Raw genomic sequence first — 71,886 nt, 5'->3', positions numbered from 1 at the left:
TGAGAATTAGAAAAAGGTCCCCTTCCAGTAGACAGAGTCCCATGGGTAAACAGACAGCACCTTTATCCTATTTAGGAAAAGTGCCTCTCCCTCTAGGTGGGTGTAGCACTTCAGAAAAGACACTGGAGATGGATGTTGGTCCCACTCATCCTGGCCACCAGATGTAATTGTTCAGTGCACAACCTGTAAAATCATACATGTCAGCCCTGGTTAGAGTGGATGAGGTGAAAGTATGGGGAGATCTTATACTTGTGATTTTATTTTCTGTTACAACTTAATTATAATGTTATTCTCATTGCATAGCCATGGAAATTAGGGCCCAGAAGGTGAAGTGATCTGTTAAAAAATAAATGGCAAGGCTGATCTCTTCAACTCAAAAACCAGACCACTTTCCACCATGCAATACTGCATCCTTGCATGTAGCACTTTCAAAGAGTCACCTTCTTCCCATGTCTGCATCCTTTTAATTTTCTCAAGGCACAAAATCTTTAAGAACCAACCAGCCAGCATCTTTGCATATTGTGTGTCCTGGTGTGGCAGCTGCTGGCCACACCCTGAGTCACGCTCGTGGCCAAGCTTCCCACTTGGGACCATTTCTGTCTGTCCAGACTCATCTTTTCCTGTTCTTAGCAAAGCCCAGCTAGAGCAAACAAGTTCTTCCCAATGGGTTTTTCCTATCTCTGGTTGGCTGGCTGGCTGGGCTTCCTCTACAAACCCCCCTCCTTTCCCCTAAGCAGGGCCTAGTGGCCCCATCCTGCAGGGCTGAGCTCATTAGGGCATCTGCCTGGGGGCAGCTTTTCCTGGTGCTATCGTCATTGTCTCGTTTCATGTGTGAACATGGCTGCTGGCTCTACAGATATCTGGCAGGTAGCAAGGAGGTTTCTTTTCAAATCTTCCTTTGGAAGTAAGACTTGGTGAAGATCTTATGCCCACCTTTTCCTAACTCTGTGGTGTCAAGCGAGTTACTCAAGTTCCTAAAGTCTTGGTTTCTGCAAATTGGGGTTAACAATTCCTACCTCACAGGGGTCCTTTGACAAATAAATAAGATCTTAAGTGCAAATCACTCTACTAGAAATTGCACAATTACTTCTGTCTTCATCCTGGAGGTCCACTGACAAGCCTCATGCAAACCCACGGCCCTGCACATCTTTAAGTGTTTTGATTCATACTTTCAAATGGCCTCATGAGGACCTTTAATAATGTAAAAATGTTAGGCAGTCATATGATATCCATTGACCCAGTGATGCTGTTTTACTGGATATAAGAGGTTTGACCTTGCACTTTGGGAGGCTGAGACAGGCGGATCACTTGAGGCCAGGAGTTGGAGACCAGCCTGGCCAACATGGTGAAACCCCATCTCTATTAAAAGTAAAAAGAAAAATTAGCCAGGCATGGTGTAGGGAAAACATCAAGTTCTGAGCTCCTACTGTTTGCCAGGCATATTCTGAGATCATCATGTTTAAATCTCAGAGTTACACTGCAGAGTAGTAGTCAGGGTATCACTGTCTGACAGATGAAGACGCTGAGGCTTACAGCAATTAAATGACTTACCCCAGGCCACATAGATAATGAGTGGGAGAGCCCAGGTCTATCTGTGAGGCACAATGAAATTAGCACAAACCCTCCACGTTAGCGCCACTTGCATAAATTAACATGTATTCTCTCAGAGAAAGTATTTTATTGGGCATAACATTTGTATCTTTTACCATTTAAGTTTAGTTATGGATCTTCCCATGTCACATAAATACGACTCTTTCTTTTTGGATTACATGATTACTAATGAATGGATTTACTATAATTAATTTAACCGATACCCCTTTTGATGGCCATTTTATTTGCCTAATGTTTTTTCCTTTTGCACAGATTGATGTAATAAACATGATTTTATGGTAATATTTTTGTCTGCCTGTGAGAATGTTTACTGTACAATAAAGTCTTAGGAGTAAAATAAGGTAAAAGATTATAAATACAGTATTTATTTTCTTAAATATTATCAAGTCAGCCACAAATGTTTAAATCACTAATGGTTTCAGATTATTATATTTAATGAGTAAACACTTTTATAGGGTTTACTTTTATAAACACTTTTATTTACCGGATATTATTCTAAATGCTTGACAAAATTAACTTTTCCGGTTTTTAATATAACCCTGAGAAATATTATGATTGTCCCCATTCACGGATAAGAACACTGAGAAGTTAATTAACTTGCCACGTATCTGACAAGACTAGTTGCACAGCCAGGCAGTCTAGCTCCCGAGTCCACATTTTAGACAACACTCTACCTCCTGGTTCTTTTGAGACATCACTTCTGGAACTACTCTAATACTCATAACTACCCTAATACTCATAAATGGGGAGGGTCAAATAAAATTTTAAACAGAAAAGTGTTTCACCAACTCTCAAGCTCATAAAGTTGTACATTGTAAACGTGTTTCATGATGCCCACAGATAACTTATTAATGATATCATCTATTTTAAAAGACATATATAAAACCCAGCCCTTAAGGAAGGACTCCCATCACTGTTCCCCACAGGCACTCTCCTCAGTCTTACGCCTTCGCCCACACCAAGAAAATCATTCAACATATTTATTTCATACTGTAATGTAGGAAATAGTTTCTCTTTAGATTTTTAAAATATTATTAACATGGATCATACAAACATGGAATAGAAATTCCTTATGTTTTATCTGGATTTAAGGCTCTGCGTTATGGAATATATTTCTATCAAGCCATACACAGTGGAGATAATGAAATGAATTGTGTTTTAGTTTAAACATTATGGGAATTTCAGAACTGCAACATGACAGATAATCCTTGGATGAAAATTAAGTCTCTCCTCTTGTCAGGCATCTATATGCATCAGTGAAGAGAAGATGGGGACTGTGGAAAGGGAAAACAGTGAGTTAGGAAGGGCTGTGGGCACATCTGTTCCCCAGTCCCTCAAGTAGTTAAATCCTGACTTCCTCTACCCCAGTCTCTCCTGGGATATGGCCAACACTGGCCTTTCACAATTGTGTGTGACTAGAAATGCAACAGAAACCCAGCTGAATCCCCAGGGCTTCCCCTCTGCCCTTCTCAAAGGAAAGATCTGTCCCAGGAGTATTTATTCCAACATTTTCAGTTAAAAATCTGGGAAGATAAAGTTATTTTTACATTTCTCAAGAAATACATATTTATTCACACTCATTAGAGGAAAGTCAGAATCTACAGAAAACCAAGATTTTTAAAAATCCATAATACCACCATCAAAAGAGCCACATTTAGCATGTTGGTCCACAGACTTCCTAGCATCTTTTTCTGTTGGTGTATGACCAAAATACACAATCGCATTCTGCCTACATCTTATAATTTGCCTGTTTTTTAATACTATATATTGAACATTTTTAAGACCTGCAATATACGTATGCTGACAACATTATTTCCAAACAATACATTTACAAACGAATGCACGCACACACTGTCTCTCTTATATACAACACATCTTACTTTCTAATTCTCCATTCTTGAAGATTTAGGTTTTCCAACTTTTTCTTAATATACTCACCAGGAGTCAGCAAACTTTTTTTACAAAGAGCCAAAGAGTAGATATTGTAACTCAGCAGGCCATAGGTTTCTGTTGCAACACTCATCTCTGCTGTCGCAGGGAAAGAAGCCATACACAATGTGTAAGTAAATGGGCATAAATGTTTTCTGATAAACTTTACAAAACAGGTAGTGGATTAGATGTAGCCTGCCCCTCTGGCCATGGTTTGCCAGTCCCTGACATATACCACTACAGAGGATGCTATTGGAATGAAACCTCTTCACACATCTCTGATGATTTCCTTAGGACTGATTGTGAGGCATGACATCATGGTAGCTGTGGGTTAAAAGGCATGAATGCTCTGGGATGTACATTGCTAAATTGCGCATGATGAGACTTTCTCATGTCAAAATGTTTTGTGACCACCAAAAGGCTGGTTCTGCTTTTTTTAATCCACCAAATAAAGAATAGAAATGACATTGCATGTATGCAGGATATTTAGTCATCCTATAGATAATTTATTGTGCACAAGTGTATTCTACATTTTTTCACAATAAGTCTACATCTGCCAGGGCTGAAATAAAACAAAACAAAACAAAACAAACCTATTTAGCACCTTCTCTGTAGCAGGCCCATTCATATATGTTATTGTATTTAATTCTCAGAATTCTTATGACCTAGGCTTAAAAAAATTTTTTTTTAAATATTTAGTTGGCTGGGTGCGGTGGCCCACACCTGTAATCCCAGCACTTTGGGAGGCCGAGGTAGGTGGATCACCTGAGGTCAGGAGTTGGAGAACAGCCTGGCCAGTATGGTGAAACTCATCTTTACTAAAAATACCAAAATTAACTGGGCACGGTGGTGGGTGCCTGTAATCCTAGGTACTCGGGAGGCTGAGGCAAGAGAATCGCTTGAACTCAAGAGGTGGAGGCTGCAGTAAGCTGAGATCGCACCATTGAACTCCAGCCTGGGCAACAAGAGCAAAACCATGTCTTAAAAAAAAAGGAAAATTTAGTTGACAAGGATTGTGTATATTTAATGCATACAACATGACGATTTCATGTATGTACATACTTATACTGTGTACTAGTTATCACAATCAAATTTATTACATCCATTACCACCTATGCTGTACATTAAATCTTCAGAATTTGTTCCTCTTATAACTGAGAGTTTGTACCCTTTGATTAATAGCTTCCTATTTTCCCCACCCCCAGCCCTTGCCAACCACCATTCCACTAACTGTTTTTATGAGTTTGACTCTCTCAGATTCCACATATAAATGAGATGATACAAAACTTCTCTTTCTGTGTCTGGCTTATTTCACTTAGCATAATATCTTCCAGGTTTATCCATGACAGGATTTTCTTCTTTTTTTTTTTTTTTTTTTTTTTTGAGACGGAGTTTCGCTCTTGATACCCAGGCTGGAGTGCAATGGCGCGATCTCGGCTCACCGCAACCTCCGCCTCCTGGGTTCAGGCAATTCTCCTGCCTCAGCCTCCTGAGTAGCTGGGATTACAGACACGCGCCACCATGCCCAGCTAATTTTTTGTATTAGTAGAGACGGGGTTTCACCATGTCGACCAGGATGGTCTCGATCTCTTGACCTCGTGATCCACCCGCCTCGGCCTCCCAAAGTGCTGGGATTACAGGCTTGAGCCACCGCGCCCGGCCAGGATTTTCTTCTTTTTAATGGCTCATAGTCCACTGTTTATATGTATTTATTTATCCATTCATCTCTTGATGGGCACTTAGGCTGTTTCTATATCTTGGCTATTGTGAATAATGCTGCAATAAACATGGGGCACAGATCTCTCGTCAAGATTCTAATTCCATTCTGGGGAGTACATACCCTGAAGTGGGATTGCTAAATCTTATGGTAGTCCTGCTTCTAATTTTTGGAGGAAACTCCATACTGTTTTCAATAAAGCTCACACCACTTTACATTCAACCAACAGCATACAAGGGTTATCTTTTCTCCACACTTTCACCAACACCTGTTACCTCTTGTCTTTTTTATAGTAACCATCCTATCTTATGTGGCAATATCTCATTGTGGTTTTGATTTGCATTTCTCTGGTGATTAGGGATGTTGAGCACATTTTCATATACTGGCTGGCCATTTGTATGTCTTCTTTGGGGAAAAAAAAGTCCGTTCAGGTCCTTTGCCTATTTTTAATTGGGTTATTTATGTACTTACTGTTTTTTGCTATTTAGTTGTGTGAATTCCATATATATTTTCAATTAACCACATATCAAATATATGGGTTGCAAATATTTGCTTCCATTCCATAGGTTGCCTTTTCATTTTGTCATTGTCTCCTTTGCTGTGTAAAACCTTTTAAGTCTGATGTAGTCCCGTTTATTTAGTTTTGCTTTTGTTGCCTGTGCTTTAGTGTTATATGGAAAAAAAATTGTTGCCAAGATCAATGTCAAGGAGATTTTTCCCTATGTTTTCCTCTAGGAGTCATACGGCTTCAGATATTACATTTAAATCTTTAATCCATTTTGAGCTAATTTTTTGCATATGATGTAAAACAAGTGTCCAATTTCATTCTTTTGCCCGTGGATATCCACTTTCCCCAACACCATTTATTGGAGTTTTCTTTCTACATTGTGTATTTTTTTTAGAGTAAAGTAAAAGCAAGTCTATTAAGAAAGTAAAGGAAAAAAAGAATCTACACTGTGTATTCTTGATGCGCTTGTTAAAGATTAGTTGATCATATATGCGTGGGGTTATTTCTGGGTGAGCTTGGCATTTTTATCTCCCTCATTTTACAGATGAGGAGGCCGAGTCCCTAAAATAAAGACTATGGGTCTTGGGTTCTCTCAAAACTTTGAGAAATAGAAAGGGGACCTCTCTGCTGGGTTGTAAGAATAGCACCTCTCACTTGACACTGGCTTGTGGTGTCCCTGGAGTCTAAAAGCTACACAATGCTCTCCGGGAAATGGCTGCTTTCTGACTGGTTTGCTTGGATCTGTGCAGTGGATCGTCATTGGTGGCCCAGAAATCTCTACTTATTTCAGGCTGGTCCAACTCCAAAAAAAAAAAAAAAAAAATGTGTCCACTCTACCCTTTTTCTCCTTTCACTGAGCTTCCCCTTCTCAGTTTCATGCTGAAACCCCAAGATTCACAAATATTCCCTTCTCCTATGCCAACAAAACACACACTGATGTAACCCCAAAGTCTTCCGGCCTCCCCAGCCTACAGGAAGGAATGAAATTACATCCGAAATACAGCATGAGCTGGCACTCCCTAATGTAATACAGATATAGTATTCAGTATTCCACAACTGTAACACTGCCATTCTTCGGAAAAAATTAATAGTTGTTCAATGGCAGGCAGATCTATGCAAACCTAACCCAAAGTACAAGGAAGCTGAGAGACTGAAGAAAGAGGCTCACAAATGCTATCTCTTAGAAACTAACATTTAATAGGGACTTACAAACAGATGCCATATCTGTGCCTCTGGTGGTGGAGAGACGAGATGGTGGATCCCTGCACCATTACCCTGAAGACCCAGGGTTTATATACCACAGGGAAAGGGTATATGTGATTCAGAAGTGATGTGCAGGACAATTAAAGTATGATGACATCAAAGCTGTTTTGACCTAAGGGCCTGATTTACAGTAAGTATGTGCTCTTACACAAGGAATAATAGACAAACTGGAAATCTTAATGGCCTTCCCAGAGCAGAGGTTAATCTGAAGTCAACATGGCAGGTTAGCATCCAACATGGAGTTGCTTTGGCTTCTACAAAGTGACTTCAAGAAATTAAGGATCCACAAAAGTAGCCACTCTCTTTAGGAGCACAGTGGAGGGCAGCAGCAGTGGTAGTAGTGGTGGTGTTGGTAGAAGAAAGAGGTTAGAGTGACTTGTCAATGTGATCCAACTAATGAGAATTTGCATTGTCTTAATTAGCTGCTGCAGCAAAAGTAAGTTGTCCCAAAGCTCAGTGACTTAAAAATAACAATCATTCTTGTGAATCTGTCCGTCAGCTAGGGGATCATAAGAGGGTCAGTTGTTCTGTCAGTCAGCTAAGGGGTCATAAACCCAAATCTTACTGGTGTAACTGGTTATCCCTTAATGGTTATCCCTCCTTGTGTGAAATCCAAAACTGGTGTACTTGAACAGCAAGCAGCTTTCCTTCAAGTGGTGATTCCGGGACCAGGCTCCTTCCGCCTTGTAGTCTTCACCAGCTTCAACACGTAGCTTCCAAGAGAACTTGCTTTTGTGCTTCATGCTAGCAGTAGGAAGAAGACAGTGGTATGTTGTGCATGGGGAGCAAGGGAGTTAGGGGCCTCACCCTGGAAGTGATGTGCATCACTTCTGCTTATATTCCATTAGCTAGAACTGAGTTGCATGGCCGTAGCAAATCAACAGCAAAGAAAGCTAGGAAACAAAGCTACTGTGTCCTCAGAAAGAAGAAATGAGTCTGGTAAAGAGCCAGCCAGCCTCTGCCACTCATATAGAGGCTTGCCTCCCCAACGGTGCCTGAAGTGAAAAAGACTGACCAGCTATTTACCAAACTTAGTGGTCAAGCATTCCACAGAGTCATCCTCATAAGGTGAATGTCATTCTGAACATTCAGAGCCTACAGAGTAGCAGAGCTGGTATTTATAGCAGCTTTTGCAAAAGGAGAAATAAAAACTTAGATACAAAAGATGGATCAACATTTCTGAGAACCTGTAATACAAGAAGTCTCGAGTTTTTTTCAAGTTGGAAGGAGGAAGTAAAATGTTATTATAATCAAATATGGGATTTCCCCCACATCTGAACATGGCAGGAGGCTTTTTACCCTCGGAAGTCTCCACTTGTTAACATTTCAGATAACGTGACTGAATGAGGAAATCTGTGAAGACTCGGGGAGGAAGAGAGAATGCCAGTCCTTGTTCCTAGGCCAAGACCTGAGCCCTGTAATATTAAAATTTGGATCTAAAATCTGGTAAATGGGGGTGTGTAAGGAAAAGTCATAAACAGTGTCTTGTGAGGGAGAGAGCTTGGGATTTGAAGTCAGAAAGACTTGGGGAATTAAATTGTATAACCCTGGCCAAGCTGCTGTCTCTCCATGTGAGGAATGAAGACAACCTCTGATAATGTTTTTGACCTTTAAAAGGAGGTGGAGAGAGTAGATGGGGGAGCGGGGAGCTAAAATCTGGCCCATAGAAGTGCCCAGTATATGCTAGTTCCTTTCTCCCTTCTCCAATTCTCTGTCATTCAAAGTGGCCACCATTTTTTAGTAGTCTGAATTATTAGGAGGAAGAAGCTATTTCCCTTGGCTTAGAGAGCTTGTTTGAAAACACTTAGTGCTAAGCACAGGTCTATAGAATCCAGAAAGGTCAGCCTCCTATTGGGGCTTAAGCTTCCAAATACCCATGTCATGACCCAGGATGTACATGCTGGGAGGGAAGACATAAATCTTAGCCCATCTCTGCTCATCTGTGTTGTCATCTAAGGAAATGTCACCCAGCAACATGATGTTGGGGTTAAACTTGTCCTGGGTCACACAGCTACTAAGTTGAAGTCAGGATCTGAGTCCAGGTGATCTGGTGCCTGAGCTCAGATTCTTAGGCTTACCTGCTACACTATCTAGATCTGGTACAAGATGAAGAGGTGTAGGTGGAAGGACACATGCTTATTGTGGTGTTTAGCTGTCTGTTGCAGGCCCCTCCCAGAAACCCAGGCCTTGGTCTCACGCTTTAGTTTCAGAGCATTGGGAGCAGCGGAGCTGGTATTTGGAACAGTTGAGTACTCACAAGTCATTGCTGATAACGACCCTCTTATGTTGTAAAGGCTCTCATTGGGAGTAGGAGCCCTTTGGGTGGTGACAATTGCTATGCTCTTTGTCACCTTGTGAGGAAATTATATCAGATCGTGATTTTATTGACCTTCCCCTGGCTATTGATTCTTTAGGCATAATTGGTCACACACTAAGCTTCCTGACCTCCATATGGGAATCATGAGCCCTCATAGAGTTATGGAAGTCACAGTAATACTAGCTTCGGCCTTAGAGTCTCTTCATGGTTCAGTTTACAATATCCAGCAGAATAAAATAGGGACAGGTTCTGATTTGTCTTTATCTTGAAATATTTCCTTAATGAAATGATACACTTTTGCATGAACTGTCTACAGGAGCCCCGCTCTAGGGAATAGAAAGACATGCATCCCCTTTCACAGAAATTCATAAGAATAGTAGCTGCTAGTGCTGAGGGCTCTGTGCCAGGGGTATGGATGTGTACATATATGGTAATTTGTTCTGTCCAACATTGAAGTAGGAATTATGATCCCCACTTTACAGAAAAGAGAAATGAGGCTCAGAATGGGAAGTTAATTTTCCCAAGGTCACACAGCTAGCAAGTAGTGGAGCCAGATGCAAACCAGATATGTCACACTCTGGGGTCCTCACTCTCATTCACTGTCCCACACTTGGATCAGGCTTATTTTCACAACCTTGAAACAGCCTTAGTAAATAGCCAGCAATAAGGGCCACATACTTTGGCTCACTTAAAGCCAAAGTAACAGTTTTGGGTGGATGATACCTACTTTTAATCTGATCGAGCACTCAGAAGCCTCTAGAGTGAGATGCTTAGCTCAAAGCAGTTTTTTTATGCTAATGAAATCGTGATTGCCAGTGCCACACAAGATAAAGCAGAATTCTGTGACCTCAAAAGCTCATGTATCTGTACCCAGAGGTGAGTCCAAATTATCTTCTAGAATTTGGATGTAGCCTGACAGTAATGTGTTAAGACCACTGTCTTTGGAGTTTGATTGAGGTTCTGCCATTTAACTATTATTTGGGGCTACTAAAACTCTCTGTAGCTTATTCTCCTCAACTGTCGCATGGCAATAATAATGCCTATCTGTACTGGAAAGTATGTGAGGTGTCTTTCTAATTACAATAGCTCTCTGAATGCTGCTCATCCTCCCCAAAACACACATTATTGAGGATAATAAATCCCATTATTGAGCACTGAGGACAAAAGATAAATAAGACCCCATCCTAGCCATCAAGATACAGGAGAGAAATGGAAAAATGACAATAATAATTAATTGCAGTATAGTCTGATAAGTTCTATGACAAGATAAGTACTAAAAGAATGTCACTCTCCTAGGAGGCGGGGTTGAGGAAAGTTTTGGAGGTGATATTTAGGCTGGGTCTTATTAAATAGGATTTGCAGAAAAGGTCAAAAGGTCCTTTGTTTGCCCAAAGGACCTCTAACTAGTAGCATTTCAGGAACTGTGATATATGAAGTAGAACAGAGTGGGTCTTTCCCTGTAGTCCCCGAATTAGGAACCAGAAGTGAAACATCAAGTACTCTACTTTCTAAAGTGAAGTCAACTTTAGAAGGTGGCCCAGGGGCCTTTCACAAGGTTGCAAGTTTGTCTCGCTACCCTCAACCAGCCCAGGTATCCTCCTTATTTCACGTTATGTAAGGTATCTTGTGGGACACAGGGCACACGGCCAAAAGTTAAACATATCTCCCCACATCCTTGTCACTGGGGAGGGAAGAGGGCATATGTCTCCCTACCCCTGATGCCCCTCCACCAAAAACAAAACAAAACAAGGGGAGTGTGTGTTTAGGAAAATCATTCATCTAGATTCGGAGTGCTACGAGGAGGAGGAAATGAAACCTCCCTCCTCACTCTGGTCCCACCTGCACTCTCACCCCAGACCTACAGGACGAGAGACATCCTAGAAGAGTTTAACATGCCCAACAGAAGTGTAGGTTCTCAGAAATGAAGTTGGATAAGATAAAGCAGAGCTTTATCCCAAGAAAATTACATAGCTCCTATAGGCAAAGACCTATAGGAGCCCAGCAGGAGAGAGAATCAGACCAAGGCAGAGGGAGACTGAGGGCACCTCTCTACCACCAGCAGGTGATAAGGGAGCACCCCGCCTGTTCTGTACTATTTTTCCCTGCCCTCATTTCTAGAGGTGCTAGGCCTGGAAGTTGGAGGTGGGAGGTGAGAGGGTGCGGTGGGTCGGGAGAAGAAGGGAAAGAGCAGACTGCACCCTTGCTACCTGGCACCTAGCTACTAGATTGTAATTTCTCTTTGGAATTCTCTCATGCCTAGCCCATGCCTGGCCCAGAGCAGACATTCAATACTTATGTTGAAAATGAATGACAGAATAAAAGTTAATACTCATCCTTTCACCTTCCCCACCCCCGCCCCTTTTTCTCAGTCACTCACAGCTTTTTTGATTTAAGAGTCTTTTTCATTATTTAAGTTTTTTTTGTAGAGGCAGGGTCTTGCTCTTGTTGCCCAGGCTGGTCTTGAACTGCTGGGGTCAAGTGATCCTCTTGCCTTGGCCTCTCAAAGTGCTGGGATTACAGACGTGAGCCACCGCACCCAACCTGGTGCAGGAGTCTTATTTGTCTGTCAGAGGAGGGTGTTCCCTTGGCTCAGAGCCTTGCTTAGGTAACGTGGTAGGACCCAGGGTACACAGGGTGGGTGAGTGTTCTCCAGACATGTCAGTTTCTGGGCAGGGCTTAGGCTTCTGCAGTCCCTAGTCCCACCCCTGGCCTTGCATTCCAGCTCAGCGGGTGGAAGGTATAAATTTCAGCTGCTCTCAGCCCTGCTGTGTTTTTCCAAGGTCTTCCAACAGCAACATGAAGCTGGCAGCCTTCCTCCTCCTTGTGATCCTCATCATCTTCAGCCTAGAGGTACAAGAGCTTCAGGCTGCACTGAGACCACGGGAGATTTTTGGTAAGTCCAGGCAGAAGATAGCTCTGTTCAGTTTTCCTTGAATGAGGGGGGCTAGAAAGTAGCACATCAGGGACCAGTGGGTGCTGGCGAGGGCAGGGGAAGAAAGGAGAGAAGAAAAGGTCTTAAAGGGCCATTGCATGGACCCCCACTGCCACTACCCACTCCCCAGAACAGAATATCTTTTCTTCCACCTCCACTTTCCCCCACTCCTTTCCCTGGGTCACTGCTCCATTTGGACTCTCTGCACCTCTCCCCTCATCCCCTCATCAACCACCCTCTGACTCCCACCATCTCCCTTTCCATCAGTTTCTTTCTCTCTTGCTACAAATAAATTGGATCACCTAGAGAGAATATTTTCTTAATCATGTTAAACATTAATCATCTCAGTCTCTTTTCCTTTTACCAACATTCTCAATGGAGTAATCTTAATTCTCTGCCCCCACTTCCCTGTAAGTCGTTCCTTGACTCCTCCACCCCTGCCCCATCACTATCCTGAAATGTCTCTCCCAGATCCTGGGGACAAATCTCATGACTCCTCAGTTGTCAAGGCTCTAACCCCTGTAGTGTCTGACACTGCTTGCCACCAGCTTGGTCCTCAAACTTTCCTTTCCCCTGCATTATCTTCATGGTATTTTATTCTTCCCTTTAAACATTATTGAGTTCTGTTATTACTTTCCTCTCTTCTTTGCTCTCCTTGCCCCGACATTAAACTGGTTGCCAAATATTGTTCATTCTCTGAAAGTGTCTCTTACATATGTTCTTTCCTTCCCCTGCCACCTCCCATTGTACACAGTATTTCCAGCCCCGATGACCTCTGTCTGGGCCATCCCAGGAGCTTCCTAACAGCTGTCCCTGCCTCTGTCTTTCTGCTGCAGTTTGCTTGCTTGTTGAATTCCATTCCATTCTAGGTTCTCACACCAGAAAAATCTTCCTAAATAAACAGCAATCACATCCCTCTCTTGATCTAGTAAGTGAAATCCAATTCCTGAGGCCCTCAAGATCTTCCTGGCCCTGTAACTTTGTCCCCTGCTTACTTTTCCTGCTTCATTTCCAGCTGTTCCCTAACACTTACCCAGCCCTCCATTTACCATTCTGCCTGTGTTCCTTGTATGTCAGGGTGAGGAGTGAGGTGGATGAGGTACCCAGGGTGCAAACATTAAACGGGTGCTCACCGTCAGGGTTGTGCAAGGGCCTCCTGGAATCGCGTGCCCTAGGCATCTCACTTGCTTCACCCTAATCCTGGCCCTGTTGCGGTTTCCCTTGTGAACTTTTGCTAGTAATTCTTCTTTCTTCTCACAACACTCCACCCATGCCCCTCAGTTCTGTCTTTAAAACATTCCTGCACTTCAAAACTCACCTTTTCTAATTAATCTAATTGGAAGTAATGCCATCTTCTCTGAGTATTTTTTTTTTAAGGCGGGATCTTACTTTGTTGCCCGGACCGAAGTGCAGTGGCATGATCATGACTCACCGCAGCCTCAACCTCCTGGACTCAAGTGATCCTCCTATCTCAGTCCCTCAAGTAGCTGGGACCACAGGCACGTGCCACTAAGCCCGGCTAATTAAAAAAAAATTGTAGAGTCTGGGTCTCACTGTATTACCCAAGCTGGTCTCAAATTTCTGGACTCAAGTGATCCTCCCACTACAGCCTTCCAAAGTGCTGGGATTACAGGCATGAGCAACCATGCCCAGCTGAGACACTTTAATGCTTCGGCTATACCTCTCTCAGGACACTTGTCACATACTGCTTTGTTTTTAGTACTTTGAATATGTCTTATCCATATTGTTAGACTCTAAGCTCTTTGTTTTACACCTTTGTATTTGCTGAATAATTAATTTCCTCTGTTTTATACATAGTAAGAAGTCAACATATATATACTTAATAAGTATATATTCTTGACTTAATAAGTCACACTGCTGTGAGTGGGGAAGAGGGGTCTTCAACCTTCTCACCACAAATCAACAAAAGCTACAGGAAGCATGGGGGGATGGTACTGATTTTCTCTGAGGTCTACAACTACATGGAAGATATCCCACCAGGCCCCCTTCTTGCACCCCTCAGATACTGCTAATCAGTCCTAGCACTCTTTCTCTTTCAGCCTGGAGAAGGTGTCTGAGCCTTCTCAACACAGCATCAGAAAGCCACTTCTATTGACTGAAGTTGACAATGGAGAATAAAACTCATTACCCCTGCTGAATCCAGGGGCCCCTTTTCACAGATGAGAAAGTCCCAGAAACATCCAGAGACATAGTCAGGTAAAGAAATTCCTGATAACAGCTGAGTAGCCTATGAAAGTACAGTACATATCCATCTAGAGTTCTGTGTGTTTTCCTAGAAGCCTGTGCGATCTTAACCAACTCTTTGAATCTACTTCATTGGTCTTCAAAGAGCTTGAGGTTCTGGGAACTTGGGAGCCTCCACTCAGGTCAGGAATGGCTCCTTGAAATTTAGAGGAATGCACTTATGTCAGGATGAGCTTCACCGTGAGGGACAGCAGAAGGTGCTCAGACCAAAGGGCCAGGCAAATCTGAGTTGAAACTCACTTCTGTACCCACTGGTTAGGAAGTCACCTCTGTGAGCCCCAGCTGCCACACCTGTAAAGTGGGCCTAGTAAGGCTCACTGCATGGGGTGACTGCAAGGGACCTGCGATGGCACTTGGTAAATGTGAGTCTCTTCTCCACTCAATTCCCTGCAGCGTGGAAAGTGAAGATATTTAAGTGGGCTTCTTTGCACTTCCCCTCCACAGACACAATTATCCCCATCTCTAAAGTAGGCCTTACTTTTTTGAGGTTATGTGAATGCATTGCTTTTAACTAGAATATATAAGATGTTAATGAGTATTATTCTGCAAGTAATAAATTATATTGCATATTAAATGAAAAGAAAAATGTGGAATCGACTTCTCAATCAAGGGCTGTCCTCCCCAGCACCTGTGTCAAAAGTATGGTGGTTTTCAGCCCATCTGTTCTTCCGTAGGTATCTGCATCGAGCACTGCAGCAGTGACTGGGACTGTGACCCAGGAGAGCACTGTATCAGCAATGGGTGTGGCCATGTGTGTGCTGCACAGTAAGGATGGGTTGAAACACCAGGCCCTCCCTGCTTTCCCAAACACTGTCCAGTCTAGGTGGGTTGTGCACTTGGCCTCAATGGGACTTCCCAGAAATGAGTAGAAAACTACCTGTCTCCGTCTTCCCCACCCTTCCCAAGAAAAAGATGCATCCATCACAGGCTGGTGGTTTCCAGACCTTTAAAATAATTCCCTAACCCAGCATGTCCTGGAGAAAAATCAGACTATTTATTTAAGCAAAATGATAAAAGTCACACATAATCTCCCATCCCAAAACAATGTCTGTCTAACACTTTGGTGCATATTTTAAATGCACACACAAATAAATAATATTTATATAAAATTGAGATAATCTTGTGTCTATTTTTATTTTTTATTTCACTTAAAAATAGCTACCAAACAACTTTTAATGTCAATACCAATGCTTCTGTCCCATCATCTTTGATAGCCTATAGTTTATTATCTATGTTCATATACTTAGCAACTTTCATTAATACACATTTAAGATATTTCTTATTTTGATATTATGAATATGATTGTAACAAACACTAAACTGGTGTACATACACTTATTAACTTCCTTGGGACAAATTCTAAGACTTAAAATTGACGACTAAAGAGTATATTCATTTTAAGTTTGTGATGTACATTGCCATGTTGACTTATAAGAACCTCTTTTCTGTGAAAATATCTCAGGGGCCTCACATGATAATTTATTTGTTTTCAGTAGCCATTAATCGAAAAAAAAATGCGTAACAAAAAGCTACCATAATTCAGTTTTAATTCTAAATTAAGTTGCACTAAACACAACAGAATCAGCATATGCTTTAAATAAAACACTTTGTGTTCAGAATAGATTATTTGGCCAATCCACCTGCAATACTTGGGTGCTTAGGGCCTGGCTGGCTCTTTGCAGGTGTGATTTTCCAAATTGGGAACTGTTCCTTCTTGATTGTATTCTGTGGACCCAGGTCCCCCAAACAGCAAGTCTCAGGCATAATTTTTTTTGTCTTTTTCTCAGATGAAGAGTTATTTTAAGGATCATCTTTCTCTAAGATCATCATCCCTTCCTGGAGTTCCTTTCTTCCAAGATGTGACTCTCTGGAGCTCCTTAACTAGGAAGATGGATGAAAATGGGAAGCCTGTGGATGGAGACTACAAGGAATATGGGAAGAAGGGAAGAGAGGTTGTTCCTTTTAATAAATCATCATTGTTAAAAGCACTCATTATATTTTAGTTATTTGTTTAAAGGCGAGGAGGAGGGAGAGGAGAACAGATGACATTTGTTGAGTATTGACTATCAACAAGGACCATGTTAAATTCTCCCCAGGCATTATCTAAGTATCATTAACAACCTTTTGACTGTACTTCTTATCACCACCATTTGAGGACACTGAGGTTTGGGGCAAAGTCATATAGCAGATAGGTGTCAGTGCCTAAACTATAATCACATGTCAAATGCCATATAAGGCCTATGCATTACAGCATAGTAGTCAGGAGCCCTGACTCTGAATTTCAAACCCAGGCCCACCACACAGCCATGGGGACTTCAGCGAGAGTCTTCATCTTTCTGTGATTCAGTTTTCTCATATATGTATAATAGTACCTCATAAAGCTACAAAGATAAGAGGGTCACGTGCAGTGCTGATACATAGAAAGCATTCAGTAAGTATGAATTACAATGATTATTAGCACAGTAGTGCCCCTAATCCATGGGGTATGTGTTCCAAGACCCCCAATGGATGCTGAAACCATGGATAATATCAAACTCTATATATGCTGTGTTCTTTCCCATAAATACATACTTAAGATAAATTGTAATTTGTAAATTAGGCACAGTAAGAGATTAACAATAAAAATAAAATAGAACAAATATAACAATATGCCAGCATCACTACTCTTATGTGTTGAGACCATTATTAAGCCAAATGAAGGTTACTTGAACATAAGCACTGGGATAGTGGATCTCATAACTGAGGCGGTTATTAAGTGACTAACGGGCAGGTAGCATATAAGGCGTGGATATGCTTGACTAAAGGATGATTCACATTCCAGGCAGAATAAAGTGGGATGGCGCAAGACTTAATCACACTACTGAGAACAGCAGCAAGTGGAAATGTACGAGTTGTTTATTTCTGGAATTTTCCATTTTGTATTTTCATACTGTGATTGACGACGGGTAATTGAAAAGGCTGAAAGTGAAACTACCGATAAGTGGGGACTACTATGTTACCAAATAGGCTGATGACCCTGAAACAGAACCCAAGGCCAAGCCTCCTTCCTAGCCTCTCCTGGTTCAATATGTCACTTGGATACTGAAATCAAGCTCCTCTCTTCTGCTTTTCCCCATTACAAAACATGGGAGGTAAAACGATATGGGTTTATAAATTTTTTGTCTATGTTCTTCACAATCACAGCCAGCCTGGGCTGCAATCTGATTTCAACCAATTTGCTGCCTGTGGAGCCTTGACCAACCATTTACACTCTTTGGCACCATTTTCTCAACTGTACAAGGGGGGAATAATCATATCTACTTCATTTGATGCTAAGATGTATAAAACTTTAGAGTTTACAAAGCATTTTCACAAAAATCCCATTTGATTTTCACATCAACCAATGGCAAATAGGGGACGCTGAACAAATAATTAGTGAATTCATTCATTCCGTCAACAAGTATTGTAGGGGCACCTACCACATCCCAGGGGCTATGCTAGCCCTGGGATACAATAGTGAATGAGAAAAATGGGATCTGTGCCCTCATAAAGTTAACATTCTAGAGGAGGCAATAAATGAGAAAGTAAGCAAATAAACAAGATAACTACAGGTTATGGTAAATTTTCTGAAGGAAATAATCAAAGATGTGAATTAGAGTGAAGTAGGGGCATGCAAGCCTACATGAGTTATAATGACCAGACTCTCATGAAGGGATAAAAATGAAGTCCTGAGAGGTTTCCAAACACGAAAGGAGTGAAATTCCACTGAGGTTCTTGATCATCCAATGCAGAATCTAATGAAGAAAATGACTGTGAACGTGCTTAGCACCCCTTAAAGCCCCTCAGTCACTGCAGGACTATGAAAATATGGAGAATTTAGGAGGAGACGGGAAATTTTCTTGGGAGAGAACTTTTGCCATGCTGAGTTTCCACAGTTTCAGGGTAGGAGGTAGGAGTAGGAGTGCTACTCTCTAAACTCAAGCCAATGCAGGGTGCCTTCAAAGCCCTCCCTCAGAGCTTGAGATATGTTTCCTTCAGTTGGTGATCACTGCAGAGTAGGGATGTCCATTTCCTTAAAGGAACCACACTAATCCACAAGGGTATATTCTACTGGAACTCAACAGACCAGCATCAGTATACTGTATTTTACAATTCCTGTGCCATTCCACCTTGAATAACACACTATGCATGTCATCCATGTTGCAACTTAAGATGAACCACACCAAAGCCAGATCTTTCCCACAGTCTCTCCAAACCACCTCCATTGTGGAAATGACCAGGCCTCACATCCTTCTAGCCCAATGTGTTAGATATCTCTTTAGCACTACTTCAACTACTCTTGGCATTACATTCTTATTCTAGCCATTGCTACAGCAACTAGTTTATCTCAGGCATCTACTAGCTTGGCACAGGTATAACTGGTAAGAACCTTGCCTCAGATAGGTACCCTAGTCTCCTTTTGTCTCAGGGCTTGACTATGCAACATGGGACTCCTGCCGGAACCAAGCAAGATGCATGCTCAATACAGGAACACCAGTGAATTAATGCCTGGTGGGCAACTTTGATAACAGAGATCAAAAGCTGACAGATAAATGCTTCCCCTCTCTGTTCCTCTCTGGAGAAGGGTTTTGAGAGCTTCACAAGGCTTCTCAGAAGCTCCTGAGGACTGAACAATCAGTCACCGTTTGCAATGGCCAACTCAATAGCACATACTGGTATTGATTCTCCTTCCTCTCCTGTTCATTCCTGGATAAATCCCTCACCAATCAACCTCATCTGAGGCTCTGCTTTCAGGGAACCCAGATTAAAATATCCAATGACTAGGTTTTAGCTTCTGATCTCCGAACAAATGCTTGAATAAATTTCTTTACATGAATACACACTCATATATGCACATATACAACACACATATGTACACAGTCCAAGAATAGGAAATAATATACCAGCAAAATGGAATCTAAATCCAAACAAAAAAATTAACTTTTCTCCCTAAGCCCAAAGTCTTCAGAAAACTAGCTCAGCTAAAGCATACCCCCAATTTTCATTGTTGAACAAAAATGTTTTATTCTCAGGATAAAATATACATTCAGGTGACTTCAAGGTTTTCCCTAAGAGCCAGGGGTAAGGATTTGCTTTATATTTGCATAACTCAAAGGCCCTAGAGATGGTCTTCCCAATCTGCCTAACTGTGAAAGTCAAGCCTTTACTTCCTGGATGACTGAAAACCAACTGAACACAGATTTTTTTTTTTTTTTTTGAGACGGAGTTTCGCTCGTTACCCAGGCTGGAGTGCAATGGTGTAATCTCGGCTCAACGCAACCTCCGCCTCCTGGGTTCAGGCAATTCTCCTGCCTCAGCCTCCTGAGTAGCTGGGATTACAGGCATGCGCCACCATGCCCAGCTAATTTTTTGTATTGGTAGAGATGGGGTTTCACCATGTTGACCAGGATGGTCTCGATCTCTTGACCTCGCTGAACACAGATTTTTAAATGTCCATTTTATTCTCCAGCTTCTTGACTTTAAGGTTTCAGAAAATCTTGGGGTGTCTCATCTCAACCCAGTCACCCTCAGGCAGATAATATTTTACATAATTCAGCTGAACTCCAAAAGTACTCTTCTAGTGGGGCGAGGTGACTCGTGATCCATGAAAGGATTCAAACTGGGAAAAGAGGAGAAAAGGGAACAAAAAGTGCAGCTAGCTGTCACTTAAGTAGGGAAAGCTGCCCTGTATTTCACTAGCCAGATTGTAATCACATAGCCACAGCCAACTGCAAGGAATGCTGGGGAATGCAGCCTTTATTCCGGGTGGTTTTGTGCCTGGGGAAAGATTTTCAAAGAGTAGAAAGGTGTCTCAGAACTAGCAGTTTCTGCTACTGCCATCCACAGCACACGCTCTCCAACTCCAGCCCCAATGTGAAACTAGTACTCAACAGAGTAACTTCAGCCCTGCCCAGGAACAAACTTTCTGGAAGCACAAACTGACAAATCACTTTTCAGTCAGGGATCAAGAAGGTGTGGCCGGCGAAAAACCTCCAAGCCGATTTCTGACAAGCATTTGCAGGGTACTAGTCAAAGGGGTCCCGTAGTCATGGAAACCCCTCTGAGTCCCAGTCCCGCCTAAAAATGGTACTTCCGGAACTAGCGCGCGGAGCGGGAGGATGCCCCGGAAGTATTTCTATGAGACCCTACGTAGAAAAGATGGCTGCTGTACAAGTTGCGGGCTCCGTGCCTTGCAGGCAGCTGCGGGAGGCGCCGCAGGAAGCAACCCCTGAACGAGGCAATGGGTTCCGCCGTTTGTCTGCCAGGCTCTGCGCCTTGCGCCCCGATGACAGCAGCTCCGCCCGCACCGAGATCCACCTGCTCTTCGATCAGCTCATCTCCGAGAACTACACCGAGGGCAGCTGCGTGGCTCCAGAGGTAGGCGGCGAGCCCGGGAGAGAGCGGGTGCGGCTCCTGCTGGCCCCGGCCCAACCCCTCCGGGAACCCAGCTGGCTGCCTCCGCCTCCCTCACCCCTGCGCCTGATGATTTAGTTTCAGGCTGGTATGCTCACTCTCACCGTGGCGCGTCTTAGTTCTCCGTTTGGAAGACCTTGTGGTGCTTGGTACACTCGCGTCTTTCAAAACCCACCTTGAGAACTTCTGCTCTGATAATGCCTCAGGTGTCATCTCTGGTACCACCTTTCCATGCCCCCGCACCCTCCTCCACTCCCTGTCTGTGCATCCACAACACTTTGTTGACAAAATGCAATACTACTGTTTATTGCGTACAGGTTACACGGACCACGTGCTGTAAGTTACCACGCGCAATTCCAGGAATCTTAGAACGTGGGTAGTATTAGGTCTCTTCTGCCTATGAAAATACTGAAGCTCTTAAAAATCCAGTGTACAAAAAGTCTGCCTGCCACAATGCCCCTAACGTTTTCTGTTCCTACACACTAGCTCCTCCCCTCTGCCGTCTTTCTGAGTAATGTTACATACATCAGGCCTTGAATTAATGAATTCTCCAAACTGCTGACACCAGGGCCTTTTGGCCCTACGTAGGAAAGATGGAGGTGGTGCAAGTTGCCTGCTTGCACAGGCATCTCAAACTAGACAGTTCCTAAAGATGAAATTCATTAGCGCCGAACACACATTCCCGTCCCCAGCCCATCCCACCTTCCAACACACACATGCACAATCCACCAAGTCACGCAAGACATAAACATTGGTTCTTCTTTCCTTCATCCCAGGCCCTCTCTAATCCAGATATTTCAGAATGCGTCTCATATATATTTCACAGTTCATGCCCTCCTATCTATTCCCATAGCCAATGCCTTAGACTTCAGGCAAGGTGACTTATACCTGGACTATTCCGCTGGTCTCCTCTAACTGATCTCCTGCCTCCTGCCTAGCTTCTCTCCAAATTCATCATAAAATTTTAAATCTACTTTGGAAAAATCTTCAATACATATTGGTAAATGGTTGAAGCAAGTTAAAGGAGAGTTCATACAGAATGAGATCAATATGGAGCTGGAGGAGGGATTTTAAAATATGTGTGTTTCTATATGCAAAGATAAGGTCTAAAAGAATTCACAACAATAATAGTGTATGTCGTTAGGAAGCAGAGTGAGATTAAGGCAATAGTCATGGGGACTTTTGCTATATTTGTGTAATTTGATACTTTTGCAACAAAACGTTGTGCCTTTCCGTTCTCTCCTGTTACTCCCCCTTTTGTTCCTGTGTGCAGTCATTTAAAACTTGCTGTCTTCAGGCACCTACTGGTGCTTCACATCTCCAGGTTTTTGCATGCTCTGTCTACTTTGCTTGCAGTGTTTTTAGATGCCCTGTCTGACAAATGTCTCCTCATTCTTTGAATCATTCCAGATTCTGCTTTACAATCACCTCCACAAGGCCTCCCTAATTACTGTTTCTGGACAGAGTTTGTACTTATTCTTTCAGCACTTAATTCATGTTACTTTAATTATTTGTTGTGTTTCTTTCTCTCTCACTAGGTTCTGAGCTCTTTGAGGTTCAGGAACATGTTTGTTTTTACTTTGGAGTCCAAGGACCTAGCACACTATGGCACATAGTAGGTGCTCAGAATATTGTCATTAAATAAACATCAATGGATGAATGAGTGACTTGCACATAGGTCCCTCTTTTTTTTTTTTTTTTTTTAAGAATTCTCTAATTATGCATAAAATCCATAGAAGTGTTAGGTCTGATTTTTTTCTAATGCCATTGAAAATCTGGTTCAGTTACTTTTTGATATTTTTAACTTCAGTTTGTACCTTTATACCCTAGAAGCCTTTCTTTGGTTATTTAATTATACTGTCTTTACATATATAGAGACCAGAGTCTTCAGCCTCACCAAAACCATACTGAATCTTTTCCATGTTTTTTTATTTTTTCTTTTTTTTTTTTTTTTTAAGAGATAAGGTCTCACTCTGTCATCCAGACTAGAGTGCAGCAGCAAGATCATAGTTCACTGTGCTCCTGGGCTCAAGCCATCCTCACACCTCAGCCTCTCAAGAAGCTAGGACTACATGCCACCATATCCAGCTAATTCTTTTAAAAGTTTTTTTCTGTAGAGATGGAGTCTCACTATGTTGCCCAAGCTGGTCTTGGACTCCTGGGCTCAAGCAATCCCCAGCTTTGACCTCCCAAAGAACTGGGATTACAGCCATGAGCCACTGTGCCTGGCCTTTTCCTTCCTTTTTTTTAGCACATCGTATTTTTGTGCTATCACTTCATTGTTTTCCTTTCTTCCTCACGTTTTCTTTCCCCATTTTGAATGTGAATATTCACTTTTATTTTCCATTTGGCTGTGTTTTGAGGATCTTCACTTGGCTAATAAGTATTTTACCACTTCTTTATCTTTTTTTTTTTTTGGTAGGACGTTAGTGCTCTTCTTGTCCAAGCTTGCCAACTGGTGCCTCTTAATCAGAATCATCTTGTCAGCAAAGTGTCCCAGCTTATCCACCATTTACTTAACAGATTACAGGTAATGTGTGTAACTTTAGAATTCAGATCATGAACTTTGGTTGAAATACCACATCTGTAGTAGATATGATAGGCTGTTTTTTTGAGATGCTATAGGAAAAGCAAATGCCTTAATAAAAGTGCTTTTAAAATAAATATAACTCTGATCCAAAAATAGATTATTCTGCAGAATTTTAGAAGTTTGTCTATTAGAAGTATGACTTTCGGTTTGATTCAGTAAACCAATATCATTCAGGCCCCCCAACCTTATAATTTCTTATGGAAGATATATTTGAACAAAATATATCTAAGAATAAATTGAAATAATCCCCTACCTCTTTCCCATCAATATTTTTCCCCTCACTTGCAGCTACCATTTTTGTGGTCTACTTTTGATGCTTCTAAAACATAAGAAGTAGCTTGGGGCCAAGGGGACACCAGGATAAAAAGACCCTAGTTATTTATTTAAGACTGTTACCACATGAGTATGTGAATATATTTAAGAGCACAAAACATATCAACTAGCATTATGTGAATTAGGATGCTTTTGGCTGCAAGAAACAGAAAAGCCATCCCAGAGTCACTAAACAATTTTTTTAAAAAAGAAAAAGGAATCATCACATGTCCCAAGTCCCAAGGGAGGCATATATAGCCTTTAATAATAAGAGGTTCATCTTTCCCTTCACCATCCTAAGCACATGGGTTACCCTCAGCTAGTATCTCTCACAGTCATAAGATGGCTTCGCCAATTCTGGACAGCCCATGCCAAAGAAATGATTAATGTTCAGTAGAAGCTAAATAACTTTATTTTATGTTATGTCGCTTGGACTTAAGAGTAAGGAAACTTGTCCCAAAAACTCTCTAATAGACTACCAGTATCTTGCTGGAGAGACTTAGGTCATATAAATACCTCTCTAAACCAGTCTTTAAGCAGGAGAATGATCTTATTGTGAATGGCTTCAGCCAGTAGTTTCAACCTTCACTACACATTACAATCATTTGGAGGCGGACTTAAGCTCCCTAGATGATTATAATGTGCAGCCACAATTGGCCTACATCAGAGTTTCTCAAACTCAACACTATTGATATTTGGCTCAGATCATTATCTTGCACATTGTGGAATGTTTAGCAGCATCCTTGGCCTCTACTCACCAGATGCCAGTAGCACCTCTCCAATTGTGACAGTCAAAAATGTATTCAGGCATTGTCAGATGTTGCTTGGGGGTTAAGAATTGCTCCAGGTTGAGACCCACTCTCATAAACTAATTAGCGTTTACCCTTGGGTCTCACGTGGGAGAAGTGGACATACAAATTAAATTAGTACTCTGCCAGCAGGAAAGGAAGAAATGGATGTTGGTACGTAACCAACAGTGTCTGCTGCATGGAGTAAGGCTGTTTTCAGATTAGAATCCTTCAAACTAATATGGGGTAGTGTCTGTATGTTTGCTATTCTCAGGTGTATCATCTTTGTAACACTGGCAATTGGAGATGTTCCTGATCACCTGTGGCACCTATAACCCTTTACCGGCTTCCAGCATTTGGTGACAGTTTGCCTCAATTGTCCATGAATTGATACTTGGATTAGCCTAATCTGTTCCAACAAGATTATCAGCTACTTGACGGCAGGGATGTGCCCTCTCTTCATGGTGTATTTCTCACATCATTTTATATTGGTTCACCGTGTATTCGTTGAGTCTTTATTATGTATAAGGCAGTTTAATTGAATTAGATTTCAGTGCATTGAAATACTTGTATTCACAGCTGCTAGTGTCTGGTTAGTTCAAAGAAAAGTTACAAGGACTTTACCAAGTTCTACTTTATACTAAAGAGGAAGAAGTGAGCAAGACCTTGGGGCAGGGAGAAGGCCCCTATGTCGATCAAACTTTCAGGCCCTTTAGAGGTGATCCTTTTGACACAAATGACAGACACACACTCTCTCTTTTATACAGCTTGATTCAGGTGAGCATACATGTCCATAAAAGCATAATATTTTTTAAAAGTTAGATCATAATATATTTTTTCCTCTCCTGTTAGGTAATTGTTGACGAACAGCACTTGGATTTCCTATTGGCATATACTATTTCGGCTATTCATCAGTGTAGTTCCTGGACATACATGGAAATTCTTCAAGCCCTGGCAGCTCTGGTTTACTGCAATGGCTCAAAATGTCAAAAGGTAGTTTAAACTGTTCTGTGCTTCCTTTTAAAGGCTAGGAGTACAGGCTCTGGAGCCAACTCAGGTTTCTATCTTGCCACTAATCTCTAGCATTTCTTATTCAGCCACTCTGGGCCTTGTTTTCTCATGTATAAAATAGTTACCCTGAGGATGAAATGAGAAAATACTTGTCAAGTTCATGGCCCTCAGTAAGTAGTAACCATGATTCTTATTATTAACCATTACCCATCAGCTATGCGGCCACACTAAAGAGCATCAGCAGCCACCTAGGCTGGGAGTAATGTTCCTTACTGATGCTTTTTGGCATATCTTTGCATATCCATCTGTGACATTTACCTAATAGCTAGTGTTTTGGTGCTTAACTGCCATTTAGTTAAAAAAAAGAAGAAATCTGTCTAAAACATAATATTTTCCTAGAGGCTTTTCTTTGACCTACATTGACTATTATTTTGTCTTAGTACCTCCCGGAGCTGCTAGGCAAGACTGGGCTCTTACTGAAGTTGAGTGACTCGGCTCAGTCTGATCCTGAAGTCAGGAGAGCTGCAGTACATTGTATGGCAAACTTATGTCTCAGGTATGTGGCTCCAGTCAAGTTTCTCAGTGGTAATGAGATAGTGCCTCTGTTTGGCCCTTTGTAGGTAGTTCCCTCTGCCTGAAGCCAGAGCCAACTTAGAAAAATAACTAACTTTGCATTTCCCATGTACTTTACTAATAAAATCATCATATATTGTTTGTTAATTTTAATACTGCTTGTAAAGAAGGAAAAAATAGACTAGGACCATATTCCTAAAATGTGGTAATAGTAATATAGTGAGCAGTCTTTCAAAATTTGTTTTCTATTGGCATAAATCCTCAGCATATTGAGTTTTTAGAAGGATATATTCATGCAGATTTAAGCACTGGTGAGATGTATCTGTAAAGGGCAATTTCTTTTCTTTGAAGAAGGTGGAAACAGACCCATCTTCTCACCCTAGATTCTCACAGTGGGCAATAGAAAACGAGCAGCACAAATGTGAACTTGTCTCTGCATGGCACAGTGCTGGCCAGTAAGTAGGAAGGCAGGTACAGCCATGTGGTTCTAGCTTGACAGGACCTGTCTGCATTATTTCCCTCTTAGGACTGAACAGCAGAACTGAAACAAGATTTTTCTTTCTCCATACTTTTTCTACCACAAACATCTGTAACCTTTCCGTATGGAAAGCACTGTTCCTCCATATTCATTCTAGCCCTGTGCCTGTCCCCCAGCAGTAACTAATTAACCCAGATAATCACTTTCCATAGCACAGTTGCATTCAAGGGTATGTTCCAACTCTAATAGTCTGCATTACTGCTATTTTTAACTCTTAGTCTTTTGCTAGCCTCATTTCAAAGGAGACTGAGTTTGAGTTGTTTTCTCTATATGCGTTTAGTGTGCCAGGACAGCCGTATTTGGAGGAGCCCTACCAAAATATCTGTTTCCAAGCTTTCCTGACTATTTTACAATCTCCAAAATCATCTGATATGGATGATATCACATTTTGCATGGTAAGTGGACTATCACTATCTAGTGAATGTTGTGGATGTGTCTAGAAGCAGAGTGGAAGAGTGTTACTAACGAGTGTAATTTGCAGTATTAGCTTTGTCTAGAGAAATACACATATATGAAATGTTTGTAACCTAAAAAGACTAAAATCATACCATTTCGGTTTAAATTATATGAAGCTTTTTATTTGTTATGTTTTGGTTTTTAGAGGAAACTATTCATTTTTCTTCTGAGTATAAAAGCAATACAGTTGCAGGCTAGTGACTGTCTTTAAGATGAAGGGGAAGAGAGAGTTCAACAATATCTGCAATATTTTATTTCTTTTTTAAAAAATATCATGTAAATGACAGTTTGTTAATATCTTTTAAATTTAGAGTAACACATTTCAAATATTATAAATGTAAGATAAATTTCCTTCTAGTCTCCTGCTCAGATATAGCCACTGAAGATCATTTGTGCTATGTGCCCTCAGATTTTTTTTCTCTGTGTAAATAAGCGTTTTACAACTTTAAATGGGATCATATTTAACATGCTGTTTTGTAACTTTCTGGTTTTGTTAAAACTTAATATCTTTGGGACACCTATTCAGTACCTGTTAATATACCTCATCCTTTCTAACTGCTGTGGCTGGAAAACCTTGGACAAATTACTTCTTGGGCCTCCATGTGCCTCCCTGAAAAGTGACTGATATAACCACATTGTGGGTTCTTATGAGAAGTATATGAAATAAAACATTCAAAGGGTCTGCTGTTATTGTTGTTGAGTTTTACATTTAGCAGAGGGTTAGCTTGTTTTATAATCATTATAATCATCAAAGCTGAAGTTTTTTCAGTTTTTCCACTATTTCAAACAAGGCTACAGTTCACATCATCCCAATGTAGGGAGTATTTCTTAAGGACAGAGTTCTAGAATTGAGATTACTGAGTTAAGAAATCAATGTTGGTCAGAATTGCCCTCCAGAAACCAGGGTTTATGATTCATCATCTGTTCCCACATACATCCTTTTGCCTTTAAGAGCTGCTGGGGTTGCCATATTACAGAGCTTCCCCACTTCTGATCTGTGCTCTTTTTTATCCCTTATCACATTTTTCTTGCTAAATATCTTTCCTCTTTTTTCTTATTCACCATTTGTACATACTGATTTATAAACGTGTACACTAAGGCCACTTCATTACTCTTTTCTTCTAGAAAAGAATTCACGGTAGTTTATCAGGTCTCTTTGGATCTTCATCTCTGTCTTGTGTGTATGTGTGTGTGTCTAAAGGTTTTTCATCATCCAGAGACTGTCTCTCTTCCATCCTAAGTGGTGCTAGTAAGTGGATTCCTGGACAACCAGACTTTATTCTGCCTTCTAACTGGGTCTCCCTTTCCCCCCCAGTTGTTGCAAAATGCATTAAAAGGTATACAGTCACTTCTAAATGGTGGGAGAATGAAACTAACGCAGACTGATGAACTTGGAGCACTTTTAGCTGTGCTAAAGGTAAGGCAAGTCTTCCTATGATCTCCTGTTTCAACCCATGGTACAAGGACCACTTTACATCCTTATTCTAAGGCTAACTTTAAGGTATTCAAAGTTCTTACATATATTTTGAGAGACTGGACCAAAATGTTCATATTCAAAGATGCTTAATATTAAGAACAGAAAATAATAAATCTCCATTTAATAAATGTGTCAAAATTTTAAAATTATCTATGAATCTTAGGAAGGGAATAGGTAGGGGGATATTACCTGTAGAAGATTTAATTAAAGATTATGTTGTACCTGTTTGTACTTGCAAGAAGAGCCAGTGCTTCTCCTTGCCTTTCTCCTCCAAGAAGAGGCAGGTCAAACAAGACGTGTGTCAGCGGGCAGCTTCCAGGCATGCTAGTCAGTCGGAAAGTCAGGCCGGCATCTGGGGACCCGGCTTCTTCAGCCAGCGAAGTAAGAAGCAGCAATTCTTTCCTTGTGTCATTCTCTTGCTCCCACATCAAAAAGAGAGATAGATAGCTAGATGTGGAGATAGGTAAATAAAAATGATAAATTGGTTTAAAAAATTGTAGATAGATATGGATAAACTTTATAAATAAATAAGGAAACTAAAACCAGACCTGATCTGGTCTGACCAAACCAGATCCAGCTGGAGGCCAGATCAACTTAAGCTCTTCTTTAAGCCCTGTGCCTTCGAGGTATGTATTTTCTGTCCCATTTCTATTTCCTTAGTTGGCTTTTAAACATTAATCTGTTAGTGTTCTGATCCAGACATGGTGAATAGTTCTGTTTTATGATTAATGTTTTTTTTTGTTTTGTATGTCTCTGTGTGTGTGTATGTCCTTATTTATCATTATTAGAAATCCATGTTTCACGGACTCCCTGGACTAAACATAGAGATGCCCACGGTGTTATACCCAACTCCACTTCCTCAGTATGATGGGCGAACAGCTATCAAACCACAGCAATCAGAATCCAGTACTTCTCGACCAACTTTGGTACATTTATGTTTATTTAGATTTAAGTTGTGGCTTATTTTTAAGATTGCTGTGTGTGTTTTCTATAATTTTCAACACTACTACCCTAAAAGCCTACCTTGAATTTTATTTCAGTTTAGGGTTGCTAGCATAATTCATCTGATGCTCACAGTACCAGTTAAAGCATCTTATACCTCTTAGAGGTATAGTCAGTCTAACAGCTATAAAAATGAGCGTTCTCTTTATACCCCACACCAAGCATTTTCATCCCCACGATGCTCAAGACCAGTAGTCAACAAACGTTTTCTAAACTTTCTCTGCAAGGCTAGTAAATACTTTAGGTCTGTCATAACTACCAACTCTATTGTAATAGTGCAAAAGCAGCCATAGATACAGTGTGAATGAATGGGCATGACTGTGTTTCACTAAAACTTTATTTACAGAAGCAGGCTGTGTGCTGGGCTAGATTTGGCTTTTGGGCCAGAATTTGCCAGCCCTTCTCTAGACCATTAGAAGCCCACCTATCAGTCAGCGCTCCGTCTCCACACTCCTCACATTCACCTGATTTCCCAGCCTTTCCAGATAGCTGCCATCTCCCTCGTGCTTCAGTTGGAGAACCTGGAGAATACAGATGTATGGCCAAGGATTCACATCCAGAAGTGTTATACCCGATCAAAATGCTTCTCATTAGAAATGATTTCACTCATTCACTCAATCAGCATTTACCCCACATCTGCTGTGTTCCAGACACTGTGCTAAGCACTAAGAATATGGACTCTGGCTGCTTTTAGGAGTTTGAGAGAGAAGGCAAAGAAGGGTAAATAAGCAGCTACAATGCAATATTATTGTTTCTCTCATCAGAATATTCACAGAGTACTCTGGGAACACATTGAGGCCACCCAGTCTAAATGGGGGAGAAAGAGGAGGCTTTTTAAAAGATGTGGTAGCTAAACGAGATTTCAGAGTGAGTAGCAGTACAGAGAAGGGGGATGAGTGTTTCAAGTAGAGAAAACAAAAGGTGCATAGACACAGAGAATGAGAGTATATATTGCCCATTCGTTAACTAGTCAGTCTAGAGTTTCAGAAAGGGGAGAGGAAGAGTGGAGCTGTTGTGTAGCAGAGGCTGAATGATAAGGTTTTTGTACAGGAGGCTGAGGAGTTTGGGTTTTTATCTTGTAGGCAATAGAGATTCATTAAAGAATAGTATATAGGGGAATCATGTGATCATATTTGCATCTTAGAAAAATCATTGTGATAGCAAATAAAAGAGTATGGGTCTGGGGCCACAGTAAGTAGTCCAAGGTAAAAGTAATGGGAACTTCCTCCCTCAATGCCACAGACTTTGAGAACGTGGAGGAAGACACAACTATCCAGAGATAGTTGGATGTCAGAAAGAAAGGGAGAAAGAAAGAAACTGGCTTCTACTTAGAATCTACTTCTACGGAGACCCAAGGCCCCAAAATATGCATTGTATGTAGTGGATTACCGTCTCTCCTGTGCAGGCATGTAGAGTCGTATTAGCTATGTATGTTACTTGGAGAACTGATAAAATAGACACTCAAGTCATTTTCTATAGGCTTTAATGCTCTTGAGGAATTCCAGTTGAGAAGGCTGAATACTTTCACAACACCTGTGCAAGGTAGGTGGTATTAGCCTTATACTTACAGATAAGCAAGGCCAAGCTCAGAGAGGCTAAATGACTGGCTCCAAGTCACAGAGGTGCAATTTAAACCCAGGCCACATGTTTTGCTCTGTCTCATGTATCTTATACCTTCCTTCTTATAGGAGAGAGTAAGCACTTAGCATCATGCCTGATGCTTAGGGTATTAAAGATGTTCCACTTTTTTCTTTTCTCTTGTCTTCTTTAAACTACATGTTGGGGACATATTTAGTCACTTTCAAATGAAGAAGTAACGATTCAGTTAAAAGCCATTCTGAAGTAGCTATTATGTATGTCTTCATTTGCTCCTAAAATCAGAATAAAAAGAAAAAATCCAAAGTAAAACCAAAGAAAATCCAGCAAGGAGAGGAGGAGGAGGAAAAGGAATCCAGTGGTGAAATAGAGGCAGCCCCAGTCACTGGCACAGGCAGAGTGAACCTGCATGAAGGGAACACTTGGTGTTCCTCCTCCCTGGGTGTCCAGAGTTTGCCTTTAGATGGAAGTGGAGCTGCAGGAAAAGATGGAGTCTCCTCACCCTTCAGTTCTTCCAGTTGGAAAAGGGTCAGCAGTAGTGAGTCAGACTATTCTGATGCTGAAGGAGGCATGCAGAGTAAAATGAGGTAGTAGTATTTTGTTACATTTTTATACCTTGTATTCTAAGTTGCATGTAAGTTTATAACTTTGCTGAAAAACCTGACTGCTGCATGTGATTTAACTTGAAGAGCCTCATTTCTGTGGGACATGGTGTTACTCTAAACATGACTTGCTTTCTTGATCTGCCATTCCACATGTCATTACTCTCCTTAGAATATTCTTGACTTTCTTCTGTGCCTTTTCGTCTTGCTAACCACTACTCATCTTTGGTATGAGCTCAGAAATCGTATTCCCCGGGAACCCTTTTCTGCCTTAGTGTTATTTGTAAAGTATTATTATAGTTATTTCCTTAACTGCCCCCCACTGCCGAGCTTGTCAAGGCAGGGTCTTTTCGATGTCTGCCGGCCTTAGCATGATGCCTGGGACATACCTAGGTCATTCAGTAGCTATTCGTTGGTTGGATGGATGGATACTTGGCAGTGTTCTGTGTCTAACACTAGTTTCCTGATATCAAAATGTTGCCCTCTTGTCCCCCAGTTGTGTTTTTTCATTGTCAGCCTTAATAACTTGTTATAGAAACAAGTTGTCTTAATGTGTTTTGATTGTAGTTTGAAAGAAAAATTTTTAATAACACATTGACATCTTTAGGGATTATTTAGAATGTTTAATTTTTGAATGTATCATTTGATTTGGTGGAAATAAATACCATTTCATGTTTGCATTTTAAAAAAAAAACTATTTTTAAACTTGTTTTCTTTTTTCTCTTGGATGTGAAAGGTCTTACCAAGCCAAAGTTCGCCAAGGAGCCTTAGTTTGTTTTCTTTCTACTATAAAATCGATAGAAAAGAAAGTTCTTTATGGCTACTGGTCAGCTTTTATTCCCGATACGCCTGAACTTGGAAGCCCACAGTCAGTGTCCTTGATGACTCTTACATTAAAAGATCCTTCTCCAAAGGTAAGAGAATTTAAATTCTAAGCTTTATAATAGGAAGAAAAATTTACAGATCCTCATTGTTGTTGTTGTTGTTGTTGTTTTTAAAGACAGAGTCTCGCTCTGTCACCAGTGCAGTGGTGCGATTTCCGCTCACTGCAACCTCCGCCGCCCGGGTTCAAGCGATTCCCCTCCCTCAGCCTCCGTAGTAGCTGGGACTACAGGTGTGCACCACCACGCCCAGCTAGTTTTTGTATTTTTAGTAGAGACGGGGTTTCACCATGTTGGCCAGGATGGTCTCCATCTCTTGACCTCCTGCCTGGGCCTCCCAAAGTGCTGGGATTACAGGCGTGAGCCTCTGCGCTTATTGTTTTCTCTGCCTTGTCCTATCTGATCTGAATACAGCTCTTAGTCACACTGACCCAAGTTCTGACTTGAGAACCACTAGAGAGGCAGGAAAATAGGAAGTGGGCTTATGTGAATAATGCATTGAGGGTGACCATGTAGGGTCGCTTCCTGCTCCAGGGCTCACTTGAAGCCTGAGCACACTGAATTATAACTTTGATGTCTCCCTTGAACTGCACTGAAGCAGCCGTGCTTCTCTTCCTTTTATGAAAATGCTGATTGCTGTGGTATTTATAACAAGAAAACATCAGAAATGGCTTAAACAACTCAGTAGAATATCATGGTACATAATGGCTTTGAAGGATGCATAAGGCTTAGAAAAATGCTCAAAATGTCCTGTGAAAACACAGGATATAGAATTATATATTATAGTAGGATCCCAAATGTTTTTTTCTTGTAACTTTTCCATAGTTTTCAAATCATATGTAATAAATATTTACATATTTTAGTGAGAAAAACTTATTTTTAAAAAAGAAGAAAAAACTATTTGGTAGGCATGGATACCTATAGCAAGATATCTCATGACTGATCAGATATTTGCCTCTGCTTGAATATGTTAATTCCTCTCCAGAAGTTAGCCACTTAACCAAGTAAGGAAATAAGACTACTGTTTACAGTAGTGAACATTAAAAAGCCATGCTGAATGGCATCAGGGTGTCCTCAGGTAACCAACTACCCACAAAGAGAGAAGTTTTAATTAGGCCAACAGCATATTATTCCTTTCCTATTTTTAAGATTATTCCTTAAGGGGTAACCCACAGTACGTTGGAATTCCATATGAGTCATCTCCTTGAGTAACTAATTACTCTGTAAGAAAACTTCTGGATGACCCATCAGAAGCTTTTACAAGTAAAGAAAAATAAGTTAGCCTTAATTCTACACACACAAAAAAATGACTTGTGGGGTATTTCAAATACTCCTCGTTATCCTAAAAAATTGAATCAGCAGAAATTTTACAAATTAACTAAACCAATAGTGAATGAGAACCTGGGAGAAAAATGGAAAATGAGTGGTGGCAAATAAATCAGTAATGAAGCCATTAGAGTAATTGAAATAAAAACTACTAAAAATATTGAAAATGTGTATTTGAAGACTCTCCAGCTAGGGGAGCTGCCAGCAGTGGCCCAGGAGATGGTGCTGTGGAGCAAGAGGCAGTCCAGCTTCATTACCTGCATCAAAGCTGCCCAGCCAAGGGGATGTGGGACGTGGGGGTTTGGAACATGAATACAAAGAGGTTATGAGATCATAGCTGATAAAAATGAATTGGAATAATTTCATGATACTTATATCTTCATTTTTTTTAATGTTTACATTTCACTTAAAATGCCATGAGAAATTTCACATACTGCAAAGTGGTCTTATCCATCTCCTTGATTTAAGTACCTTTTAGACATGTTCTTGCTGTTTAACTTTGGTGAATGCAAGCGATGTACTGAGGAAGAAAGATACAGAACTTCCTTCTGGAGATGTCCTAGATCCAGTACAAAAAGCCACCTGAAAATCCTGGAGAAATGAAAAAAATAAAACAGTCATCCTACTTAAAGAGGATTTTAAAAGATGAAAGAAATTAAATTAGCTTAATATAATGGCAAGTGAAATGATTGTACTTAAGAGATTTTTTTTTTTAATCAGAATGGAACAGCATTCTGGATTGACCAGGTTAAAAGAGCTGCCATGACTCCAGGCCAAGTGGTCATCTCAGGTGCTCCTCGGGCATGTAGAGTTAGATGGCTGGATTTCCTCTTAGCCAGGATTAAACAAAACAGCAATAGTTTATCTTGTCGTTGAAGTGCTTAGTGATTAGTTTTGAGTTATGATAGGTCTGATATGGCCCATGCTCAACTGGAAGCACAGCTTTAACTGGTTTACTAAGAAATTTTCTAAAGAGAAATGGACAGAAGAAAAGATGATTAGATTCTTCCAGTCAGAATGCCAACAATAAACAGGCTGCTTTTGGGAATTTGAAACGTAATATGCTAGAATGGTTAACTGGGGAGAAGAAAACTTAGAAATGTCTGTTAGGATTTGGCAGTGTTGTGGTACTTAGGAAACAATCACACTTCTATGTTGGAAATGCGCTTCAGAAAGCACATCTTATAATATGCTTCCAAAAGGGACAGAGCAAATTATCAATAAAAAGAACAGGACTAATTTAAGAATTTCTTTTATATGATTTTCTTAGTTGTTACAAAGGCATATTATGGAGAATATCTTCAAGACTTGTCTAAGGAACAAATTACAGGGTAAACCTTTGTCTTGGTACCTTGAGAATTATCCTAATTTACAAATTTCATGATGATGATTTATTTCATGATGATGATGCTCTTTTGGATAACTATAAAAAGTGAAAACAAATCAAAATCTAGATAATAGATGTTATAACTAGAAAAGAGAATGAAAGGTTGGAATTGTTAACTGTTATGGAGTGGTAGATTTTCTCTCATACAGCCAGCCAAGAACAGGCAATCTTTGCTTAGTGTATTAGTTCATATTCATGCTGCTGATAATGACATGCTCGAGACTGGGAAGAAAAAAAAGTTTAATTGGACTTACAGTTTCACATGACTGGAGAGGCCTCAGAATCATGGTGGGAGGCAAAAGGCCCTTCTTAACATGGTGGCAGCAAGAGGAAATGAGGAAGAAGCAAAAGCGGGAACCCCCAATAAACCCATCAGATCTCATGAGACTTATTCACTATCACGAGAATAGCATGGGAAAGACTGGCCCCCAGGATTCAATAACCTCCTACCCCAGTGGGTCCCTCCCATAACACATGGGAATTAAGATTTGGGTGGGGACACAACCAAACCATATCACTTAGATAACTTCGATCCAGAGTCCCTGACACAATGTTGAAATGCCTTTACGTAAAAGACAACTGACTTTGGAAGTGATATCTAATAAAATTAACCCTGAAACGTGCACAGCCAGGTGCCCTGCATGGAAACTTCAATGGTACCTGCTCCCATCAGGGACTTCTTTGTCACCCTTCCAGAAATATTCTGAGACCAAACACACATAACGAGGAAAAAAAATTAGGATTGACTAAGCTGCCTCAGCAAACATTTCTGCTACATTCTTAAGTAGCAAAAAAAGAAAAGTACCTTTCTGTTTTATTAGCTTTAGACAAGCCTTCATGTCCAAGGAGATGAAACTATACACTAGTAAAACCAAGCACACTGACATTTGTAAGACTGAAAAGCCTTTCATCCATCATTTTAAATATTCAGGCAATAAAAGCTTAAACAAAATGAGCTCTCTGGAGAACTACACCTATTATGATTTGCCTGCACATTAGTAATTTGTGCTGAAAGTGCTGATTAGAACTGGTAAACAAGATATTAAATATTGATATAAAAATAAATGAAGCAAAACTTGTACCAGATTCAGTATCTTAAGTAACAATGATAACAAAGATATGTTAAACAGAGTTTAAAGGAAATTAACTCAGAACTGTGAGAAGTATAATTTGACATGGTATCAAATTTCTATATAGATTTTATATCTTAGTGGGAAAAATATAACCAATTTCAATGACATTTGTTTTCGTTTGTTAAGATGCCAAAATTGTGCTAAAATTTTTGACTCTTTGAAATTAGTTCGTTTCTTTCCACAACTCGATTTTTAATTTTATTCGGTTTGTGAGCTGTTGAAATTGTGGTTTTTAATTGTCTTCTAAAGAAATGAAGGTTTAGCATAAGATCTATCTTACTGAGTTCAGACCAGCCTCTAGTAGGGATTGGTCAACTATGACCTGTAGGCCAAGTCTGGCCACCCGTTTTGGTATGACTTGTGAGCTAAGAACAGTTTTTACACTTTTAAATGGTTTTAAAATAATCAAAACAATAATATTTCATGATATGTGAAAATTATATGGAATTCAGACTTCATTGTCCATAAATCAAGTCTTTTTGGAACATTAGCCGCATTTATTCCTGTATGTGTCTGTGGTATGATCACAGAGTTGAGTGGTTGTGGCAGAAACTGGCCTGCAAAGTCTAAAATATACAATGTGTACTATTGGCTCTTTTTTTTTTTTTTTTTTTTTTTTTTAGATGGAGTCTCTCTGTGTCAACTAGGCTAGAGTGCAGTGGTGTGATTTGGCTTACTGCAACCTCTGCCTCCCAGGTTCAAGCGATTCTCCTGCCTCAGCCTCCTGAGTAGCTGGGATTACAGGCGCATGCCACCATGCCCAGCTAATTTTTGTATTTTAGTAGAGACGGGGTTTCACCATGTCGGTCAGGCTGGTCTTGAACTCCTGACCTTGTGATCTGCCCACCTCAGCCTCTCAAAGTTCTACAATTACAGGCATGAACCACCACGCCCAGAAAAGTTTGCCAGCCCCTGATCTAAGTCCTTCTTGGATCAGCTGACTTGTGTTTGTGCTCTCACTCTCTTGTTCTTTCACACATATACACACGGTTTCCTAATACATTGTCAATGTCCTACCTTAGGGGATTATGCTTCATTCTGAAGTCTGATGCTACTGTACTTCAAATTTGTTTTCAGAGCATTAAGTCTGTATTTCTGCGATTCCACTCTATAAAAGGCCTGCGTGGTGATTTATTACCTGGTTGTTTGGAGATAATATAATTGAAGGCTTTCCGGAAAACCTTTTTTGCTCCAAACTCAGATATGCTTCATATTGAGTAACTACTTAGGTCAGATTGCAGAATTGTAATGTTGATTTCCTGTTTGTTTGTTTTTTTGTTTTTGATTGAAAATGTTAATTTTCATTTTTGGATGATCTGGCCAAAGAGAGTACAGTATTATTTCATATTAATAGTCCTGTGCTTATTACCTATATTCCATTTTTTGTTAAGTTGGGCTTTCTTTTCATTTCTGATTTTCAATTTTACAAAATCATCAGAGTACCAGTTGAAAGTAATCTTTCAATCTTATAAAGAAAATCTTGGTGCCAGTGACACCTTTCCTAACAAATACACAGTCCATGTCCTTTCCATTCATAAGATTGTATTTAATGGTATTCCTTTCTTTAATTGCCAAATGCTGTCACTCCAGGCAGTGTTATTTCCTGTACCTAAGACTGTTTCTAAAAGTTGGATTACTAATGATGCCTGCCAAGTTGTATGTACACAAAGTTCCTAAAGTCCTATTTAAGTTAACATTGAGCACACATGCTTCAGAGTGGAATGTGAGGCACAATGTTCTCAGGAACTTTGATATGAAACATACTGTAGGTACGTGTATTTTTTTCTACCTCATGGGCTATTTACTTCTAACTTTCAGTTATTCTGCTTGAATAAACCAGACCTCTAATCCTTAAATTATTCTCATACTTAGGATTTCAGATCTTTGTGGTATGATGTAGCTTGGATTTATTTCTTACTGTAAGAAACCTAACAGCAATGTGTTCCTGGATTTTTTTTTTTTTTTTTTTTTTTTTTTAGTCAGGTGTGATGGCACACACCTTTAGTCCTAGCTACTTGGGAGGCTGACGCGGGAGGATTGCTTGAGCCCAGGAGTTTGAGGCTGCAGTGAACTATGATTGTGCCACTGCACTGCAGCCTAGGTGACAGAGTGATACTGTGTCCCTAAAATAAAAATAAAATAAAGATTTTTTTTTCGGTGTGGGATGCAAGTGGCCTAGTTTTTAGGAACTAACAGATAATACCATTGCCTTTATTCTTTCAATTAAAATGATTCCATATGCTTTGAAAATTAAATATGTATCTGAAGAAGGGAATCTGACTCCTGATTTTTAACTAATCAATGTGCATCATCCCAAAATTTCAGACACGTGCCTGTGCTCTGCAAGTTTTATCTGCCATCTTGGAAGGTTCAAAGCAGTTTCTTTCTGTTGCTGAAGATACCAGTGACCACAGAAGGGCTTTTACCCCCTTCTCCGTAATGATCGCTTCCAGCATTAGAGAGTTGCACAGATGTCTTTTGTTAGCTTTGGTGGCAGAGTCATCCTCACAGACCCTTACTCAGATAATTAAGGTAGTGTACCAACGGTGGGTTCCAGAGGGGGCTTCTCTGTTCTTATTTTGTAGACTGTTTTACATAGCCCAAAAGTGACTTGACTTAAAATATAACTAACTAATAATTTTATTTAAAATACCCTATTTAGAAGTCTGTACCTACTTGTCTGACCTTACCTGTAATCTCTGTATGTCCTAATAAATGATTTGCTAAAAATACTTCATCTTTAGTTTTAGTTGTACCAATGAGAATGCAAGTGTTACTTAAAAGAAAAAAATAGACTGATTTTTAGTTGTGTGAAAACTTTTTTAATTCAATGCTATAAAATTTGTTTCTATGCTGTGGTTTAATCAAGCCTTTTGATGAGCTGCTTTTTGTGTTTTACAGTGCCTTGCAAATTTAGTATCAAATGCACCTTATAATCGTCTAAAACTCAGCCTGCTGACCAAAGTCTGGAACCAGATAAAGCCTTATATCCGCCACAAAGGTTGGTAGTGGCTTAAAACTGATTGCTTCTTTTTATCAATCAGATGCAGAGTATTAGCAAAAATATTTAGATATATGTATATATTCAGAGCAGTTTTACAACTCTTAAGAGATCTCTACTTATTCTTCTCAACTTTTCAGGGTATTAGCTGTAGCAAGAATCCCACCTTTGACCCCTCAAGCCACAGTGGAAGAGAGCTAGAGAATTAATTGTAAAATTTAATGCCTGTTTAATGCTCAGGGCAAGTGACCAGAGTATCCCTTTAGAATTAGGGCTGAGCCAGGTGCAGGCAGCCCCCCTCAGGTGTATAATAGTTTATATCCCTTAGGCATAGGTAAAGGATAGATGGATGGTTGGATGGACAGACAGACGGATAGATAGATATTATCTACTTTTGGGAAAGAAAAACTGGAATACAAAATTTAACTTCTTTAATGTTATTTCCAGTGAAGTTCAGATAAAATCCCACAACTTCAAATCCTTACTAACTGCAGAGTCTTATTTCTTATTTCCTCCCATACATAATGTATAGGTGCTATAAATACTTTGCTTTTGAAGATTTGCTTTTCTTTTGTTTGCAGGCTTTCAGATCAGACCACATTCTAATGAGTTCAGATTTTCAGGCAGAATTATAAAAAGAAAGGAAGAATGGATGTTTTCTGTGACATTGTGGGAAGAACATGGGACCTGAAGTCAATCCAAGGGTCTGGAGCCCACCCCAGTTTTTGCCATCTAATAGCCATGGCCCTCTCTGAACCCTGATTTCTTCCTAACAGCAAGAATTATAACTACATCATAAGATTTTTATGAGGGCTCAAATCAGATAATGAGGTGTAACTAAGTCCAGTTCACTGCTTCCACCAATGTGTAAAAAAGGGACTCAGAAAGATAAGTCTTACCCTAAGGTTTCCCATCACATTCATGGCAGAAGTAAGATGAAAACAATCCAAGTTGTTTTCAACAACCCCTGGTCATTCCACTGTACCAGCTTTTCATTATCTGCATCTTCAGCTGAGGAGAGTGCACCATGTCTTAAAGGTTCCTTTTAAATATCTGACCTTGTCCTCAAGTAACTTTTTTTTTCATTAAAATGTTCAAAACCTGAAATTTTTAGGTATGAGTCTAACAAAATGTGTATAAGATCTGTATGAAAAATCTGTACGACTCTGATGAAATAAATCAAAGAAGAACTAAATGAATGGACAGAGATTCCATGTTCATGGATAGGAAGGCTCAATATTGTAAAGATGTTACTTCTTCCCAATTTGAGCTGTAGATTCAATGCAGTCTCAATCAAAATTCCAGCAAGTTATCTTGCAGATATGAACAAACTGATTCTGATGTTTATGTGGATAGGCAAAAGACCCAGAACAGCCAATACAATATTGATAGAGAAGAACAAAACTGAAAGACTGACAGTCATTCTCTGACTTCAAAATTTACTATAAAACTACAGTAATTAAGACAATGTGGTATTAGCCAAGGAAGAGACAAACAGATCAATGGAATAGAATAGAGAGCCCAGAAATAGACCCACATAAATATAGTCAACTGATCTACCACAAAGGAGCAGGCACTGTTCAACAAATGATGCTACAACAGCTGGATATCACATGCAAAAAAAATGAGTCTAGACACAAAGCTTTTAGTGTTTTGAAAATAGCTTCTTGTTAAAATCCGGGGTTCATTCAAGGTGCATGCATTGCATTTAGTTATTATGTCACTGTGAGTCTTTTTAAATCTAGAGTCCCTCCACCCATTTTTTTATATCAAACTGATTTACGAAAGAATCCAAGCCAATTGTCTTATAGATTGTAAACTGTCACCAAAGGTGACAAAATAAATCACATTCTCCATTTGTCAGATGGTTTCTTTATGGTGTTAACTTATTCTCCTGTCGCATGTATTTCCAAACTGGAAATGAGGTCTAGAAGTTTAATTAGATTCAGGTTACACAAGGAACTACTAATTCTTAATTGCCTGCAGGGATAACTACCATCTTTATGGTAGCTGTTCCCATGGTGGTAAGTTTCTTCTGCTTTCCTTTGACAGATGTTAATGTTCGTGTGTCAAGTCTCACACTCTTGGGAGCTATAGTGTCCACCCATGCACCTTTACCTGAAGTCCAGCTACTTCTGCAACAGCCGTGTTCTTCTGGACTCAGTAATAGCAATTCAGCAACCCCTCACCTCAGCCCTCCTGATTGGTGGAAGAAAGTCCCTGCAGGACCCTCTCTGGAAGAAACATCAGTTAGCTCACCTAAGGGGTCTTCAGAGCCCTGCTGGCTCATTCGACTCTGCATTTCCACTGTCATACTGCCCAAGGAGGATTCCTGTTCAGGTAGTGATGCTGGCTCCGCAGCAGGAAGCACCTACGAACCATCCCCCATGCGACTGGAGGCCTTGCAGGTAGGAGGTTTCATTTCCTTATCTCTGAAATGTAAGTAACCATTCTCCTTCAGAGTGACCGTGAGGAGTGAGCGGGTAAAACCAAGCCATGTGTCAGTCATGTTGGTGGGAGGTGTATTTTAGGTATGGGTAGTGTATTTGTTTTTGTTGTTGTTTTGTTTTCGGGAGGTGTTCCTTGGTTGTAAAATAGCAGATTCATTCCTTTTTGTTCTTTCATTGCAAATTATTTTACTCACTACAGTTATTATATGACAGGTGGATGTAATAGATTGTAGAACAATTCTGGGAGAAATTACACAATTAATTTTTGATTTTTGCAACTTAAATGTTTAATTCTTTTTAAGCTTCTCCTTGGTGTTGTATCTGCTTAGAGAAACAAAATAATTGTTCCTTCTAAGGAAGAAATCCTAAATAAAAGAGTTTGCTTTTTGTATACAAATATGATCTGAGACTAGGCCTGGTCCTGGGGTCTGCTGCTAATTAATTGGACAACATGAAACATGTCCTTTAACCTTGTTGGGCTTAGTTTCTTTAGCTGTAAAATTCAATTAATACCTACTTTAAAGAATAGTTTCAAGACTTAAATGAGATTACATTACTGAAAAACAGTCCTATACTAAGCACCATAAAACTATGATACAGTCAATTGATGTTATGAAATAAAGATTATGGTTCTTAATTTCATTCAGTAGATTTCAGCCCTGTTAAATAGAAGCAGTTTCTGAAATCTAATAACACTTTTCTGGATATTGTAGCCTTGCACTTGGGTCTTAGAGGGTTAATTCCATGCTCTCTTTGCAGGTATTGGCTCTTCTGGCAAGGGGCTACTTTTCAATGACTCAAGTCTACTTGATGGAGCTTGGAGAGGTGATTTGCAAGTGCATGGGGGAAGCAGATCCATCCATTCAGCTTCATGGAGCAAAGGTAATTTTCATCAAAGCCACAGGGCTTTTTCCTTCTCTTTGCTTGATATCCTTCCTTTACTTCACTTTATATTCTTCTGCCACACGTCCTTCAGTTCTGAGATTTCTTAAAGAGTTTTCAGGTAAGGAAGACATACATTCTTCTGTTTTCAGCTCTTATGTGTAAACCCCAAGAATTGATTCAGTAACACATTAACAATATATAGCTGTTGATTTTAGTCCTTGAAAGAATGCCTCTGTTAAAAGAGTGACTGAAAAAAGAAAGAAAATTAGTTGCAAATTATGTTTCCCCTTGATTCGAGGTGATCTCCAAACTAAAGTGAAGTTGTTAGTTCTAATACTCTGCTTTGATAATTCTTTCTTTTTTCTTGGCAGCTTCTGGAAGAACTGGGCACAGGTTTAATACAGCAATATAAACCAGAGTCTACCGTAGCACCTGATCAGAGAATACCAGTCTTCTTGGTAAATAAATGTCAATTCATAGTTTTCTTTTATTAGTGTTTCAGTTGCAGTTTTATTTTGAAGCTCAGTGATAAGTGGAGTAGATGATATGGTTTCTTCCAGTGTCAAAAATTATATTTTATAATCCAGGAAAACATGAAACTAGTATAAATAGGTTTTATTTTTACATTTCAGTTTGTTTGCAGTTTAGAATGTGGTAGGCTTATGTGTAACACATAGCAATGGTAAAACTAATTCTTTCTTTTGCATAAAACCTAGTCTGGTTACTCAGCCTGCCCAAGAGACAAACTAGAATGGTGGGAAGAGCCAAGGATTATTTATCCAAAGCCATGGGATCAAATTTAGGGAACATGATTGTATTAGTCCATTTTGTGTTGCTATAAAGGAATACCTGAGGCTGGGCAATTTGTAAAGAAAAGAGGTTTATCTGACTCACAATTCCACAGGCTGTACAAGAAGTGTGGTGCCAGCATCTACCTGTGATGAAGCCTCTCCAGAAGCTTCTAATCATGGTGGAAGGAAAATGGGGAGCAGGCATGTATATGGCAAGACAGTAAGCAAGAGGGAGATGCCAGGCTCTTTTAAACAACTAGCTCTCATGTGAACTCATAGAGTGAGAACTCATTACCACAAGGACAGCACCAAGCCATTCAAGAGGGATCCGCCCCCATGACCCAAACACTTCCTATTAGGCCCACCTCCAGTGTTGGAAGTCAATTTCAGCATGAGGTTTGGAGGAGGCGCCCAAACCATATCACTCTGTCCCTGGCTCCCACAAATCTCGTGTTCCTCTCACGTTGCAAAATACAGTCGTCTCTTCCCAATAGTCCCCCAAAGTCTTAACTCTTTTCAGCATCAGCTCAAAAGTCCAAAATCTCAGCTGTGACTCAAGGTAAGTTCCTTCCACCTATAAGCCTGTAAGACCAAAATCAAGTTACTGACTTTTAAGATACAATGGTGGTACAGGCATTGGGTAAACATTCCCATTCCAAAAGGGAGAAATCAGCCAAAAGAAAGGGGCAACAAGCCCCACACAAATCTGAAACCCAGCAGGATGGACATTAAACCTTAAAGCTCCAAAAGAGTCCTTGACTCCATGTCCTGCATGTAGTGCACACTGGTGCAAGGGGTGGGCCTCCAAGGCAGACTTGCCCTTGTGGCTTTTCTGGGTGCAGGCCGTGTGGCTGCTCTCAGGTTGGAGTCCCATGCCTTTGGCTTTTTCAGGCTAAGGTTGCAAGCTGTCAGTGGCTCTGCCATTCTTCAGTCTAGAGGGCAGTGGTCCCATTCCCACAGTTTCATTGGCAGTGCTCAGTGGAGACGCTGTGTAGTGGTTCCAACCCCCTATCTCCCTTTGGCACTGCCCTAGTAGAGGCTCTCAGTGGGGGCTCTGTCTCTGTGGCAGGCTTCCGTGTGGGCACCCAGGCGTAGGGAATCCTCTGAAATCTAGGTAGAAGCTCCCAGGCCTTCTTCACATTTGCATTCTGTGCATCTGCAGGCTTAATACCACATGGAAGCCACTAAAGGCTTATAGCTTGTACCCACTTAAGCAGCAAACCAAGCAGTATCTGGGGCCCTTTGATCCAAGGCTTGGGATGCCAGGAGCAGTGTTCCAAGGCTGTGCAGGGCAGGGGGGCCCTGGGCCTGGCCCCCAAAACCACTTTTCTCCTAGGCCTCTGGGTGTGTGATGGGAGGGGTTGCCTCAAAGATTTCTGGAATGCCCTCAAGGCTGTTTTCCCATAGTCTTGGCTATGGGAAAACAGCTTGGTTAGCACCTGGCTCCCTTTTAGTCATACTAATCTGTCTAGCAAGTAGGTGCTCTGCAGGCCACTTGAATTCCTTCTCTACTACAGGATTTTCCAAATTTTTATGCTCTGCTAACCTTTTCATGATAAGTTCCAACCTTAAGTCATTCCTTTGCTCCTATGTCTGACTATAGGTTGTGAGAAGCAGCCACATCACCTGTTGAATGATGCTTAGGATTTCTTCCAGCAGATATCCTAAGTCATTACTCTTAAGTTTAACCTTATGCAAATCTGTAGGACATGGGCACAGTGCAGCCAAGTTGTTTGCTAGGGTGTAACAAAGGTGACCTTGCCTCCAGTTCTCCAGACTTTTTTTATTACTATCTGAGACCTCCTCAGCCTGGCTTTCACTGTCCATATCTATCAGCATTTTGGTCACAACTATTTAATCAGTCTCTAAGATGTTCTAAACTTTCCTTTGTCTTCCTATCTTACGAGACTTCCAAACTCTCAACCTCTGCTGTTACCAAGTTCCAAAGCTCCTTCCAAATTTTTAGGTATCTTAATAACAACACCCCATTCCTTGGTACTAATTTTCTGTATTAATCTCTTTGCCGCTGCTGTAAAGAAATACCTCAGACTGGACAATTTTTTTTTCAGAGAGGTTTATCTGGCTCACAGTTCTGCAGGCTATACAAGAAGCATAGTGCCAGCCTTTACTTCTGGTGAGGCCTCAGGAAGCGTCCAGTCATGGTGGAAGGTGAAGGGGGAGCAGGTGTGTCACATGGTGAGAGAGGAAGCAAGAGAGACATGCCAAGCTCTTTTAAACAATTAGCTCTTGTATGAACTAATAGAGTAAGAACTCACTTATTAATACAAGGATAGCACCAAGCCATTCAGTAGGGATCCTCCCCATCACCCAAAAATCTCCCTCTAGGCCCACCTCCAACATTGGAGATCACATGTCAATATAAGATTTGGAGGGGACATACATCCAAACCATGTCAGCCACTTAATGGATATGTGATTATAAGCCTGGTTTCCTAGTTGTAAAGAGGAATAATAACCCATAACCCTTCAGTCACAAGGCTGTTGAAAAATCGAATGACATGTACAGATGCTAACACATAGTAGGTAATTCCTTTACCTGTGCCCCCCCACCCCACCCCTCCATGATTCTGTTAAATTCCTGTGATTTCAGGTTGTTTCTGCTATCCCCACACTGTGCCAGTTCTAAAGGATGACAGGCATGTGACCCACCAAAAAAGGCTTCTACTTAGTGCCAAAAGCAAAATCAACACAGTGCTGGTGGTCTTTGCTCCCTCTGCCCTCCTCATTTTGCCTATTCTTTTCCCTTCACAATTTCTGTCATCCTTGCAGTGTATTAAAAAGTCTAACCCTAGTCCCTGCCTTAGACTGCCACTAAAGCTTTCATATAACATGCGCGGGGAGATGAATTGAGCTTTGCTATCAGACAGAACTAGGTTTGAATCAAGACTTCTCCCTTTGTTAGACAGGTGACTTTGGCCAAATCTCTTAACTGTTCACATTCAGGTATTGTTCATCCATTTAAAAAAAAAAAAAAAAGACATGGCCAGGCGCAGTGGCTCACACCTGTAATCCCAGCACTTTGGGAAGCCAAGGCAGGTGGATCATGAGATCAGGAGTTCAAGACCAGCCTGACCAATATGGTGAAACCCCGTCTCTACTAAAAATACAAAAAATTAGCCAGGCGTGGTGGCACGCACCTATAATCCCAGCTACTCAGGAGGCTGAGGCAGGAGAATCACTTGAACCCTGGAGGCAGAGGTTGCAGTGAGCCAAGGTCATGCCACTGCACTCCAGCCTGGGTGACAGAGCGAGACTCTGCCTCAAAAAAAAAAAAACAAAAAACATTTTCTGTATTGCTTGTCTATTACTGAGTAATAAATTAAGTTTAAACATTTAGCAGCTTGAAACAGTATACGTTTATTTTCTCACAGTTTCTGTGGGTCAGGAATTAAGAGTGGCTTGGCTGAGTGGTTCTGGCTTAGTTCTTGCATGAGGTTGGGATCAAGATGCCCCCAGGGTTGTAGTCAAGTGACGGGCTGCAAGACTTGAGGAAGTTGGAGGATCTTCCAGGGTGGCTCACCTGTAGACCTAGCAAATTAGTGTTGGCTGTTGGCAGAAGGCCTCAACTCATTTCCTCCCTGTGAGGATGTCTCCAGAGGACTGCTTGAGTATCCTGTTGACATGGCAGCCAGGTTCCTTCACAGCAGGTGATCCAAGGGAAAGCAAGCAAGCCAGAGCTGTGATGCTTTCTATGACCTAGCTTTGGAAGTAGTTTCATGCTGTCATTTCCACAACATCCTACTGGTTACCCAGGTCAGCCTGTTCAATGTGGAGGGGACTACAAAAGGGTGTAAATATTAGTAGGTGAGTGTAATTGTGGGCCATCCTGGAGACTGGCAACCACTTTCTGTCCACATTCTTCTGGAGTAGGGCAGGGAGGGCCCAGACTGGGTTTCCGGGAGCTAAAGTAGGAGAAAGATAGAACTGGTGCATGAAATATACAGCAAAACCCAGGACTAGGTCCATGGATCAGAAACAAAAAACATAAGAAAACCACAGAGATTAGCAAATGAACATGAAATCACAGGATATGTATAAAGCATGGAAAGGAAACTGTTTACGTGGCTGTGTTAGAGGCTATGACATGAGGTAGTTCTTCAAAGTGCTTAAAGCAGAACCTACTGTGTACCAGGCCCCGTGCTAGAAACCTTACACAGAGTTTTACATTTTATTATTATCACACAGACTCTGCAAAGTAGTTGAAAAAGCCCTAGCTGAGTGTCAACTGATCTGAATTCTGGTTCACCCCTGCTGCTGATTAGCAAGTTGTATTGTCTCTTTGAGCCTCAGTTTCCTTGTGTGAAAAAGTGGGGATAATGATACAGGCTCCATTTATTTGTGCCAAGGAATGAAATGAGTCGATAACTATAAAATACTTAGAACGATGCCTGGCATGAGATGGGCTCTGAAGAGCATTAGCTGCGGCTGCTATTGCTGTTACTGTCATCGCCATCTTCTGCCTCCTCTTGATTATTATCAATGTTGCTGCCTAACTTTATCAGCCTGCAGTCTCCTAATCAATAGGTATTGAATGGAAGGCTTACACACCGCAGTTGTTTTCTAAAGCCCTTTTCATCACTGTGGAAGAAGAACCAATGAAAACATTTACAGAAAGCTGCTACTTTAAGGAAAGGTGTTTCACTACTAAGGCCATTTCTGCTCTGCTTAGCTCCAAGTTGGTTCCCCTGTTATGTCTTGGGCTGCAGCTTTTCCTGTGCCTCCGTTCCAGGTGGTGATGTTCTGGACTATGATGCTGAATGGTCCTTTACCCAGAGCCCTGCAGAATTCGGAGCACCCAACTCTCCAGGCGAGCGCCTGTGATGCCCTGTCTTCCATCTTGCCAGAGGCCTTCAGCAATCTGCCGGTAACATGAGGGTGTTTTCTCATCCTTAAATCATGGCTTGAGCACCAGAGCTAGAATTTGATTGTTTTGCATTTTGAACCAGTATTCAGCATTATCTCTGATGAAAAGGTATTTGTTCTACCTGAGTTGGGGAGGAGGGCACTGGGGAACAGCAAATAGGAAAACTTGAAGCCTTAATATATCAGGAAAGCTGTTTCCCCCTGTGCATTGGAATGTGGGTGGTAGAGGCAAGGGTAGCAGAAGTTTGGAAGGCAGAGAGATTCAGGAAGATTTCATATCCAAAGTTAAAAAGGCCTTGAGTTAAATTCCAGCTCTTCGACTGGCCAGCTCTTTGACTCTTAACCTCTCTAAAACTTGGTGTTACCATCAATAAGATGGCAGTCATGTGAAAAATAACAAAGTATGTGAAAATACAGATTTGTGCCCAACACATATGGTATTTGTCTTAGTCTGTTTGAGCTATTATAATAAAATACCATAAATTGGGTATCTTCTAAACAACAGAAATGTATTTCTCATAGTTCTGGAGGCTGAAATTAAGATCAAATCACTGACAGACACAGATTTCGTGCCTCAGGAGGGCTCGCTCTCTGGCTCACAGATGGCACCATATGAGCTGTGTCCTCGTGTGGCAGAATGGGCAAGGCAGCTCTCTGGGGCCTCAGTCATAAAGGTGCTTATCTCTTTCATGAGGGCTCTGTTCCCATGACCTAATCTCCTCCCAAAAGCCCCACCTGATACCATCACCTTGGGAATGAAGACTTCAACATAGGAATTTGGGGAGAACATAAACATTCAGAACATAAACATTCAGATCATAGCAGAATTCAGACTGCTTTTTTTCTTTAGTCCTCAGTGGTATTTGTGTCTATTCTTATTTACATAAATTAGCTTCTATAAAGAAGGCAACTTTAATGAGGTAGAAGAGTAAAAATGACCTAATCCACATGGCTATAAAGGTTAAACATGATGAGATACTGTGTGTGTCTTGCACAAAGTGGGTGCTCAGGTAATCATGGAATCTGAATTGAACCTGCTGTTTACCAGGGTAGCCTCAAGGTCGCAGTGGTGTTCAACTCCTGAATATGGTCTCAGACACAGATATTTCACATCTTTCATGGAAGCCTTTGGCTTACAGTGATTTCATTCTCATTTTTCCCTTATCAACCTTCTCATCGCAGAATGACAGGCAGATCCTGTGTATCACAGTGCTGCTCGGGCTGAATGACAGCAAGAATCGCTTAGTGAAAGCTGCAACCTCGCGGGCCCTGGGAGTCTATGTGCTTTTTCCCTGTCTCAGACAGGTCAGAGTGAGCCTATTTAGCTGTTCTGTGCCCCTTTTGTAGTCCATGGCACCCCTATTGTGTGAATATAGAGCTCCTATATTGGATGGTAAAGGAAATTAAATTGCTTTGTAATCTGATTTCTTTAATTACTACTAAAACATGGTCATGGGCCAGGCATGGTGGCTCATGCCTGTAATCCCAGCACTTTGGGAGGCCAAGGTGGGTGAATCACTTGAGGTCATGACTTTGAGACCAGTCTGGGCAACTTGGTGAAATCCCATCTCTACAAAAAATAAAAAAATTAGCTAGACATGGTGGTGTGCACCTGTAGTCCCAGCTACTTGGGAGGCTGAGGTGGGAGGCTCGCTTGAGCCTGGGAGGTGAAGATTGCAGTGAGCAGAGATCGCACCACTACACTCCAGCAGTGTTTATATTGTTTATATATAAACAACTATAGGCATTACTATATATATACCATATATATTTATTACCATATATATGGTAATGCCTGTAGTTCATTTATTTTTAATTAGCACACTGCCTGGGACCCTAGGTGCTCAATAAATGTTTAAATTAATAAATGATCTAATAAAAATGAAATGAGGCTTTACCAGGTGGTAGTCATCATTTAGAAAGCTGATACAGTTTTTACTAAGAAGGAAATAATACCCTCTTTCTCTCTTACGTGTGACATTTATCTCACTGGGAGGTATGTAGTACATAGGATGTGTTTTGGAAATGCATTTCTTTCTCAGAACATTACTTCCTGAGATGATAATCAACCAAGCACAGAGTGCCTAGATAACTGCTCCAGGCCAGGTTATATATTCCATGTTCATAAGAGCAAAATCCATAGACTCCTCGGGTGTCCATGGCACATACGACAATCATGGAAGCTTCTCCTGGGATTTTTTTTGAGTGTCCAAATTGTAAAATATAAGAACAGTACATTGATTGAGTAGATGAATTTTGATTTCCAAGTAGAAATTTGCTGTGAATGCTTATAGATTTATCTGAAAATAAGTTTGAGAATTTCAAAGGTAGCAGCATGACCTCCTAAAGTAACAGCAGTGTTTTGTTTTGGCTTACAGGATGTCATATTTGTTGCAGACACAGCAAACGCAATATTGATGTCACTTGAAGACAAGTCTCTGAATGTTCGGGCCAAAGCAGCCTGGTCCCTGGGCAACCTGACAGACACTCTGATTGTCAACATGTAGGTGGTTCAGCTTGCTTTCCCCAGCTGGTTTCTGAGACTAAGTTCCCAAGAGAATGTCCTCGATCGCTACTATGAAAGAATCAGCAGTAGTTCCCCCATATTATGCAGTCATTCTTCCTGCTTTGTTTTGGTTTATATTCCTTCAGAAAATAAAATTAATAAGCTGTTCTTAACATATATTAGGAATATATTAAGACATATATGTATTTAAAATACTGTTTGCCAATATAAGTAATATGTCCACATTATAGAAAACATAAAAGCAAAACCTTAGTAATGGTTACTGTACTTTTAAAATACATTTAAAAAAATTTCTTGAAGTAATATATTCACAGACTAAAAAAAAAAATCCAAATAGTATAAAGCAGTGTTCAGTGTGAAGCCTTTCTTCTACCCTGACACCTTGGTTCCCTTCCCCAGAGGTAGCTTGTTATTCATGCGCAAGTGTCCTGCTTTTTGTCATTTCACTGTGTAAGTGACATGTAAAATGTGTAAGCGTTCTCTTTTATTATTGACTTGTTATAAATCTTTATGTATGATTACATAACTATCACTGTGTGATGATGATTTAACCATTTTTCTATTACTGAACGTTTGTTTTAGGCTTTATGCTTGTAGGCTTTTATATTCAGTGAATATTCTTGTGCATGATATCTGGATTTTGAGATTTTTTTTTGGAGACATTCCTAGGTGTGGGACTATCGGGTTGAAAGATACATGCTGTAAGTTTCTTGGTATAATCTAAACAGATTTGTTAAACCGTTTTCCTAAATTTTGTATGGTTATACTAAGTGAATATATTTTTATATGTATATATTTAAGTGTATTTACCTTTTAACATGTTTTGCCTGCTTTGGGTGGGACAGGGAAACACCAGACCCAAGTTTCCAGGAGGAGTTCTCTGGTCTCCTGCTCTTGAAAATGTTACGATCAGCTATAGAAGCATCCAAGGATAAAGACAAGGTAAACTCACGATAAAACCCAACTCTCAAATAGATACTTAATGTATTGTAGCTGTAGTGTGGTGGCTTAGTGTGGCTTGATGTTCCTCAGACTATCCCACCAAATGTTACCCCTGTTCAAACTGAGGGTGTGCTCAGGGTTATAAATGGCCCACTCCACACATGGACAGTTTCTTTCCTGTCTCCTGCCTCCTGAAAAATATCAGTGCCCATCGTCATACTATATGACATATTCAGGTTCCTTTTAAAATTAACTGTTTTTTTCAAAAAAGAAATCTTTAAGTAGAATTGGCAAGTCAGAAAGATGAGTAGCTCCTGGCTTTGAATATTACCTGTTAAACTAATAAGTTTAAAAAGCATAGGTCTGGACTTTAGGTCAGACATACATGGATTCAATCCCTGGCTTGCCCTTTAGTAACTGGGTGACTTTGATAGATTATATGTAACTTCTCTGAAGGTCAGCTCCTCACCTGTAACATGGAGGTCATGGCATATACCTCACTGAATATAAAGATGCCTTATGTTAAAGCACCTAGCACAGTACCTGACCCATACTATGTGCTCACTTTAATACTACTTCTGAAAATCTGGTAATCACCCAGGAAGCCCTATCCAGAGTAATTCACTCAGAAGTTCTGAGGTTAGGGCCTGTGAATTGGTTTTAAAACAAAAGGAAAAACCCCTCCCAAATGATTCTGGTGGGCTAGTCCAGTAGAAAAGTATTGGACTGGAATTATGGAACCTAGCTTCTCCTCCTCGCCTTGCTATAAACCAGCCTTGTCCTGTTGTCCCTGGTCCTTATACTCCATCTCAGTAAAACAAGGAAGATGGCCCTCTCTGAGGTCCTAACACTAAATAAAATAATTAAATAATCAGAAGAGTTTTGTAGAAACTTCACTTTTCTGATGGTTCAGAATGTTAACCAGACAAGACCTTGCAGAGTTCCAAGGACTTGCTTTAAGAAGTCTAGGACCTCCTGAGTTTTTTTTAAAGCTGAAATTAGACTTTTGGAAACATCTCTCTGGCTTAACAGCTTTCTAAAGCTTTTATATTTTTTTCTAGGTAAAAAGCAATGCTGTCCGGGCCCTTGGAAATTTGCTTCATTTTCTGCAACCCTCTCATATAGAAAAACCCACATTTGCAGAAATCATTGAGGAGTCTATCCAGGCCCTAATTTCCACTGTTCTAACAGAAGCTGCCATGAAAGTCCGATGGAATGCTTGTTATGCAATGGGAAATGTATTTAAAAATCCCGCCCTTCCATTAGGTAAGAAAGTTTCCCTTTTCTCCCTGGTGGAAAGCCTCTTGGGACAGCACACATCAATCTACACTGTTGTTAAAGACGTTAGTCACATGTTATTTGTCATAGTATTAGGAAAAAATGGAGACATACTGAAAACAAGTTTAGGGGAACATTGAAATACATCATTACCTATGGGTAATACATACTGGGATATATAATGGGATATTTTATTGCCATTTAAAATTACTTAGAAGAATTTGATAATCTGGAAAAATACTTCTGATGTTAAACAAATGAAAATAGGTATTAAGTCATTTCTACAGAATGATCTCAATAGATGGATAGAAAAAAGACTGAAAGGAATTGTCCTAATTATTAACAATGATTGCCTCTGCATGAGTAGAATTTTTTCTGTTTTCATTTTCCCAATTGTCTACAATAGCATATATTGTTTTAATAAAGTCAAGAAAAAATAAAGGAAAAAACGGAATGAGAGGGGATATAAATTGGAAATCCCATATGAACTGTGTACAGAGGGGATGCCATTAATAAATGTAAGGAGGGCATCTGTCTCTAATTAGTGGCGTGCCGTGCACCTAGAGGTGTCATTCAGGACCAGCAGCTGCTTGCTTAGTTGTATGGATCAGAGCCTCCAAATCTTGCTCACTTTGAATGCCAGCATTCACTTTATTGCGTCTCTCTCTCTCTCTCTCTCTCTCTCTCTCTCTCTCTCTCTCAGAAGATCTGAAACCTAAGGATGTCTTCCTGGAGAGGAGAGCATGCATCAAGCAAGGGGAGTCTGGCTCTGCTCCCCTTTATTGCCCAGAGCATCCAGGCAGGCCAGTCAGCTGGGAGCATGTGGAGAAGTAGCCTCCTGGCTTCTTCCACTGAGGAAGTCACCTAAGGGTGACCTTTGGGGTTGGGACTCACTGAGGTGGATGTCTGCCTTCTGGAGAGCCAAGAGGTCCTTGAAACCAGGGCACCTCAATGGTGGTTGGCTCCTACCTGCCTTCCTGTCTGGCTCTTGCCCTCAGCCTACTAGAGAGAGAGAAGTTGACCTGGAGAGAAGGGACTGCATGACCTGGAAGGAAAGGGAAGCTCCAAAGAGGCAGGAAGTTTGAGAACTAGAAAGCATCCATAGCAGAGCTATGAGGAGCCACATAAGAAAAGGGAGCCAGAAACTGACAAAGGACTGTGACTGACAGGTTGGAGTGTGAGAGTCTCATAGCTCTAGCAGTGGCCCATTGTCAATGGCAGTGGCATCTACCAAATAGAAAGGGCCTGCTCGCCTGTCTTCGGAGGCAACAGAGAAGCAGGGAAGGACTGGGAGAGTTAAGAGAAGCTGCATTCTACTCTGTCACCCATCTTGAGGAGTAAGGACACCCCAAAATGGAGTGGGTAGCAGTAGCTCTGGTAAGGAGGAAAGCAGGCTGATTTCCTAGGGCCTACAGGAACGGAGAAAAGATAGAAATCTGGGCATCTTATTCTTGAAATTGTAAGTTTTCTTTTTCTTCGCAATAAAATGCGTGATTTGCTATGGCCAGAGCAGTATCTGGATGCTGTCGCGAGTGAGGAAATAATTCTTTTTGCTGCATGAACAGGGCTGCCACATGCAGTGTGTGGTGTGCACACTGCTCAGAAGTGCCCAACCGAGAAGACAGGTGGAGTTGCAGTTCAGTCCATACTCTGCCACGAAGCCTTACCCCATGGGACAGAATCCTCCCAGAGAAGAAGCCTTTTTCTGGATCACCAAAGGCCCTATATTGGGTAGCAGAGGCTCTAAGCATGTGGCAGGCTGATAACAGGGAAAAAGGGAGGTTTGAGGATTGACACCTGGGCACTTAACCTAGGATTCTACAGTCAGTCACCACCCTGATCTTACAGGATGATTGTGAGAATGAAGTGAACACATGAAATGACTGTCTTGAGCACTAGTGTTTATGCTTCCTTCTGCCCCTCTATTTCTAAGCCTGCATATGTTTTAATGACTGTGGATTCTTTCTAGGGACAGCCCCATGGACCTCCCAGGCCTACAACGCACTGACATCGGTCGTGACATCATGCAAGAACTTCAAAGTGCGCATCAGATCTGCTGCTGCCCTTTCCATCCCGGGCAAGAGAGAGCAGTATGGGTCTGTTGACCAGTACGCTCGGATCTGGAACGCATTGGTCACTGCCTTACAGAAGAGCGAAGACACCACAGACTTTTTGGAATTCAAGTACTGTGCCAGCCTACGGACCCAAATCTGCCAGGCACTGATTCACCTCCTGAGTTTGGCCAGTGCCTCGGATCTGCCTTGTATCAAAGAAACCCTTGAACTGAATGGGAATATGGTCCAATCCTATATCCTACAGTTTTTAAAATCAGGAGCAGAGGGAGAGGACACTGGAGCACCCCCCAGCCTACAGGAAAGAGACCAAATGGTCAGGATGGCCCTGAAGCACATGGGCAATGTCCAGGCACCAACTGGAGACACAGCCAGAAGGGCCATCATGGGCCTTTTAGAAGAGATCCTGGCTGGCTGTTTTGACTCATCTGGATCACAAGGGGCACTCCCAGGGTTAACAAATCAGTGAAGATCCCACCATACTTTATAGATGTCGAAGGTGGCAATAGGAAGACCTGAGTTTGAGCAAAAGATACGTGGGATTTCATCTTAGGGGCAGAAACAATCCATTCACTATTTATTTAGAATGACTTAGCAGTGATTTAAATTTTCACAGAGTGGCTCCACAGCACTGGCCATGGTCAGGCTTGTTGGAACCTTTGACCTGTGCATCCAGGAGACCAGGAGTCAGGTTGTATTATGGGCCAAGCAGACAGGGGGGCTTTGAGTGCAGTTAGTCTCAGAAAAAAAAAAAAAAGGTAGGATTTAGGAATTAGAGTATTGTATATTATATCTGTAATTGTGTAATAAACTAAAGAGAAATAGTGTGACCACAATCTCCTGTTGTTACCAAGTTGTATTTCTAGAAAGCTACAAGCAGAGCTGCGGTTCAGCCAGTTTGTACTGGCACAGCTGTGCAGGGTGCTAGGTTACTGACAGTTCCTCACAGTTGATAAGGAGCTGCTGCTCTGAGCTTCTGGAGTGCCTGTGCTCCCGCTGACCGCCTTCTCTGCCACACCTCCCGTCCCACAGTCCAATAACCAGAGTTAACTCCCAGCAAGCAGGGCCCTTTAGCCCAGGCCACAACATCGACTTCCTCAATTTCCTGATGCTCTTTTGGAGAATGTGAGCCCACACACTGAATTATGGTTGTTTTGCCACCTCTTAATTTGTGCCTTTAAGAAAAGCTGATCTGGTTAATTTAGTTGGTTACAAAGAGGGGTTTCAAATTATATTTTGATAATGCCCCCAAAAGTTATGAAAGTAATTTCTACCGAATACCTATATTTAGATTTTACATTTCTCTATTGAGCACCTACAATTTATTGGAATTGATTTCAATTAGGAATTTAGGGATATATAAGAACAAATTAAAGTTTTCCATACTTATCTTTGATGTAGGACAATTAAGAAGATACAAAAAATGGGTTTTGGTGATATTTAATCATCGTATTTAGCTTAAAAAAAATACATGCTTAAAGGCATGTGTCTTCCGTTTTTCTCCTTTGCCTTTTAGTTGCCTTTTCCTGCCTCTGATGTGTTGTTGGAGGCTCAGAAACTGCTCTCTGGGCAGTGATGGGGGAACAGAGTATTCAAGTTCACTAAAGGCTCAGTTTTCCATTGATAGAATATCAGTTTCCACAGAATTAAGACTAAGCACAGCAAAGACACCCATATTGAATGCCTTTAAATTGCTGCTTTGGAGATGACTCTGAACATGAAGTGTTATAGAGGGCCCAGGAAACTAAGTTGAGCCCGCCTGACCCTGTGATGAATCCTGGAACTTCCTTCTCTTGAATACATTGTAGTAGTAGCTTCTTGGCATTTTCAGAAAAGGAAAAATATGGCATATATAGCTTATTGCTATTATTCTTTCGAGTTTTCTCAGGTGAGTTTTTTATAAAACATTTGTGAAGTGGCTTCGTGGTTTCATTTGATGATTCACTCTTATCTTTTGCTTATCTTGAATAAAATCTCATTCATTTTCTTTTTAAAACTTTAGCCTCTGTAAAGGTTTCCAAATCCTGATGTGGATGTTAATGTTCATGTGCAGAAGAAGAACCAAGGCAGTATGCTGATCCTCTTCTCTGCAGCATTGCAGGTATGCAGACACCAGAGGACAGGAGCTCCTCTCAGATGCCTGCACAGGTGCCTCCGGAAAGCCGCTGTGGGGAAAGGAAGCCACAGATAATAAAGACAACTTATGCTGATGAAAACCAGCAGATAGCCCCACTGATTCGTAATTCTAATGCAGAATGCCAAATTCTAAGTTAGTTTTTAACTACTTAAAAATTGGGAGGAAGAGTCATTCAGGCACAGATGACTAGGGCCTCTGTCCATTAAGACTACAGCATTATGAGACATTGCTTATCTTGCTCTTTGAACCTTTTTTGTCACCAGTAAAAAATAAAACCATTAATTCCTACCTGCTTCCAGAACTCAAGAAAAACACCTCTTCTGAGGTTGGGTGCCATGGCTCATACCTGTAATCCCAATAGGCCAAGGCGGGAGGATCACTTGAGCCCTAGGAATTCTAGACCAACCTGGGCAATGTAATGGGACTTTGTCTCTACAAAAAAAAATTAAAAATTAGCTGGGTGCGGTGGTGCACACCTATAGTCCCAGCCACTCAGGAGGCTGAGGTGGGAGGATTGCTTGAGCTGTGGATTTTGAGGCTGCAGTGAACTGTAATTGCAGTACTGCCCTCCAGCCAGGGCAACAGAGTAAGACCCTCTCTCTGAACGAAAAAAAAAGAAACCTCCTGTAGAGCACTGATGCAAAGGTGTCCTTGATTTTGGCATTGGTGTATGAATAAAGGCCGTGAGCAAAACCTCACCATCTTTCCAGCCTTAGAGCTAAGTAAATCAAATACTCTGGCTCATTCAGCCTTTGCTTCATTGATATAGTACAGTGGTTAAGAGCTTGGGTTTAAATCCTGGCTGTGCAGCTTTCTACCTGTGAAAGTTACTTAACCCCTTCACGCCTTATTCATCGGTAAAATGGGGATAAAAGTGCCTACTTCATAAGGATGTTGTGATGCTTGAATTAGTTAATACATAGCAAGTTCTTGGAACAGCTTCTGGCACTCAGTAAATGTCAGGTATTTATTTCCTTGAATTTTCAGAGCAGTAGGCAGAAAAAGTTCAAAAAGATAATTCATTAGCATAATAAAATACATCTATCTCAACAGGGACGTCCCTAAAAGACTCAGAACCAAGACAGGCAAGAATGATATCACCAATATACCTAATACTGTACAAGAATTAATGGCCATGTGATTCAATAAACCAAAATCAAAATTTTCAGTTTTTTTCAAAAAGAGCTTCAAAATTATCAGTTTGCAGAAAATGAGTCTGAGTGATTGAATTCACAAATTATTGCATGCAGAAAACCAAGAAAATCAATTCAGAAAGTAATGAAACCAATAAAAGTTCTGTAAGGCAGCTGTCTGCAAAGTAAATATGCCAAAATCAGTAGCTCTTCTATATATCAGCAATAACCAATTTGATTTTTAATAAAAATTTTAATAATAAAATACCTGAGAATAAATTTAACCAAGCTTGTGCAAGGATTGTGAGAAAAAAAAATTACCAGTGGTCATAAAATCCATGCTTTTGTTTTTTAAATAAAAATCCATCTCATTCTAGTCATACTCCATCTTGTTCCCACTGAATGCAACTATGAATCCTGGACCACAGGCATGGAGCGGTCATCTTTGAAAACAAAATAGTAGCAGGAAGATCAAGGAAGCAAAAGAGAACTTGAAACACCACCAAAGGGGCAATCTGCCATTTTATTCCCCCTCTGGGATCCCCTGGCCTGGACTCAAAGATTTGCCAAAACCTGGAATTGTATCCTAGATGCAGATACAAAGAGCTCTGAGCCTCTGTTCCTGACCCTAGGAGAGAGTGCAGCACCCCTATATGTCAGAGAAAGCAGGGAAGTCCTGTTTGCTGTCGCTTTTCTCCACAGCAGCCCCTAGGCAATTGCACTGCACAGTGGCAGCCAGGCAGGTGCCTAAAACTTCAAGGGAAGGAAACTCATCTCTCTGGCAGGGGAATAAGGGTCTCAACGCAAGGGAAGCATACCCATGGCTTTTTTCTTCTCTATACATCCTTCCAAGCTTGGCCGTGGAGGCAGACACAGTCGCAGAAACTGTAGGGCAGAGCAGTACAGTTAAAACCCTGACTTAAACCGATCTGCCCGCCAGAGGACTGGAAAGAGACACCCCTGAGACTGTAAAGTGTTGAGATTCCAGCAATGAGGGAACGTAAGAAGGCAATGCCCTAAAGTGGTATATAAACTCCTGGGCTAACACCCAGGCTTTACCTGTGTGGATCTGACCAAAGGCACTGAGAACTGAACTGTGGGACAAACCACTGCCACTGGGTGGCGCGCACACGGGACGGATCTGAAGCTTAACTGACACTGAGCCATAACCCGCAGGAGGCAGGTAGGAACTTGAACCTAACCAGGATAATTGTCTGCTAAAGCAAAAACATAGGTTTCCAACATGGCCCAGATTCTCATAACACAGAATTCGAATGTTCAGGATATCGTCCATAATTACTTGACTTGTAAAGAACAGAGACCCTCACAATTTCCTGAAGACACTCCTGGGCTCAAGAATCTTCCCACCTCAGCCTCCCGAGTAGCTGGGATTACAGGAACCTGCCTCCCAAGAAGCTGGGATTACACGAACCTGCCTCCCAAGCAGCTGGGATTACACGCACCCACCACCATGCCCGGCTAATTTTTGTATTTTTAGTAGAGACGGGGCTTTGTCATGTTGCCCAGGCTGGTCTCATACTCCTGGGCTCAAGCGATCTGCCTGCCTCAGCCTCCCAAAGTGCTGGGATTACGCACTCAGCAGAGACAAACATTTAAAATTATATATTAAAATCATATCCCAAGAAGTAAAGACAAACCATCATGAAACAAATTTTTAAAAAGCATCAGCAGAGATAGAAGATAGAAATAAAGTCTCCAAATGGAAACTTCAGAATTGAAAAATGAGAATTTTCAAATGGAATTTTTAAAAATCACTGAATAGTCTCAATAGGAGGACAATGACGACAGATGAAGAGTCACTACACTTGAATATAAATCAACAGAAATTGTCCAATCTGAGCAAGAGGGAGAAAAAAATATTAGGAAAAAGAAGAAGAGAGCCTCACAGATTTACAGAACAATACACAAAGTTCTAACATCTTCATGATTGGAGTTCCATAAGGAGAGGAGGAAATATATCACACAGAAAAAGATATTTGAAGAAATAATGGATGAAAAATTTCCAAATTTGGCTAAATTCAAACCTGTAGATTCAAGAATCTCAGCAAACCATAAGCAAGATAAAAGAAACCCATGGCCAGACAAATCATAACCAAATTTCTAAAAATTGAAGACAAAAATCTTAAAAAGCATCCAGAGAAAAACATCACATCACATGTAGGGGGACAATTATTCAAACAACTCCTCAGAAACTACAGAGACCAGAGATCAGCAGACCATGTTTAAAGGGTTGGAAGAAAAGAACTTCCAAGCCACAATTCTATATACAACGCAAATATCTCTTAGTAATTAAGGCAAAATAAAACATTCTTAGTTGAAGAAAACCTAAAGGAATTTGTGACCATCAGATCTGCTGTAAATAAAGGAAAAGGATTTATTAAGACAGAAGAAAGTTTATACCAGAGGGAAAATTTAAACTTTGGAAATGAAGAGCAACAGAAATGAGAAATATTTTGGTAAATATAATAGGTTATCTTTGTCATCTTAAGTTCTTTACAATGTGTGTAACCAGTGAAAGCAGAAGGTAACATTGATGGAATTTTCAATGACTGTAGATGCAATAAATGTAAAAATCCCAACATAAAAGGGGACAAAGGGGATCTATATGGTAGTAAGGTTTCTACATTTCACTTGAAGCACTAAAGTATTAATCCTAAATAGACTATGAAAAGCTAGGTGTTTTGTAATCCCTAAAGCAACTACATTTTCAACTTAAACAAAAAGATATGCTTAAAAAAATCAGTGAATTAAAATGGAATTCAAAAAAATTCAAATAATCCACAGGAAGGCAGAAAAGTCAAAACAGGAATGAAAAATGTAGGGAAAAATAGAGAACAAATAGAAAATAAACAAAATATTAAACCAACAATTATATTAAAAGATACCAACAATTATATTAAATTTAAAAAGTTGAAATATGCTAATAAAAAGACAAATTGCTGAATGTAAGAAACTAAAAAAAAACTCAAGACTCAATTATATGTATAAGAAGCTCATTTTAATTAAATAGTATAGATTAAAAATGGAAGGACAAAAGAAAGATATATCACACAAATACTAATTAAAAGAAATCTGGACTAGCTCTTATCATCAGACAAAACAGACTTCAGAGCAAGGAAATTTGCCAAGGATAGAGAGGGACATTACATAATGATAACAGGGTCAATTTTCAAAGAAGATGTAACAGTCCTAAGCACCTATATACCTAACAACACAGCTTTAAAATCCATGAGGCAAAACCTGACAGAACTGAAAACAGAAATGGCAAATCAGCAATTACAGCTGGAGACCCAGCCTGCCTTTGTCAGTAATCATTAGAACAAACAGATCACATTCTGGATCATAAAACAAACCTTTTTTGTTTGTTTCTTTGTTAGACAGGATCTTGCTCTGCCATCCAGGCTGGAGTGCAGTAGTGCAATATCAGCTCACTGCAGCCCAACTTCACAGGCTCAAACAGTCCTCCCACCTCAGCCTCCCGGGTAGTTGGGACCACAGGCTTTTGCCACTACACCTGGCTAATTTTTGTATTTTTGGTAGAGATCGGGTTTCACCATGTTGCCCAGGCAGGTTTCGAACTCCTGAGCTCAAATATTCCAACCCGCCTTGGCCTCCCAAAAGTGCTAGGATTACAGGCATGCGCCACTGCTCCAATTCCATAAAACAAATCTCAACAAACTTAAAAGAACTGAAATAATACAAAGCATGGTCTCTGACCATAATGGAATTAAGCCAGAGATCAACAACTGACAAAAATCTCTAAATACTTGGAAATTAAATAGCATACTTCTAAGTAATCCATGGATCAGAGGAGGTAGTCTCAAGCTAAAGGAGAAAATTAGAAAATACTCTGAAGAAAAATGAAAATACAATAAATCAAAATGTGTAGATGCAGCTAAAAAGAGCTTAGATAGAAACTTATAGCATTTGATACTTATTTTAGAAAAGAAGGAATGCTCCAATCAACAATCTAAACCTCAGCTTTAATAAACTAAAGAAAAAAAAGGCAAAATAAACCTAAAACAAGCAGAAGGAAGGAAATTTTGGTAAGTTAATGAAGGCACCCTGAAAAGGTCACATATTGTATGATTCCATTTACAGGACATTATGGAAAAGGCAAAGCTACAGGAACAAAAAACAAGTCAGTTGGTGGCCAGGGATTGGGGTGAGGTGAGGAAGCCGTGACGGGGAAGCATGAGAAGTTTTTTGCAAGTGATGAACTGTTCGGAATCCTGATTGGGGTGGGATTACAAAATTCATAGAACAGTATGCCCCCAAACGGTCTTTTCATTAAAATAATAGTCTCTCCCTCTCTCTCTCACACACACACAGACACACACACAATCTCTTTCTGACCGTGCAGACTATGTCTGTTCACCACTGCCAAGAGTATGCCAGGTATAATAAGACTAAATATGTTTTTTGATGGAATGAAAACCATTCATTCAAAATGAATCACTGGTACCTGAAAGATGGGGTCTCACTTATGTTTTAATTATAATGGGAATAAGTAGCATTTACTGACTGTTTTTTTATTTGCCAAGTACTGTAAAAGATTCAGATGCATTATTCAAATGCATTTGTAACTCTTAGACCATTCTATTCTTTATACTGGTATATTTTGTAGCTATTTTTGTTTCTTGGAATTTCAAGTCTTTTTGGTTCTTTTTGATTCTTTTGGCAAACTTTCTTAAATGTACAAGATCCCAAGTTGTACAGGTAGATAATAGCAATGTAGTAGAATGACCACTAGATGGAGACAGAGAACACAAAGGTATTCAGACTCAAGGTTTTGCGGGAGTTGTTTCCCAGGCTCAGGGGTACACCTGGATATGAGGTTGCTTCCATTAGGACAGTAGTTCTCAAACCTGGCTGCTCATTAAAATCACCTGGGGACATTAAACTACTGATGAACAGCGCCCTTTACCCCAGCCCTGAGTTTTGTGGTCTGGAGCATGGTCTTGCCCCTCAGTTCTAAAAGCTGCACAAGTGATTCTTGTTGCAGCCAAGTGTGAGAACCACGACTTTCCAACGTGCGCCAACGGAGGGCCTCAAGTTGGCGTGTTTCAAAATCATCTGGAGAACTTGTGAAAAACAGAGACTCAGGCTGTACCTTCACTCTTTTGAGAACCAGTGTATTCCGAAATGAGGACACACTAACTTTACAGTAGTTAAAAATATAATCAGTGCTAAATCTGATACAAGGCCAGGTGTGGTGGCTCACACTGTAATCCCAGCACTGCTAACAGCTCCCTGACCTGGAATCAGCCCCTTGCCTTCCCCCTCCCGTGGACAGAGGTCAGGCTCTGTGGAAGGGCAGCCCTACAGAGGTCTGGGTGGAGGCATTGGTGGGGACGCAGGGTCAGGGTCAGGGAAGCTGCCTATTTGGGCACAGAAGCCAGGGACAGCACAGTGACACTGCCTCAGGCAGCGCCCACTGGTTCTTTCGCTTCTGGCCAAATGTGTGGCTGTTCAGGGTGCTCAGGAACCTGCAGGTGAAGGAGCGGAGAGGCAGCAGCAGGGGCCCCATCACGGTCCAGGGGTCTGAAGGACAGAGCATGCATCACTCTCGTCCCAGTGTGGCAGTGCTTCTCGCCCCAGCCTGGCCCCCATGGGTGTCTCAGGTACAGAGGTGGGACCACGAGAACTACTGGACAAACATGCCAGAACTTCTGGTGGCCCAAAGATTTGCAAATGAAATGTATCAAGAAACATGACCCAATGCAAACATGTTGAGCTACAACAAACAAATGTATATTAATTGTAGGAATAAGACACAGCAGTCAGGCACCCTCTGCGCAGGCTAGGCCACCAGATTCCAAGAACTCTGCACTCCAGGTACGTGGTGGGAAAGGCGAGAGGCCAGGGTGAGGGAGCTGGGTTTGGAAGAGCAGCCATGTCACAGTGGATGCACGTGGGGCCACGGAGCCAGGCCCCCTCCCAGAGGCAGCTCCGCAGGTGGGGTGTATCTCTCTCTCCCCCTCCTCCCCATCCCCGCCCTCCTTCTTTTCCACTTCTCTCTCCCTTTTCATCTCCCTGCCTGCCACTAATCAGGCTCCTGGGGCCCACCTGGATGGGCACACACAGGCAGAACCCCTAGGCTACCTTTCACGGCACACACACAGAGCTGTAGGACCTTGGTCCTTCACCTTCCAGCACCCTCAAAATGAGAGGCGTGGGGTGTGACCATGCTTTCCTGGGCGGATGCCCCACACTCCAGGAATCAGAAACTGCAGGAGAAACCTGGCTCAAGTGGCGTGCCCGAGGGAATGCCAGCATCCATCTTGGAATCTGCTGAGGCCAAAGCAGAGGACACCAGCCCAGGCCAGACCCTGCACCAGGGTGGGGGTCGAGGGGGTTGGGGGTGAGGGTGTGGGTGGGGATGGGAGCAACCAACTACAAACCAGTCCCAGGCCGGCTTCCTGCTCTTCACCCTGCCGGGTGAGGCCTCCCCTCCTGCCCTTACCTGTGCGCCTCACCAGCTCCACCCCTAGGCTGCCCCAGATCCAGGCTCCAGAAGTCTCCCTGGCTCCAAAAACCAAGGGCAACCACTGAGCTGCGCAGCCCCTAGTCCCTGAGACAGCCACCCGTCTGCGGGCTGGCAAACCTTGGCTGTCACATCCCCCACCCCATGCCGGCCACACCCCCTGTGTCCCGAGCAGCGTTACCACCTCCTCCTGACTTTAGCCCTGAGAGCCCTGCTTCCTGGTAACCTTCCCTGCTCCCACCCCGATCCAGGCAAGCTCAAAGGCCAGCGCCCTCCACCCACCCTTCCTGAGGGCCACTCTGCTATCTGCTTGCCCAGATGTCTTAACCTGGCTTTACCAAGTTTAGACAAGATAACATGGATGAGCCCCCAGCGTCTGCCAGGAAGATTTGCCAAAATATTCTCCATTTAGAAGCAGGGGCAGTGACAGGACCTAGTGATGACCCAGGCTTGTCACCCAAGCAACAAGAAGGGCAAGGAGCCTGGTTTCCTGCCTTTACCCTCAGAGGACATGGCCAGGGCTCCACGAGGCTCTGCAGGGCGTGGCAGGAGAGCAGATCCACCCACCCCTGAAGAAGCAGCCGCCACCCCCAGGAAGCAGCAGACAGGGGCGCGCTGGCAGAGCCCTGAGTGCTGCAGAGCAGGGCCAGCAGATCCACACTCAGCCTCAGCCCCGAGGCAGCTGCAAGACAGACCGAGACCCTCATAGGTTCGGCTCTGTGTCCTCACCCAGATCCTCCCGTGTCAAGGGGGGAACCTGGTGGGAGGGACTGGACTTGGGAGCAGTTTCCCTGTGCTGTTCCCCTGATGGTGAGTGAGTCCTCAGGAGAGCTGATGGTTTTAAAGTGTGGCACTTTCTCGTTCTCCACTCACTCCCTCCTGCCGCCTGGTGGAGAAGGTGCCTGCTTCCCTTTCACCTTCTGCCATGATTAACTTTCCCAAACTTCAAGTCAATTAAACCTCTTACCTTTATAAATTACCCAGTCTCAGGTATTTCTTTATAGCAGTGTGAAAAGCAACTAATGCAGACCCCTTCCCTGAGAAGCCTTCTCCTTAGGCCACCAGCTGCCCCCATGCTCCTCCTCTGCCCCCTAGTCTTGCTCTTCCCCTCATTAGGCCCAAGGGATCCACGTGGCCAGTCCAGCCCCATCCTACTGCGGGCCTGTGTGGCTGCTGGGGAGGCCAGGCTCCTGTCTGCACCCCGAGGCTGCCTGATGTGCTCTCTGGATCCTGGAGGAAACTGACCCCCATCCTCATACTGGTGCAACTTCTTCTAGGCCCTCAAAGCTGGATGACGTGCGTTGGTCTTTTCTCTTGTCTCCACTAGCTGCTAGGGCTGTCCTTGGGCCAATGGATGAATGGAAGGATGAATGGACAGTAGTCCAGGGAGGATGTCCCTGTCTGTCCTGAACTGGGCCCTTCCTCCAATGAGAAGCCTTCCTGAGTGAATGTACACAATCATCCCTTGGCAGCCAGGGAGGATTAATTCTAGGGTCCCCGGAGATGCCAGACTCCATGGATGCTCAAGTCTCTGATATAACACAGTCTAGTATTTACATATAGCCTATGCACGTTCTCCCGTATACAGCAGACCATCTCTAGATTAGTTATGATATGTAATACAGTGTAGATGCTATATAAATGGTTGTGATACTGTATTGTTTAGGGAATGATGACAAGAACAAAATCTGCACATGTTCAGTAGAGACATAGCCATCCTATCTCTTCTCTGAATGTTTTCCATCTACTGCTGGTTGAATCCACAGATGCAGAGCTCCCGAATATGAGGGCCAACAGTGGTTTCAGAGTAGAATGAGTGAGGTTGCTAATGAGTACAGGGGAGCAGGTGTCGATCAGTAGGGCCCTGCACTGGGGCATCTGGATGCCCCGTCTCAGGACTTGAGGCTCCAGGTTTGAATGGCACAGGAAGACTCAGCCCAGGTCAAAGCCCTCCCCCTGAATGTTCTTTTTATCCCAAGCTCTTTCTGGCCCCTGGAATCTGGCATCCCCTAGGCCCTGGGTGACAGATGAGCTGCATTTTAGAGAACCTGTCTAGAAGAGTGAACCCCTACTGTGTGCCGGGCACATTCCCCACAGGATCCTCTAGCTAGAATAACCAAGGGCATGGAGAGAAACACCCAATTAAAATATCAGTAATAAAAAAAAAGAGATACTATTAGAGATACTAAAAAGACATTTGTGATACTAAAAAGACCATTGGGTAATAGTGTTAGCACTTTGATTCTGAGATTCCACAGCAGCAGTCATTTCCCTCCACTCCTATGTGTATCCCAGGACCACCGTGGGCAGGGAGGGTTGAGGTTAGGGAGCACCCATGGGTGCTCTGATGCTGGCCCTGAGCCCCGGGAGTGACAGTGACGAGGAACTGGGTGCACGCATGAGTGGGGCAGCCAGGCCTGGCCAGAGAAGCAACACATGGGCACAGATGTGTGTACCCACATACATGTGTGCCCACACATGCACAGACACATTGCACGCAGGCATGTTGACGCCTTAGGCAGTGGATGACGCTGACGACTCTGGGCCCTGCTGACCCGGGCAAGGCCCCATTGTGATGCGTGCCATGACCTCAGAATGTCACTGTGCTTAGCACCTGTCTGCTCTCTGGCCTGCTTCTGTGTTCTACAGCAGCTACACACGCAGTGGTATCTGTGAGCATTTCTGGTGAGTGCTCAGTGATGACCCTCCTCAGCAGCTGCTGCACAGACCGGGACGGCTCCGAGCTCTGTGCAGGTCCTCAGCTCTGCCTAGTTGCCTTACAGTGAGACGGAGCTGCCCCCTGTCAGTTCCCAGGAGGCCAAGGTAAGAGCCTGATGCATGAGGGGCTGGTCCAGGGACAGGGGTACTGGGAAGGTGGTCGGTGAGGCAGAGGAGGCAGCAGTCCTGGGCAGGGGTCAGGGGGAGAAACACACTGTCACTGGGAGGGGCAGCTTCCCTGCTGGACCTGACCCCAAGTCGCTGTACCTCTGGCAGTTTGATGAAATTCCAAAGTGAGAACCAGAGTTGTGGCTTGGGGGTGGCAGAGGCTGGGACCTGACCTATGACTGGTGTGTTCATGGCCCGAGGATGGCACGTCCCAGGGACCCAAGGCCAGCCCACTGGCACTCATTTGCTCAAAGGCTCTCAGCTCTTAGGGTCTGCCCTTCCCTGGCTCCTTCCAGCTGGGTCCCACCAGGGTTCCAGAGTCCAAGACCCAGCATCCATGGGCCACTCTGGGAAGCCTGGCAGCTCCACTAACTCCAACATTCTTCATTTGACAGCAAATGCGGCAGCAGCTGAGATGTAAGATCAAGTGGATGGAAATGCTGGGAGAATGGGAGAAATTTAAGAACAGCAAAAAAATAATGTATTGAGGGAGAGTCCCGGAACCACTCTCTGCAGGGACAGGGGACAGGCACCCATGGCTGTGGCCTGGCACCCTCAGCCTCTCAGAGGGCGGGTGGCACACTGTCCTCACGCAGAGGATTGCAGGCCTGGTCGCCAGCTTTGCTGCCCGTTGGTGAGACTGTCACCTTGCTGGGAGAGAGTCTGAACCTAGGGCTGGGGCCACCCAGAGCTCAGAGCTAGGGAAGCCTCCTGGTGACCTGAAGGAAGGAATAGGTCCAGATCAGAGTTCAGGACTCTGAGTGCCCACCCACACTCTTTCAGTCCTGGAGGGGAGACCTGTCCCAGCTTGACCTCACCTCTACCGAGGACTCATGGGGCCAAAACCAATGATTTCCAGAACCTCGGGCTTTGGTCCTCGCTGGGGTTGCCCCTGGCCTGGGTCACCAGATTGTTTTCTGCCCACAGCTGGTTGGGAGAGTCTATAAAGGGATTCCAATGAACGTCCGGGGCCAGGTGTGGTCAGTCCTCCTGAACATTCAGGAAATCAAGGCGAAGAACACCAGAAAATACCAGGTACACTCAGCCAGAGCACAGCAAACAGGCCAGGCCACGTCAGGGGCCCAGGTCTCCGGCTGGAGGGAACGTCAAGCTCCACTTGGGGGGAGGGTGGGGTGGTCAGAGGTACACCCTGGGCATGGACGGTGACATAGGCACCACAGAACAGCTTGGCTTTGGTGACCCTCCCCGGCTTCAGAAACAAGCCAAAAAGAGGCCTCCCCATGGCCGCCCTCTGTGTCCTGGAGCCATGCCCTCCGGCTCTGATTCTGTGCAGCTGACTGTCCCCTGCCTGAGAGTCTTCCTGTCCTTCAGCTGCCCTTGGTGCCCACAAATGGGCCGACCGAGCCCAGATGGCAGCATCTCCCCATCCCGTGTCCCCTGGCCCTACGCCACTTCCAGGAGACGACCATAAAGCCCAGCACCCACTCTGTTCTGGCCGCCCTCTGTCATGGCCTCAAAGTCAGCCTTGCCCTCCCAGCACCCTGACCCAGGAGGCCTCCAGGAGCACCTCCAGCCAGGCTCCAGGGGATGGTCCCACCCCTCCTCCCCAGACCCAAGGCCGAATGGTGGGGTCAGCAGATGGGAGGGTAGGAGGCCTCAGGGAGTGGGGGCCTCTGCAGCTGTCCAGGTCTTTCAGCTGATGACTCCACATCTTGGGAGAGGGCTCTGATTTCATGATGGGCTGGGGGCTTCTCAGGATTCCACAGCCCAAATGGCGGGACAGTCCAGGGGCTCCAAGACTATCAGGAGCATGTGGTACCCACGTCACAACCCAAGACTATGTGGCATCTGGTGAGTTTATGGTCCTCTCGGCTCTTCCCCAGAGGCCCTGCATCACGTGGTGCTGGAGGAGCAGGAGGGCTGGAGGAGCAGGAGGGCTGGAGGAGCAGGGGGGCCGGAGGAGCAGGGGGGCTGGAGGAGCAGGAGGGCTGGAGGAGCAGGGGTGCCGGAGGAGCAGGGGGGCCGGAGGAGCAGTGAGGCTGGAGCCCCCCCTGGGGCTGGTGACAGGCTGAGTCACAGCCAGGGCCTGACCTGGGATGTGAGGGTTCTCCATGCGCTGGGAGTTGGGGTTTTTTTCCAGCCCTGGAGGAGACAGAGGCACAGGGACTGGGGCCCAGCTCCCGCAGAGCAGGGCTAATGGCAGTGTGTCCCCCAGGAGTGCGGGAAAGAGACCGTGTTGTGGGGAGCCCTGGACACCGCCCAGTGTTCTGCACTTGGGGAGGGGTCTTCAGAGGGCCCTGGAAAAGGGAGGTTTCTAGAGCAGCCCGGGGGCCCTGAGCACTTCTGTTCCTTCCATCAGAACAAGGAAGGACCAGGCACACAGCGTTCTCCATTAGGCTGGCTTCTCCGGATGCTGAGTGATGGGGTAAGGAGGCACAACGAGGCCCTGGCTCAGGGACCCTCCTTGCCCTGCAGTGCCCTGCTTCCCCAGCCCGGGGGTGTGGTTTACCCTCTGCCCAAGAGGGGTCATCCCAGGGCAGAGGACGGGACTCAGGACCACCCTCATGGGCAGACTGGGCCAGGACCCAACTCGGGAGGGCTCAGGGAAGCCTCAAGCCCCTTCTCCAGAAGCCACGCCCCCACTGAAATGAGTGGCCCCCATGAGGAGCTGCAAGACCTTGTCTGACCCAGCCTCCCAGAGGGGTCAGGCCACCCTGATGGGGAGGATCACTGACTCTGGGGACTGAAGCCCCAATGGGCCCAGCTTGAGCCCCCAACCTGTCTCAATTAAAAAAAAAAAAACATATTAGAGTGGGACACTGTAAGGGTAAGAATGATTTAATGAAGTTATTTCATGTCCTGTGTGTGTATATACACATACAAAATGTTTCTTATTGTAGATCTTGCTCCGAAAAGTTTGGTGGCCATTATTCTAGCGCAGCAGTTTTCGATCAGAGGTGATTTTGTCTTTCAGAGGACATGTGACAGTGTCTAGAGATATTTTTGACTGTCATAGCTTGGAGGGTGCCACTGGCATCTAGTGGGGTGGAGACTAGGCTGCTACTAACCCTTCTGCTATGCAACAGGACAGTCCCCACAGCAAAGAATGATTCTGCCCAAACTGTCAATAGCGCTGCTGTTGAGAAACTGATTCCAGTGGAAGAGACGGGCACGTAAACACATGAAAGAGAACAGGGAAGGGAATTACAGGGCAGGTGGCAAGTGAGCTTGGGAGGGAGAGGGCAAGGTGGGGGAACCACAGTTACTGACTCACCAGCTCTACTGGGCACTGACCTGAGTGGGAAAAAAAAAATTTTTTTTTTTGAGACGGAGTCTCAATCTGTCTCCCAGACTGGAATGCAATGGTGCAATCTCGGCTCACTATAACCTTTATCTCCCAGGTTCAAACAATTCTCCTGCCTCAGCCTTCCGAGTAGCTGGGACTACAGGCATGTGCTACCATGCCCAACTAAGTTTTTTATTTTTAGTAGAGACAGGGTTTCACCATGTTAGCCAGGATGGTCTCCATCTCTTGACCTTTGATGAGACACATACATTAAAAAAGAGAGAGAACGAAAAGACAGAAAGCGAGATCACGAGGTAAGGAGATGGAGACCATCCTGGCTGTCACAGTGAAACCCCGTCTTTAGTAAAAACACAAAAAATTAGCCAAGCATGGCACCTGTAGTCCCAGCTACCTGGGAGGCTGAGGCAAGAGAATCACTTGAGCCCAGGAGGCGGAGGTTGCAGTGAGCCAAGATCACGCCACTGCACTCCAGCCTGGGTG

The 71,886-nt window shown here is 42.4% G+C and overlaps 1 protein-coding gene and 1 long non-coding RNA gene across 4 annotated transcripts; both read left to right on the top strand.

Moving 5' to 3' along the window:
- Nucleotides 1–11,960: 11,960 nt before the first annotated feature.
- Nucleotides 11,961–16,529, top strand: LOC105712418 (uncharacterized). The gene is made up of 3 exons (XR_001106314.2): nt 11,961–12,238; nt 15,217–15,365; nt 16,329–16,529. It is a non-coding gene; the product is annotated as an uncharacterized LOC105712418 (long non-coding RNA).
- Nucleotides 16,530–20,711: 4,182 nt separating this feature from the next.
- On the top strand, nt 20,712–56,310 carry HEATR6 (HEAT repeat containing 6). 3 transcript variants are annotated; one of them, XM_012445515.2, is made up of 20 exons: nt 20,712–20,937; nt 23,396–23,503; nt 25,516–25,656; nt 26,115–26,230; nt 27,066–27,180; nt 28,557–28,658; nt 29,507–29,644; nt 31,602–31,903; nt 32,655–32,832; nt 38,971–39,177; nt 39,547–39,646; nt 41,699–42,054; nt 42,856–42,978; nt 43,353–43,439; nt 48,522–48,656; nt 49,838–49,960; nt 51,034–51,158; nt 52,028–52,124; nt 53,186–53,390; nt 55,372–56,310. In XM_012445515.2, exons 1-20 carry the CDS (start codon nt 20,719–20,721, stop codon nt 55,941–55,943), a joined length of 3,549 nt encoding a protein of 1,182 aa, XP_012300938.2. In that variant the 5' UTR covers nt 20,712–20,718; the 3' UTR covers nt 55,944–56,310. The 3 variants fall into 3 exon arrangements, with proteins under 3 accessions (XP_012300938.2, XP_012300941.2, XP_012300940.2); XM_012445518.3 differs by having other exon boundaries at nt 54,109–55,460; XM_012445517.3 differs by having other exon boundaries at nt 54,106–55,460.
- Nucleotides 56,311–71,886: the final 15,576 nt, after the last annotated feature.

This window comes from Aotus nancymaae, unplaced genomic scaffold (genome assembly GCF_030222135.1).
Source record: "Aotus nancymaae isolate 86718 unplaced genomic scaffold, 86718_ANA_hifiasm-v0.15.2.pri h1tg000018l, whole genome shotgun sequence".
In the NCBI taxonomy this organism is placed as follows: domain Eukaryota; kingdom Metazoa; phylum Chordata; class Mammalia; order Primates; family Aotidae; genus Aotus; species Aotus nancymaae.
This window is presented reverse-complemented; position numbering and strand designations above follow the sequence as displayed.

Bases quoted from the DNA above. Each gene is read 5' to 3' on its own strand.
- HEATR6 (XM_012445515.2), top strand. From the start codon at position 20,719: ATGGCTGCTGTACAAGTTGCGGGCTCCGTGCCTTGCAGGCAGCTGCGG. The intron at 28,659-29,506 runs GTAAGGCAAGTC...TATCATTATTAG, and splicing joins CACTTTTAGCTGTGCTAAAG to AAATCCATGTTTCACGGACT. The intron at 29,645-31,601 runs GTACATTTATGT...TCCTAAAATCAG, and splicing joins GTACTTCTCGACCAACTTTG to AATAAAAAGAAAAAATCCAA.